General features: G+C 39.7%; 2 protein-coding genes and 1 non-coding gene across 3 annotated transcripts; 2 read left to right on the plus strand and 1 right to left on the minus strand.

The window, feature by feature from the left end:
* Nucleotides 1-20,973: 20,973 nt before the first annotated feature.
* Nucleotides 20,974-22,078, plus strand: LOC121986659 (endoglucanase 10-like). Its single transcript, XM_042540612.1, has 3 exons — nucleotides 20,974-21,165; nucleotides 21,242-21,836; nucleotides 21,921-22,078. Exons 1-3 carry the CDS (start codon nucleotides 20,974-20,976, stop codon nucleotides 22,061-22,063), a joined length of 930 nt encoding a protein of 309 aa, XP_042396546.1. The 3' UTR covers nucleotides 22,064-22,078.
* Nucleotides 22,079-22,142: 64 nt separating this feature from the next.
* LOC121986660 (LRR receptor kinase SERK2-like) lies at nucleotides 22,143-22,730 on the minus strand. The gene is made up of 2 exons (XM_042540613.1): nucleotides 22,292-22,730; nucleotides 22,143-22,249 (listed from the first exon to the last, which is right to left on the minus strand). The coding sequence occupies exons 1-2, from the start codon at nucleotides 22,728-22,730 to the stop codon at nucleotides 22,143-22,145; spliced, it is 546 nt and encodes a 181-aa protein (XP_042396547.1).
* Nucleotides 22,731-60,098: 37,368 nt separating this feature from the next.
* On the plus strand, nucleotides 60,099-60,204 carry LOC121988036. The gene has a single exon (XR_006113798.1). It is a non-coding gene; the product is annotated as a small nucleolar RNA R71 (small nucleolar RNA).
* Nucleotides 60,205-72,089: the final 11,885 nt, after the last annotated feature.

Below are 72,089 nucleotides of genomic sequence, written 5' to 3' on the forward strand. Positions count from 1 at the left end.
CATTTAAGTGGAAGTTGATTGGAATAACTATCCTAATTTTGATATATAAACCTAGGTTTATAAACTCCTCTCATTTTCTTCTCCCTAGCCATGCCCTAACATCCATCGCCACCCTTCTCCCACCTTTATCCTCTCTCACATCTCTTTCCCCTGGCGTTGACAACGCTTGCCGCCGCACCATCACCGGATCCCCATATCACCGTCGAGCCACTTCCTCCCTAAGTTGGCACAGCCCAAATTCTCCTAACTGCAATTGTCACTTTTCTCACTCTCCCTATTACCCCGGCACCACCACGCCAATTCACGTGAGGTCGACGTGACGACACTGCCGTCATCGTGAGATGTCATTGGCAGTTTGAGAGATACCTCTTTTCCCCACATGTCTATGATGCATACCTATGAAGGTCTATCCCTCTGTTACGAGCATGGGAAAATGGTACCAGCCCCTCTTCAGCCATGATCAGGAAATCCAGCAACCCTCCAACCCGGTGACACCGTCTTCTCTCCCTTGTGTTGCTATCCCATTGTCGTGGCACCACTTTGTTGTGCCCAGCTTAGCGACGCCTCCACCCCAGTCTCCTGTGTCGCCGGAGAACGTCAAGGATAGTCATGGCTATTCCCCTAAGTATTTGACATGGGCAATCAGCGGCATGCCATTGCGATTGGTGGCCAAAAACATGTGTCAACACCATTATTTGACAGCCCCATCATTGTTTAGCTAGCCATTGCCACCTCATTGTTTCTCCAGCCATAGCAGCCACTACAATCAAACGTGGGTAGCTATCCATGTCCACCATAGCACCACCTACCATTATTACCCAACCGAGGTCAATGCCGGAAATGTGAAATGCTAGAGGAGTGTAGGGTAAAAAATTTCCTTTACCCATTTAGTCTTATTCATTCCATTTAGCCAAGTAATCATTATTAGTATGGTTAACTAACTATTCAAAGGCTTAAGTACCAATTTGATTTAAGATATTAGTTGTGTTAGTTAAGTAATACATGGATTAAATGATTAGTAAATTATTGATTTGGGATTAGTTAAGTAAACTGTGGTGTATGAGTAATATGGGAGATTAGATCAATAGGTTGATTCAATTAGGGTTTCCTAATTAGTTTAAGATAAATGTATTTGATTGTGTTTCATGTTGTAGGTTTTTTGATTTGAGACAAACTCCCTGATGTGAAGATAGTTCGACATGATCTACATTTAAGGCGAGTATTTTTCTTCCCTTGTTTTCTCTAGTTATTGACCTAGTTGCATGATTATTACATTAGTTGGTAGTTGTATTTACCTTCACTCTATTCATATTACTACACAAGTTTGGTACTTGTTTGCTTGATCTTTGAGTTGATCGATTTGTATCCATGCAGTCTCATTTTGTTTTCATATATTGTTGTTGTAAACAAGTGTATGGTATGTATAGTAGGATGATTGACATGTAGTTATTCATATCTTGTAGTTGTACACATGTGTATGGTGTGTACAATAGGATGATGCATATGTTTGTTATGTATATATCATGTAGTGTACACAAGAGTATGGTGTATATAATAGGATGATGCTTACGTTTGTTATGTATATATCATGTAGTGTACATACATTTATAATGTGTACAATAGGATGCTTATCATTATAGCTATGCATACCCTACTAGTAGTACACACATGTGTGGCTTGTGTTGATGATAGTTATCATGCTTGTTGATGTGTTTGGTTACTGTGTAAGTAATATCACACTGGTTATTTCCTAATGACCATGTCTATCCTATAATATTGAGAGAGTTGACAGTGACTGGTATATTCTGTTGACCATGTCTCCTAAGAGTGATTAACGACTATGTCTTCACTACAATGTTGAGACAGTTGACAATGACCAATATATATTATCAACCATGTCTCCTATGAGTGGTAGAGAGAGTCATGTGATATGTTTGCTATATTGTTATTGATCCTGTCTGAGAAGCTGGACAAGACGGAGATCCAGGAGAAAGAAACCCACCGCTGATGAAGAATAATGCCTGGAGAACGCCAATCTGAGAAACCCAAAGCGGATCCAAGAAGATGAAGCCACCAAATATCCTCTCGAGGCAAGATACCAATGGCGATGAGGAGATCCAATCGAAGAACACCAGCTTCGGAACTCCAAAGGCTCCCTGCACACAAGAGACCAACTGACACTACCGTCAGTGACCTAAGACCGGGGTGGGAATCCCTGGCTAGGCCCTCCAACGCTCAAGTCAGTAATCTCTCTTGGTGTAGAAGAAAAAGGAGGAAGAAGATGAACAGTAGTTGAGAAATTAGGGTTATGAATGTGCGCAATGATGTGAACTTACCTCGCCAACGGAGAGGATTCCCCTTTTTATACCACTTCATATAACCTCCGTAGTCATGAAGTGGACCCCGGTTTGTTAGAGTTTGTTATGAGATGACGTCAGCTGTGTACTTGTGGTGAATGACATTTTAAGGAATCTTCTTCGTACCCCAGATGTACCTTATTTGTCGTCTAGCACTTGGAAAATGGTCTGAAAACACATTTCCCGCCAAAACACTAGTTATGCAATCGTATACCGCAAACATATTTAGGAAACTACTTTATTTGTAATATCACTTCTCTATCTTACCAACTCTTTTTCACAGTGTTCTTATCCTTCCTATTCACCCCTCCTGTTTTTGCTATATCAAAGATAGCTTGATGTACTAATGTTTCTTGTCTCAATCAGGACTGGGCCCAATTAGGTTTGATCAATTATTATTACCCCTTATGAGGTTCCTGGGGAAGTGCTCGTCCGAGCTCCTTTATTTATTATTTTAACTAGCATTGGGTTGTATTTTATCAAATATCTTTTCAAGATATTAGTCATCCCGACTGATATTAACCTTCCTCTTTGGAGGCATATCTCGGTCGATATAGACCTACCTCCTTTTGAGGTATATCCCGGTCGATATTAGCCTACCCCCTTTGGGGCATATGCCAATCAATATGGGTCTTCCTCCTTAGAGGCGTATTTCAGTCGATATAGACCTACCTCCTTTTGAGGTATATCCCGGCCGATATTAGCCAACCTCTTTTGAGGTATATACCAATTGATATGGGTCTTCCACCTTGGAGGCATATCTCGGTCGATATTGACCTACCTCCTTTTGAGGTATATATCGGCCGATATTAGCCTACCTTCTTGAGAGCATGTTTCAATTGATACTAGTCTACTCATTCGGCAGTATATCCCGGCCGATATTGGCGTACCCCATTTGGGGCGTATGCCAATTGATATGGGTCTTCCTCCTTGGAGGCATATCTCAGTCGATATAGACCTACCTCCTTTTGAGGTTTATCCTGGTCGATATTAGCCTACCCCCTTTGGGACATATGCCAATCGATACGGGTCTTCCTCCTTGGAGACATATTTCGGTCGATATAGACCTACCTCCTTTTGAGGTATATCCCGGCCGATATTTGTAACGCCCGCCCTCCCTGCTAACCCTAAGGGACGGGGCTACGATACTCGATGTACAAATTTTTCTTTTTAAAACAGTGGAAGACTTAAAATAATTTTCTTAGTTTAATAAAAACTTTTATTTTGTTTTTCTTTTCATCAAATCCGAACTACACTATCACGACATCAATAACATGATATCAAAATTAGTAGAAACATAACATCAAGTCACACATACGATACTACAATTCATGATACCAAAGCATAGTTCTTTAAAAGTTTTTAAAGCAGGTTCTTATTTGGTTGCCTAGCCACTGCCACACACATCTCCTGGACTCTCCTGCTGCTCCTTTAGCTCATCCAGCTTTTTCCTTTATCTGTGGTACAAGGAAAGTAAGCTATGAGCACTCATGGCTCAGTAAGTTCCTTTCCTACTCACTAAAACCGAAAATCATCACATGATCAAAGAATGTCTCAACATAACATGATCTCAACTAGTCATGGCATAACATATCATACTCTTTAAGCATATCATGAAACATAACAAAACCATAACTAGTCATGGCATATCATCTCTTAAAGCATAGCATGAAACATAACATAATCATATCTAATCATGGCATATCATAGTATCATCATAAGGTGGCATGGCATATCATGCTCTTAAAGCATAGCATGAAACATAACATAATCATATCTAATCATAGCATATCATAGTATCATCATAAGGTGGCATGGCATATCAAGTTCTTAAAGCATGGCATGAAACATAACATAATCATATCTAATCATGGCATATCATAAATCATAGCATCATCACAACATGATCATAAGGTATATGCAATATGATTTTGAAAACATGTATCCGAAAAACATGTGTATGTCTCATGATCTTTAAAATCATTTCTTCTTACATATATACTTGAACATAATATCAACATAATCAGGGCCCCGGCTTGTACCACACATAGATAAATCACGTAGATATGCGCGCTTCCTAAGTATATCCAAGGTAGCAAGACTTGAATCATACTAGGAACTAGGTCCGGATCACACAGCCATAGACCTAGGGGCGTACTAAGGAGCCCATCCCTTTGTTTTTACTAGCCTGGATCACACAGCCAAAGGCCTAGAGGCTGATTAGGAGCCCACCCTTGGTACAAGCCTTACAAAGTAAAGTTGCATGTATAAAAATGCATCATTTAGTCACATAGCATATCATAGAAGTATGCATCACTTAGGCATACATTATGTCATAAAAGCATGCATCACTTAGGCATACATCATATCATAATTAGTATGCATCACTTAGGCATACATCATGTCATAAAAAATATGCATCACTTAGGCATACATCATGTCATAAAAAAAAGTATGCATCACTTAGGCATACATCATGTCATAAAAACATGCATATTTTCACCACTTAGCATATCATGCGAGCATGCATATTTTAGGCACATAGCATATCATCAAAGCATGCATATTTCTATCCATATAGCATATCATAAAAGCATGCATATTTTAAGCACATAGCATATCATCAAAGCATGCATATTTCTATCCACATAGCATATCATGAAAGCATGCATATTTTAAGCACATAGCATATCATCAAAGCATGCATATTTCTCCACATTGCATATCATGAAAGCATGCATTTTTTTTAAGCACATAGCATATCATGAAAGCATGCATATTTCTAAGCACATATCATATCATGGAAAGTATAAATCACAAGCATACATGTTTAAGCATAAGGGTGTATCATGTGATTATACAATCATAAGAAACATGGTAACATAGTTAGCTTGGGTTCTAAGCTTCCTAATCGCTTGGGTTCTTATCATGGCCGAACCCCCCCTTAGATCTCAATTTAGGTAAAAACAACCTCCAAGCATGTGGAACCTAAATTATCATCACATCAATTTCATAGGAAGCATTATAAGCATGATTAACTTGGTTTCTAAGTTCTCCACGTCCCTAAACTTCATGTGGCCGAACCCTATCAGATGTGAAATAAGGTCCCAAATGTCATGAAAGCATGGAAACCTTAAACCATATTTATAGCATTTTTTTCCAAGTAACATAGTAAGCATATTTGAGCTAGTTCCTAAGTTCTTCAAGCCCTTAACATATGTCATGGCCGAAATTTAACAAGTATTCATTAGGGCTAAAAGCAAGCATACAAGAATGTGAACTTGAACTAACATCATGTATACATTCATAATAAGGCATCATACAATGGGTATGGCCGAAACTTACCCTAGCCTCATTTTAGGTCATTAAACAACATATAGCATGAGAACTTTGGCTTTCTACTTATCATATTTCATGTAGAGTGACATGAGCATATTTAATTTTTGTTCTAGGGTTTCTAGGGCATCTATCCCTTCATGGCCGAAACATACAATGGTCCATTTAGGTCATGGAAAAATTATACAAGCATGTGACACAATCAACATATTATCATATTTCCATAAGAAGCATTTTTAACACAATTGGTTTCAATTCTAAGGCCTCTAGGTCATTTAAACCCTACTTGGCCGAGACTCATCAGTGTTTAAATTTGCTTCAAATAGCCTAAAAGCATAGGAAGTCATACAAGTTTCATAGCATGTATAAAGAAAAGCATAATAAACATACATGTGAATTGTGTCTTATGCTTCCTAGGTTTCTTTCCTTTTTTTTTCTTTTATTTTTCCTCAAGGCCGAAACCTACCAATCTCTAAACTAGGTTTTAAGTGCCCTAAAGCATGGAAAACCTAAGTAAGTTTCATGGCAAAAATTACTAAGAACATCATATACAAATTTGGTTCATAAACAAGCTAGGATCCTTGTGATCTTACATGTCATATATCATGTAACTAAATTCTCTATACCATAATTAAGCATGAGAGCATTAAACAACTTTCATTTCTTAATATCACAGAGGTCTTGAGCATGTTAAAATTTTGTTTAAGCTTTTCTAAGCTATCCATCTTATCATGGCCGAAAATCTTAATGAAGAGTTCATAAATTTCTAGCAATATTCGACATGCAATTCTTTAAGAGAACTCTATATTCTATCATATAAACATGGTTACCTAAATTTAAAGGTTTTCCTAACCCTAAGCTCTTTTCTTGGCCGAAACATATGAGTGGATTTCTTTTGGTTCCAAGTAACTTTCAAGTAAGAAAAACCAATAAAAGACCCTTAGTAATTCATGGAGGGAATCTTGTACTAGTTTGGTTAAACAATGATTTCCCTAACCTCTTTAAAATATTTTTGGCCGAAATTCTAGGGTTAGGTACTCCTCTGACCAAGCATCATATAGGTATAAAAACATGAAGGAAAACTTTCCTACATAGCATAGAAAAATATCATGAAATGAGGACTTGTTTAAACCTTCCTAGATTTGAAAACTCTTCTTTGGCCGAATTTTTTTCTTAAATTCTATTCTAGGTTTTCTAATCCTCATAAAATCCAAAAAGTACATAAAACACCTTGTACCACAGGTGAGGGGAAGCTTACATCCTTTTCGCTTGTGGATCTAAGGTGTGGTGATGGAAGAAGTAGCCTCTTCTTCTAGTTCCCTTCCCTTGATTCCCTTGCTAAGTCCTCCTTGTATCTTAGGCTTTCTTAGGAGAAAACCTTGGCTTGGGGCCGAAGATGGAGGAGAGGGGACTGAGGGTTCGGTGAGGGAGAGGGAGGATGAGGGAAAATGAGAGAAAAATAGAATTTTCGCTTTACATCATCTTTTTTTGTTTTTTATATTAAGGGGGAAGAGGTAGCAAAATTGGTTTTTGCTTTCCTTCTCCTTTAACCCATTTTCTATTTTCTTTTATTTATTTTGTTTTCTAATTTATTCTCATCATTTATGATGAGAACAAGGGGGAATGAATCCCCTTCATTCTCCATTTAATGTCACGGCAAGAGAGGGAAAAGAGAGAGAAAGGGAGGAAGGCAAGTTGCCTTTCTCTTGCTCTTTTCTTGCTTTCTCTTTTTAGATCTTTACTCCTATCTTTATCATGCATTCCCTTTCCTTGCTATCAGTATCTTCTCTCTATCCCAATTGGTTTCTACTAATAAATTCTATAAATTATAATATAAGAGGTTCAAGGTTCAATCCTTGACTACTCCCTATTTTTATTTCTTTTTTTATTTCTTTTTGGTTCAACATTCTACTAATATTTTTATAAGACAAATTCATCATTCTCTTATTTATCTTAAAAGCTTAGTGGGTGTTACAGTACCCCGTACCTCATAAAAAGTTCGTCCTCGAACTTTAAAATAGCTCCGGGTACTTTTGTTTCATATAGTCCTCGCGTTCCCAGGTGGCTTCTTCAAATCGTTGATTCCGCCATAGAACCTTTACTAAGGGTATTTCTTTTTTCCTTAATCTCTTGACTTCTCGGTCCAAGATCTGAATAGGTCTATTTTCGTAACTTAGGTCCTCTTGAACCTGTACCGACTGTGGCTCAATTACTTGATCTGTGCTGGTAGTACACTTCTTGAGCATCGATACATGGAACACATTGTGAATGGCTGCCATGTCTGGAGGTAGTTCTAGTCTGTATGCGACTTGGCCCACTCTTTCTACAATCCGGTACGGTCCTACGTATCGTGGGCTTAACTTGCTCCTCTTTCCGAACCTCATTATCCCTTTCATGGGGGATACCTTAAGGAATACCAAATCTCCGATGTTGAATTCCAGCGGTCTGCGCCTTTTATCGGCATAATTCTTCTGCCAACTTTGAGCAGTATCTATTCGTTGGCGGATCTTCTGTATAGCTAGGGTGGTGTCATCGATAAGCTCCGTTCGGAATCCCATCTCCTTCTTTTCACCGCTCTCATACCAGCATATAGGGGACCTACACTTCCTCCCATATAGAGCTTCGTAAGGTGCCATTCCAATAGTAGCTTGGTAGCTATTATTGTAGGCGAATTCTGCCAGGTATAAATATCGGCACCAGCACCCCTTGAAGTCCAGGGCACAAGCTCTTAACATATCCTCCAATATTTGATTTACTCTTTCAGTCTGCCCATCAGTCTGTGGGTGGAAGGCTGTGCTAAACAACAACTTCGTGCCGAGGGCCTTCTGAACGCACTCCCAAAAGTGCGAGACAAAACGTCCGTCTCTATCAGAAATAATGGTCTTAGGGATACCATGTAATCTGATGATTTCCTTAACATATATCTGAGCTAGTTGCTCAGTTGAATAAGTCATCTTGATCGCCAAAAAGTGTGCAGACTTCGTCAATCTGTCCACGATCACCCATATAGCATCATATCCGTTTGTCGTCCTGGGTAGACCTGAAATGAAATCCATGGAGATTTCTTCCCATTTCCATTATGGAATTTTGACAGGTTGTAGTAATCCGCCGGGTCTCTGGTATTCAGCTTTTACCCTTTGGCAGGTCAGACAAGTACTGACGTACTGAGCCACTTCTCTTTTAATACCGGACCACCAAAATTTCTTTTTCAGGTCCTGGTACATCTTAGTGGAGCCCGGGTGCATTGCATAAGGTGTTGTATGGGCTTCTTCCAGTATTTTCTTTCGCAACTCTGGATCCTCTGGAATACATAATCGATCCCTGAGGTATAATATTCCATCGTCTGCGATACGGAACCCGTCATTCTTTCCTTCTGCGGTCTCTTGTTTAATTCTTTGAAGGCTCGGGTCCCTGGTATGCTTCTCTAACATGTTCTCGAATAACGTTGGTGTTATGGTGAGGGTAGAGAGTCGTCCGGACATGGTTTCAACTAACGGATATGAAACATGTCTCTGTTTCTTGATGGATTCCCTCATCAGTTCGCTTTCAGCATTGAATAAAATTCTAGCATACTGACTGAAATTAGATAGCTGACCTGTGACGACAGTAGAGGCGTTCGCCACGTCTTCCTGGGTAAGGGAGTAGACTCTGGCATTTGTCACAAGGGGAGGGGCTTCCAATCTTCCTTGGCTGATTGAAGTCCCTTCTATGGTAGCTTGCATCTGGTGAAGCTGTGCGGGGGCACTCCTGTTCTGAAAGTTCTGCGGAGGTGGTGCCTGAGGCTGAGTTGGGCAATTTCTCGCTAGATGACCTTCCTTTCCACAGCTATAGCACTTCCTGGTGCTTAGGAGGCATACTCCGGAATGCATCTTTCCACATGTGGCACACTGAGGGTACTTGGTTTGCTTATTGGCCGGACCACCTTTTGTGTTGTTCCACTGTTTCCTCTTTCCACCTGAGTTTCTTTTCTAGTCGGTTCTGGTATTGTGTGATTTTTGTCCTCCGGTCAGTGCTTGGTTCTTGCCCTTGTTCATTGCTTTCTGGTAGTGCTCGGTAATCAGGGCACTGCTGACTAGCTCCTCTGCAGTCTGTGGTCTATTAACTCCGCCGGGTACGTTCAGAGCGATCTCGGGTCGGAGCATCTTTAACATTAACCGGACCCTTTCTTTTTCAGTACTGATCAGTTCTGGGCACAGACGTGCTAGGCGGTTGAACTTCTTGACGGCTTCGTTAACTGACAGATCACCTTGCCAGAACTCAGTGAACTCGTCATAGTGCTTGTTGGTCACTTGCATATGGAAGAATTCTTCTAAGAACTCTGTCTCAAAATCTGTCCACTGCATCTGTTTATTTGTCTTTTCGCCTTTACTCGGTCCCACCACATCCGGGCATCTCCGGTAAGGCAGAACGACGCGCATTTGACCTTCTCGTGTTCAGGCCAGTCTAGTAGTTCCATTATGCTCTCCACGGTCTTGAGCCAGGCTTGTGCATCCCATGGTTCGCAGTTTCCCGAGAATGCTTCCGGCTTAAGCCTTTGCCACTGAATCAAATAGGCCTCTTGTCGGACCATCGGAGTAGGGGCTGCCGGGGGTACTGGCGCGGCTGTAGGTATAACCGGTAGTGCATTCTGATTTGATCTGATGCTGGAGGTCTGCGACTACCTGTGTCAGGTCTGGTGGAGTCACTGTCCCTTCGGTTCGGCCATTGCGTGTCCTAACCATGTTTATCTAAATAATGACAAATAGGCTAGTGTAAGTGGTTATCGTTTTTAGCCAATCTAACGTACTGTTTTGTTTTTATCTATTTGTTCTGGTATTATTCCTAACCTACTAATATGTAATCCTAATCTAAATTATAACTAAAAGTATAGAATAAAGCATCAAACATAAGCAAGCAGAACATGAAACTAAAGCATAAGCAACATAAGGAAAAATAAAGAATAGAGTGACAAGCAATATAACATAAAGAAATAAAGCATAAGCAATATAGCAAAGAAAATAAAACATAGGCAATATAACAAGGAAGAAAAATAAAGCATAAGTCATATCACGTGAAACTAAGCATAAGCATATAACAAGAAAATTAAGCATAAACATTCTTACTTGGAGCGGCAGGTCGGAGGCTTGATGTGTGTATAGTGAGCTGGCAAAAACTTGGCTCTGATACCAACCTGTAATGCCCGCCCTCCCTGCTAACCCTAAGGGACGGGGCTACGATACTCCATGTACAGATTTTTCTTTTTAAAACAGCGGAAGACTTAAAATAATTTTCTTAGTTTAATAAAAACTTTTCTTTTGTTTTTCTTTTCATCAGATCCGAACTACACTATCACGGCATCAATAACATGATATCAAAATTAGTAGAAACATAACATCAAGTCACACATACGGTACTACAATTCATGATACCAAAGCATAGTTCTTTAAAAGTTTTTAAAGCAGGTTCTTATTTGGTTGCCTAGCCACTGCCACACACATCTCCTGGCCTCTCCTGCTGCTCCTTTAGCTCATCCAGCTTTTTCCTTTATCTGTGGTACAAGGAAAGTAAGCTATGAGCACTCATGGCTCAGTAAGTTCCTTTCCTACTCACTAAAACCGAAAATCATCACATGATCAAAGAATGTCTCAACATAACATGATCTCAACTAGTCATGGCATAACATATCATACTCTTTAAGCATATCATGCAACATAACAAAATCATAACTAGTCATGGCATATCATCTCTTAAAGCATAGCATGAAACATAACATAATCATATCTAATCATGGCATATCATAGTATCATCATAAGGTGGCATGGCATATCAAGCTCTTAAAGCATAGCATGAAACATAACATAATCATATCTAATCATGGCATATCATAGTATCATCATAAGGTGGCATGGCATATCAAGCTCTTAAAGCATAGCATGAAATATAACATAATCATATCTAATCATGGCATATCATAAATCATAGCATCATCACAACATGATCATAAGGTATATGCAATATGATTTTGAAAACATGTATCCGAAAAACATGTGTATGTCTCATGATCTTTAAAACCATTTCTTCTTACATATATACTTGAACATAATATCAACATAATCAGGGCCTCGGCTTGTACCACACATAGATAAATCACGTAGATATGCGCGCTTCCTAAGTATATCAAAGGTAGCAAGTCTTGAATCATACTAGGAACTAGGCTCGGATCACACAGCCATAGACCTAGGGGCGTACTAAGGAGCCCATCCCTTTGTTTTTACTAGCCTGGATCACACAGCCAAAGGCCTAGGGGCTGATTAGGAGCCCACCCTTGGTACAAGCCTTACAAAGTAAAGTAGCATGTATAAAAATGCATCATTTAGTCACATAGCATATCATAGAAGTATGCATCACTTAGGCATACATTATGTCATAAAAGTATGCATCACTTAGGCATACATCATATCATAATTAATATGTATCACTTAGGCATACATCATGTCATAAAAAGTATGCATCACTTAGGCATACATCATGTCATAAAAAAAAGTATGCATCACTTAGGCATACATCATGTCATAAAAACATGCATATTTTCACCACTTAGCATATCATGAGAGCATGCATATTTTAGACACATAGCATATCATCAAAGCATGCATATTTCTATCCACATAGCATATCATAAAAACATGCATATTTTAAGCACATAGCATATCATCAAAGCATGCATATTTCTATCCACATAGCATATCATGAAAGCATGCATATTTTAAGCACATAGCATATCATCAAAGCATGCATATTTCTATCCACATAGCATATCATGAAAGCATGCATTTTTTTTAAGCACATAGCATATCATGAAAGCATGCATATTTCTAAGCACATATCATATCATGGAAAGTATAAATCACAAGCATACATGTTTAAGCATAAGGGTGTATCATGTGATTATACTATCATAAGAAACATGGTAACATAGTTAGCTTGGGTTCTAAGCTTCCTAATCCCTTGGGTTCTTATCATGGCCGAACCCCCCCCTTAGATCTCAATTTAGGTAAAAACAACTTCAAAGCATGTGGAACCTAAATTATCATCACATCAATTTCATAGGAAGCATTATAAGCATGATTAACTTGGTTTCTAAGTTCCCCAAGTCCCTAAACTTCATGTGGCCGAACCCTATCAGGTGTGAAATAAGGTCCCAAATGTCATGAAAGCATGGAAACCTTAAACCATATTTATAACATTTTTTCCAAGTAACATAGTAAGCATATTTGAGCTAGTTCCTAAGTTCTTCAAGCCCTTAACATATGTCATGGCCGAAATTTAACAAGTATTCATTAGGGCTAAAAGCAAGCATACAAGCATGTGAACTTGAACTAACATCATGTATACATTCATAATAAGGCATCATACAATGGGTATGGCCGAAACTTACCCTAGCCTCATTTTAGGTCATTAAACAACATATAGCATGAGAACTTTGGCTTTCTACTTATCATATTTCATGTAGAGTGACATGAGCATATTTAATTTTTGTTCTAGGGTTTCTAGGGCATCTATCCCTTCTTGGCCGAAACATACAATGGTCCATTTAGGTCATGGAAAAATTATACAAGCATGTGACACAATCAACATATTATCATATTTCCATAAGAAGCATTTTTAACACAATTGGTTTCAATTCTAAGGCCTCTAGGTCATTTAAACCCTACTTGGCCGAGACTCATCAGTGTTTAAATTTGCTTTAAATAGCCTAAAAGCATAGGAAGTCATACAAGTTTCATAGCATGTATAAAGACAAGCATAATAAACATACATGTGAATTGTGTCTTAGGCTTCCTAGGTTTCTTTCCTTTTTTTTTTTTCTTTTATTTTTCCTCATGGCCGAAACCTACCAATCTCTAAACTAGGTTTTAAGTGGCCTAAAGCATGGAAAACGTAAGTAAGTTTCATGGCAAAAATTACTAAGAACATCATATACAAATTTGGTTCATAAACAAGCTAGGACCCTTGTGATCTTACATGTCATATATCATGTAACTAAATTCTCTATACCCTAATTAAGCATGAGAGCATTAAACAACTTTCATATCTTAATATCACAGAGGTCTTGAGCATGTTAAAATTTTGTTTAAGCTTTTCTAAGCTATCCATCTTATCATGGCCGAAAATCTTAATGAAGAGTTCATAAATTTCTAGCAATATTCGACATGCAATTCTTTAAGAGAACTCTATATTCTATCATATAAACATGGTTACCTAAATTTAAAGGTTTTCCTAACCCTAAGCTCTTTTCTTGGCCGAAACATAACTTTCAAGTAAGAAAAACCAATAAAAGACCCTTAGTAATTCATGGAGGGAATCTTGTACTAGTTTGGTTAAACAATGATTTCCCTAACCTGTTTAAAATATTTTTGGCCAAAATTCTAGGGTTAGGTACTCCTCTGACCAAGTATCATATAGGTATAAAAACATGAAGAAAAACCTTCCTACATAGCATAGAAAAATATCATGAAATGAGGACTTGTTTAAACCTTCCTAGATTTGAAAACTCTTCTTTGGCCGAATTTTTTTCTTAAATTCTATTCTAGGTTTTCTAATCCTCATAAAATCCGAAAAGTACATAAAACGCCTTGTACCACAGGTGAGGGGAAGCTTACATCCTTTTCTCTTGTGGATCTAAGGTGTGGTGATGGAAGAAGTAGCCTCTTCTTCTAGTTCCCTTCCCTTGATTCCCTTGCTATGTCCTCCTTGTATCTTAGGCTTTCTTAGGAGAAAACCTTGGCTTGGGGCCAAAGATGGAGGAGAGGGGACTGAGGGTTCGGTGAGGGAGAGGGAGGATGAGGGAAAATGAGAGAAAAATAGAATTTTCCCTTTACATCATCTTTTTTTTTTATATATATTAAGGGGGAAGAGGTAGCAAAATTAGTTTTTGCTTTCCTTCTCCTTTAACCCATTTTCTATTTTCTTTTATTTATTTTATTTTCTAATTTATTTTCATCATTTATGATGAGAACAAGGGGGAATGAATCCCCTTCATTCTCCATTTAATGTCACGGCAAGAGAGGGAAAAGAGAGAGAAAGGGAGGAAGGCAAGTTGCCTTTCTCTTGCTCTTTTCTTGCTTTCTCTTTTTAGATCTTTACTCCTATCTTTATCATGCATTCCCTTTCCTTGCTATCAATATCTTCTCTCTATCCCAATTGGTTTCTACTAATTAATTCTATAAATTATAATATAAGAGGTTCAAGGTTCAATCCTTGACTACTCCCTATTTTTATTTCTTTTTTTATTTTTTTGGTTCAACATTCTACTAATATTTTTCTAAGGCAAATTCATCATTCTCTTATTTATCTTAAAAGCTTAGTGGGTGTTACAATATTAGCCTACCCCCTTTGGGGCATATGCCAATCGATATGGGTCTTCCTCCTTGGAGGTATATTTCGGTCGATATTGTCCTACCTCCTTTTGAGGTATATCCCGCCGATATTAGCCTACCCCCTTTGGGGCATATACCAATCGATATGGGTCTTCCTCCTTGGAGGCATATTTCGGTCGATATTGTCCTACCTTCTTTGAGGTATATCCCGGCTGATATTACCCTACCTTCTCCGTTTGATTATATCCTTTCCCCTTCTTATCGGGGAACCATGAAACCTAACCCATATCACTAGCCTTCCCTTCAAGTCTAGTCGAAGGAGGTGTAGACGACTGACTAGACACAAGTCCGATTTTGTTTTTTCCTACCCGTGCCACCTATATTGATTTGACTTTACAAATTTTATGTACAGCTATCTTGTGACTCTATGTACAGTGATCCCGTGAACCTTAGTATAGTGATTCATTGGGTCCTTTAATCCTTTAAATAGGGCTACAACCTTCTCTTCGTTCATCGCCTTCCTCAATTCTTTTCCTTCTCTGCTAATCTTTTCTTGCTAAGAGTATGGCTTCGACTCCCTCTCTTTGGAGGCGACTTTTGTTGGACAAGGCGAGATCTATATATGAGCTTATTCAAGTTTTTGCTACGGCTAACTCTAGGGTTTGAGGAACTGTCCCAAGAGATGAAGTTTTTCAAAGTTTAGAATTTTCATCCAAAGGTGCCAATGCTCTGAAGGCTCAAGAAACTTCAGAGAGATTTTCGTTTCTCATGGAGGGCCAACCCAATAGCCCATGGATGTCGCGAGAAGGGCACAACACACGTTACCGATGGGAAAAGCTTGGTGGCTCTAGTTGCAGAACTCCAGGGCTTGAGGAGGGAAAAGGCTTTTTCACTTACTTTTCCATCATGGTTTGAATAGATCCATCCTCTTCCCCTTGCCCTTGAATTTTTCTGCTTCAATGTTTTCTTTGTTCGGGGCAAAATATTGCCACTTATACGCCTTGACAAGCTTGGATGGGCTCCCTGTGTGTTAGGTAAAATGTTTCCACTTCCGCTCCATGGTAAGTTTGATTTCAGTGGGATTGAAATTTTCCAAGTATCTCGAGAGCGTATGTGTGTGATTTTTATTATTTGTGTGAGGCTTAATGTCCTGAGGGAAAATGTAATGTTATGTACTTGACCAGATTCTAAGTGTAACAATAATTTTTTATATTAAATCATGTAACTCTATTGAATCCTTTTAATCCATAAGAATAAAGGTGATGTTATGCTCATTACCCCTTCGTATATCCTATGTTTTGTTATCTTGATAAATTTTTTTCATTTACCATGACTAAGGTTATCTTGATCACTGGAGTACTTTTTCATTATAGCTAACGTTATATCGATCGATATTAGCTTATCTAATGTGATTTAAACTGAGATTATACTTGTCTAACATAGCCAAAGTTATGTTGGTCGATATAAAATTATTTTGATCAATGTCAGTTTGCATTCTTATAATGATACTAACTTAAAATCTGTTACTCGCATAAATCGCTATCCTTAAATGTTTTTTGTCCTTAGTCTGGGCTTAGTCAAACTCAGTCTCTCTTCCTTTATTATGTCTAGTTAATTACGCCTCCTTTCGATATTTCCTGATCAGTGATTGGCTCTACCTCGGGTGAGAGAACGTTGGAAGCGTATAACGAGGTGTTACCAACTCCAGCGTGATCTGATCTGTCACATCCAGTATAAATGTTTCCTTTATGACTTATATGACACATACTTTCTCTTACTGCCACATCATGTACGCCCTTGCCTTTTTCCTATGATCCTCATTGTTTGCTGAGATAAAAACGTTTTGATCTGATGACGACTGTGTGCTTTTCAAACCCTAAACCCTTTGTCTTCTTTTCAACTTTGTCTCTTCTTTTCCCACCCAAGCGTTCTTCTTTTGCTGCAGCTTTCGACCAAACCTCGTGCTCATCGTTTCTAGGCGATTTCCTTTCTTTGTTTCAGTAAGTAATCTGTTATTTTGCTTGCCTCTACTCTTGTCTATGGCTGAGGAAGCAATTGCTCCTTGGTATGTCCACATGTCTTCTTCTTTTGATAAAAATGCTAGGCTAACCATCCGTCGTCAGTATGAAATTCCCCTGGAGTATGGCATCATAATCCCAAAATCGGATGATCGTTCTCATCGTCCTCCTGCTAATTGAGTGACTTTTTTCAAGGATCAGTTGATAGGAGGTTTAAGGTTTCCCATTCCTCCTTTCTTGATCGAAATAAGCCAGTATTTTGATATTCCTTTGCAATAATTTGCCCCCAACGCATTTTGTTATCTATGTGGTACTTACATGCTATTTCGTTTGCTAGATATTCCTCCTACCCCTCAAAATTTCTTCATGTTCTCTTATCCCAAGTGCTCGGAACCTGGTGTTTTCTTGTTTCAGTCATGGACGAAAATGGTTCTTTTTGAAGATATGCCCTCGTCTCTCAAAGCTTGGAAATCCTGTTTTTTCTTCATAAAGTTTCCCGGACCCATTCCTTGGTCTTATGCTTGGAAATCTTCCTTACCCTCTTTGCCCGATATCAGAGAGTTCCATCTCCATCCCTCTTTTCCTATTTATTGTGAAAAGTTGTTAAATCGTCGACTTTCTATTCCCAAGTGGCTGAGAGTCGATCTTCTATACCTGTTTGGCTTAAGCCCCGTCAAACCTGATACTCAAGTCCCTTTAGGTAAAACCTTGTTCCTTTCTTCTTGCTTTTAACTAACTAAATTATTTTTCTTTTCTATGTAGTGGAGAGCTTTTATGACGCTTTGATTGATGAAGAACTACGTCTGGAAGAGGACGCAATTCGTGCCAAAGAAGCCGAACTTCTGGCTGCTATTATTCCTCCCCCTTCAATCGAAGAGCCGGCTCCTTTAGCTGAGGTACCCAGCTCTTTGGGAGTTCTTGAAGCTCTTGAGGCTCCTGAAGGTCTTTCTGCAGAGATCCTTGCTATTTCTTTACCCGCTGTTACTTCATCAGTGGCTGCTGCTGCCTCCTCATCTGCCCCTCTTCCCATCATTGAACTCACGTCTTCTAGTAGCCCAAATAAATCAATAGCTGAACTTGCTACCGGCAAACGCCTGGGGCGCAAACTTACCAGGGTTCCTCCGTCCAAAAGGAGGCTTATCCTTCCTGCTAATGAACAGGTTTCAGAATGTTTTGTTCCAGCTGACCTTCCTTCTGATGAACCTACGTTGGCCGAACTCTACCCTTCTCTTAGTTTTCCTGCCTCACCTTTCTCTAATGCCAATGCTTCTGGCGATGTCTCTTTCAACTTTCCCTTATCTATTCCAACTTCTGGATCTTTACCCTCCTCACCTTCTTCTTATTTAATCTTTGCTCCTCCCTCTATCCCTAGTTCCTCCTTCTCTGCTAGTTCTTCTACTATTCCTGTCCTCCCCATATTGCTAGGAGGTTCCTTCGCCGGCGATTGGGATAAAGTTCGTCCCATTTTTGAAGAACTCAATACTCCTGAAGCAATTGATCGTTTCTCCCATAAGGAGAATCAGGGATGTTTACTACCGTCTACTCTCTATTTCTTAGCGGTTATCTCATGACCTTTTATTATATTTCTAGCGATGGATAGAAAACATGGGCTTATCTCGACTGATGCAAAACTTATACAACGAGAACAAGAAACTAAGATCTGAGAATGATAAGCTGAGACAACAAGTTACTGATTTATCTTCTGCCGTATTTTCCGCTGCTACCAAGAAACAACTTGAAGCTCAGATTGAAAGTCTTTAAACACAATTCAAATTGGGTACAGATCTTAACCAAGAATTATTTTCCAAAATTGGCGAACTAAAGGCTGATTTTGAAGCAGAGTTGGCTAAAAAACTCAAAGTCCTGCAGCTGAAGGAAGATGAAATAACTTCCTTGAACACCTCCCTTAATTCAGTTAAAACCGAGGTTTCTATCAAAGAGAACAAACTGAAGACTTCCCAAATGACTCTGGTGGTTTACAAGGCTAACGAAGATACTCATTACAAGGAACGGGCCACCGCTATGATTGAATCTCCTGAATTCAATAGGCCGATTGTGAAGTCCATCTTATCAGCCTTTACTACGGGAGCTAAAAGGGCAATTCAACAATTGCGAGAGGAAAGCTACTTATCTCGCGATCCTCCTCCTAATTTTCTAAATCGTCGCAAACTCATTGAGGGCAAGCCTCCTGATCTATACCCTCAGCTGACCTTAGTATGACTTAAATTCAAATCCTTGTAAAGGGGGACCAAAACTTTGTGATGACAATCTAACAAACTCATGTGAAGTTGATTATCCCTTTTTCATTGTTAGTTTTACTCTTCCTTATGACAGTCATCTGTTTTGTTTAAATATATTAAATGTGGCGTGGCTGGTCATCATAAAACCTCACCCAACAGATTATTATGTTTAGACTATTTCATCATGACCGGACGGTATATATCAATGCTGACAAATACCGTCCGATACTTTATAGATCAATTATGTTTCGTCCGATCTGGCACAGTTTTATTGTGACGTTCCCAATATCGGTCGATTCATTTTACTTGATTGATTTACGCTCATATCTTCGTATGTCATCTTATATATAAGTCTTATATGGTTTTATCATAGTATATGTTACTTATCGTGAAAAGCTTTTGGTCGACATATTTGGGTGGTTTTTGTCTCGGCCGATCTATTAGAACCGCCCGATTCATATCTATGGACCTCATCTGGTAGCCTCTAACCAAGTCCTGTCTGTTAACTAATATCTTGCACCCAACTTTTTGCCTTATTTTATTACACAAATAACCTGAACTTATAATCACTGGACTAATTTTTCTTTATATCCTTCAAACTTTCTTTAGAATTGTTTCTAGGGAAACTTTATGCATTTTTCGAGGAAGATTACTTAACTTTACCTCTCTTTCTTGATTTTATCCTTTAACATTATCACCCGTTTATGGCGATTGGAATCTCGAGTACTTTTTCTTTTCTTGTTTTCTTCTGTTATCTCTGTTTGGGGGGTTTTAGCACAAGGCCGAAAGAAAAATAAGGGTTTTAAGAAGTTTTCTTCCGCTTTCCCACATCTCTCTTCATCTTCCTTGATTCCTCTTCCTTCTACTGTCTCACTATAGCAACTTCCCCTCCTGCGTGGTTTCTCTCGTGTGCTTCCGACCTTATAGATACAGAAGAAGTGGATTTAAAGGCAACCTATGGTTTTCCTTTTTATATAGCTCGTCCCATTCCTCAGGATAGTCCACTTCTTCCTCCTTTAGGGTGTATATCTATCTTTCGAGATCAAGTCCTACAAGGTTTTTGATTTCCTCTCCACCCTTTTTTCTCTGATGTTAGTCTCTATTTTAATATTCCACTCAATCGGTTTGTCCCTCAATCCTCACTACAACAAAATTGCTCATAGACATCAGTGGAACAACAACGGTTTTAGGCTAAAACCGATGTCTTTGAGTATTTTACATCGGTTTTTCTAAAAACCGGTGTCTATGAGAGCAGATTTTAGCTCATAGACATCGGTTTTTTAGGCGATGTCTATGAGCGCACTTTTTTTCGTTAATAGACATCGATTTTAACATCAGTTTTTAAAATCCGATGTTAATGAACCCAAATAAAATATTTTAATTTTCCCCACAAGCCAAAATCTACCTAAGTGTTTTCCCTCCAAACCTAAATCTTTATCCCGCCCCTTCCTCCGCACGACCATCTCTCTCACGATAACCTAAACCAAAACCTAAACCTCCGACCATCCGACCATCCGACCATCTCTCTCAGCCTAAACCTAAACCTCCGACCATCTCTCTCAGCCTAAACCTAAACCTCCAACCATCTCTCTCAGCCTCATCTCCCTCTTCCCCTTCTTGAATCTCTTCCCCTTCTTAATCGTCTGATTGCTAAAGGTTGAGGATGGGGTTTGGGGTTAACCTCTCTATAAAGCGCCGAAGCCTTTTCTTTTCCCCCGACTTTCTCCTGAGTGCTGCCAAGTACGAGGCCGCCGGCGAGCTCGAACACGTCAAGGGCATCATCAAGTGGGGCACCGACTACCTCCTCAAGACCTTCAACTCCTCTGCCGACACCATCGATAGCATCGTCGCACAGGTAATTAAATCCTTAAAATTATCTCCGTCGCTCTAAATTCAGATCTAGATTTGATGCTCGAGTAAAAAATTAACAGGTCGGCGAAGGAGACACGTCGAAGGGGCCAGATGCTAACGACCACTACTGCTGGATGAGGCCGGAGGACATCGACTACACTCGGCCGGTGTACGAGTGCCACAGCTGCTCCGACCTCGCCAGCAAAATGGCGGCGTCGTTGGCTGCTGCTTCGATCGTGTTTAAGGACAGCAAGACCTACTCCGACAAGCTCGTCCATGGCGCCAAGACTCTGTTCCAGTACGGAAGGCTACAGAGGGGCAGATACAGCCCTGGAGGCACTGATCCCGCCATCTTCTACAACTCCACCGGTTACTGGGATGAGTTTCTGTGGGGCGGCTCATGGCTCTACTTTGCAACTGGAAATTCCTCCTACCTCCAGCTCGCCACTGCTCCAGCCCTGGCCAAGCATGCCGGTGCCTTCTGGGGAGGACCGGATTATGGAGTCTTCAGCTGGGACAACAAGCTCACTGGATCTCAGGTTCTTCTCAGCAGACTCAGACTGTTCTTGAGTCCTGGTTATCCCTACGAAGAAATTCTGAGCACATTCCACAACCAGACGGGCAACATTATGTGCTCATACTTGCCATTTTTCAAGTCATTTAATCGAACCAAAGGTTTGATGGCCCTAAATCTAAGTGTCCCGCTAGATCTTGTTGTTCAAAATCTGATCATATATATCTGAAACTGAAACCATGCAGGTGGCTTGATCCAACTAAACCATGGACATGTTTTGAGAGAGGAGAAAATGGCATCGTCTGCTAATAGTTTGTGCAGGGCAGAACTGGAGAGTAGGGGGTTGAAATGGCGGTCAATGAGGACTTTTGTCGATGACATGTTTTGATGGAGCAAGGAGGGCTTGCTAGGTTTGTCGCTGTGGAGATATTCCATACCTATGTAAGAATCAAACAAATTAGGATTCCTCAAGGCAAAGTGCAAATGTAGGTAAATGACAAGATGAAATTCCATCTTAAATGATCAATGTTTGTTGTTGTTGTTGTTACAGTAGTATATTCATTATGATAGCTATCTGAGAAGGAAAATAAATAGTCATATAGGTCAAGTAGAATACCTTTAGCAATGTCTTTGATGATACAAACTCTTACAGACCAATCAAGGACCTTGTGAATCTCATCGCATTTGACATCTAGATATTCCGACAAACTCCCATTTGCAACAAAATCATAAATGAGGAAACTCTCTCCTCTTGCTCTTGAATAACAGAAGCCCCTTAATCCAACTAGGTTCTCATGCCTTAGCAATGTCAATGCCTTCAAACCCATGAGAAACTCAGCTTCCTCTGACTTGCAACTAGTCTTGTTGATCCTCTTCACTGCAACCTCCGTTCCATCGTGTAGTATCCCCTTGTATGTTGCCGCAAAGCTGCTTTTCTTGCTAAGTAAATTCACCTCCGAAAAGTACTGAGTAGCACATTCTATCTCCTCCAAGTTAAACCTATAGATCTGAGGAGCCTCTTGAGATGACCCGATACTGCTCCTCTCATCGGTCATTGGATCCCAGCGGTTGGAGTACTCAAGGCTAATGAGTGGAGAAGCAGTTTGATATGAGCACTTAGCAGTTGGATCAGTGCTATTGAGGCCAACAGCTTATTTTCTGCATAAACCTTTAACATAGTGTTGTAGTAGGTTTCTAAATTAAAACTGTCTATAATTTCTAAATTACTTATAAAGCTATATCCTTTTATGTCGACTTATAATTTATTTTATTAAGATTTTTGAACTTACGCATCACCTTCAGATTTAAGTTAGTTACTTTATTTTCATTGTCTTTGAAGGACTACTGTTATTATATATTTTCCTGATTTCTTGTCATGGTTATTCCTTATCCTCTATCCTTTATGTACTTTCTTTTGCTTTAGATGCTAGAACAAAAAGCAAACTAATGTAACCCAGTGTGCTGATGTAGTTGCTTCAAAAATAAAGCATGGTTAAAGATCCCCAGTAGATGATGCAGTGCTCATTCCTTGCATAAACAAATCCAAACACTAAGCAAGGTATATACAAAAAATACAATGAAGGTCATCTGTAGACACGTTGGAAGGTTTCATACCAAAACATTGTAGTCGTCACCAAAACCTCCAAGGGTCCTTAAATGGGGGAACATAATTTTTCGTAGGAGGGAGGAGACGAAAAGATTCTACCGTCTTTTGAAGTACAGGGCCCAACTGCAGAAAAAACCCAACCGTTCAGAATGTTACGGATTTGAAAGAATTTTAGTTCTGAAACTGGAATCATATGATCCTGAAATCAGGGAGATAATAACAAGTTGTTTTTTTCCTTGTTAATAACTTCATTTTAATAATTTTTCCCAAGTCATGCTTTGCTTTACAACCTAACCATCCACAAGCATTGTCAAGCCTTGGCAACATATATATACATGGATTGGTAAGCTTTAGAAATGTTTGATGACAACTGTGCCGATAGTTTATTTTTGTTCCTTAATGAAACTTCTCTTCATGCAGTAATATGATGAGTGTTGTTGCATCATTCTATAAGGCAATTTTAGCAGTTACAACAGGGATATCTGTGCCCTTCAACAACTTGGCTATTATATACAAGCAACAGGTAGAGTACTATATCTGCCTTTTTCATTGCTAGTTTGAGAGTTACTGCATATTGCATCATTTAATAGAAGAAAGTCATATAATTTGTCTATCATCTTCTTTGTTGTCTTTGCCCCTAGTTGGAAATTGATAGTTCTCTTGTATTACAATAGGGAAATTATGCAGAAGCGATAGCTTGTAAATTTGATTGGATTATAGTTTTATATTGATTGGATTATAGTTTTAAATTTGATGGAATGCTTGCCTTTATGCACAGAGACTATGCTTTTATCCCTATAAAGATTCATTTGTGTGCTCTTAACAGATCTATTCCTACAACGGTGTTATCTAGGATTAGCATTTATTTTGTTAAATGTGATTTATGCACCTATAATTATTCTGGTGAAGTTAGCATTCTATTAAACTAGATTATGACCTTTGCAGAGAACTTATTGGTAACCAAGGACTTTGTGAAGATAGCAAATTTTGGCCTTGCTCGTGAAGTTCATTCGAAGCCACCATTCACAAAATAGGTTTCAACACACTGGTAAGCATGTTTATGACAAGCACTTGTGATCTTATATTTTTTATTTGATACATGTACACATTTGTTTTAGTTATTTGACATAGGATGGATTTATGTGTTTTTACAGTTTACAAATCTCAAGTACTCCAGAGTTGAAATTGATGAAATGCAGTTCGAGTGGGCTGAATGCATGCTAGATTACATTTGAAGTGTGGTTCTACCTTGATGTGTTAAAAGAATGTTCTACCTTGATTTTGATATCTATTAGCTAGCTTTTGATGTAAAAAGAATATTTGGGTATTTTATGGATATTGTTGTAAGAAGATTATTTATATAATTTGTGAATATTTGTGTATTTTATGGATATTATTGAATGAAGAATATTTGTACAATTTGTGAATATTTGTGTATTTTTTTTTTGTTATTGTCGGTTTTAAAATCAAATCTGTGCTGTTAAAAAAAATACATATTACATCGGTTTTCCACCGATGTAAAACCGGTGTTATAAAGTAATATTACATCGGTCATTTACCGCTGCCAAAACTGGTGTTATTAACATACAATATTACATCGATTTTACACCGTGTATGAAACGGTGTCGTTAAGTGATACTACACCGGTTAATAACCGATTCGAAAACCGGTGTCGTTAAGTGATACTACACCGGTTTTAACCCGATGTCTAAAATGGCAGACTTTTAACATCGGCTTCATAGACATCGGTCGAAAATCAAATAAACACCAGTGGAAAACCGATGTCTATGAGCGATTTTGTTGTAGTGCCTTTTCTATCCTTATGGGTTTTGTCGGGGTATCTAAACTGTTAGATTTTCCCTTGTCTCATCGTCTTTTTCATCACTTCTTTGTTCCTCGTCGAGTGGATGTTGGTGTTTTCAAATTCCAATCTCGTCCCAAAGCCATTTTGTTAAACCGAATTCCTCCACAAGGGAAATGGTATCACAAATTTTTCTATATGGGTCTCCCTTCTCCTCCTCTATTTCCCATTCAATGGATATATGACCTACCTCCGCTTCCTAGCACCCATATTCTTCTTAACGATCCCTCTGTTGCTTTTGCCTTACCTAAACTAAGAGGAGCAAAATTCAGCTTGTCGTATCTAATTGTGGAGGGTTTGATGTTTCCTTTCGGGATAAGCAATATCGACACCCCTTTGGATGGATCTATCGGTATGTATAAACATTTCATTCCGTATTTACCAATTAGTATATCTCTTTTATAATGGTGTTTAATTCCTGTGTTTCAGCTGATGTTCTTCTTCCAGCCTTTATGTACAAGAATCCTGCTATGACTAAGTCCTTTGTCAATAATCTTGGAGAAGAATGGTTGCGAGCTCGCCGGGCTAATCCTAATTCCTCCACCCTGGGTTTGCTATCTGAAGAAGAACAACGAGCAGAGGCTGTCGCGGCCATGGAAGAGGAAGAAGAAGAGCCTTTCATTGCCTTAGTCAAAAAGCCAAAGCTTACTAAGGATACCCCCTTTAGCGATTTCTTTGGTACTTTTGTGCAAGCTCCTCTTGTCCCGGCACCCATTTCTCTTGAGAGAGGTAAGGCACCAATGACTTCTACCCACATTATCTTTAATCCTTCTCTTAGGATGATGAGACCTGGTCTACTCATCCCCTCCTCTTGTGCTATTATTTCACTCCTTCTGCTTCTGCTTCTGCTTCTGAGATGGCCATTATCCCTTCTGTGTCTTCTGCACCTCTTACATTGACCTTGCCTCCTTTGGCTTCTAGGCCCCGGGCAAAACGTACACCTTGCCGGAGATCTTCTCCAAGTGCCAGTCCCTCAGCTATTCGTGTTTCCATAACTGAATCAGCCTCTCCTACATTGTCACCTTCTATTCCATCTAATTCTTCTTCTGCTTCTTTTGTTTCTACTATTTCTTTTCCTTCCATTGCATCTTCTTCTTCTCTACCTTCTTCTTCCTCCATTCCCTGACCTTTATTTAAATAGGCTATGGGTCTACCCTCTCAATTGGGACAATCCTCTGATCCACCTAGCTATGGTTCTTTACAACTACAAGGTCTATTGGCCAAATCTTGGCTACAAGGCCAAGAACAACTAAGAGGCCTTAGTCTTCCACATCGAGCCAACCGTCATAGTCGTCAGGCAGTAGCTATAAGTATTTCTGGTTATATGTTATCAACTTCATATTCTTATCTTTAACTATATCATCATTTTTTTTTGTTTAGTTTCTTGCCTCAAGTCTGCATATCGACCAGCTACTTATGGCTAAGGACCAGGAGAACAATAAGTTAAAAACTCAACTATAGACATTGAAGGCTACTTTACCTTCTCCTAATAACGACCTGGCTCAGTTGCAAGAGAAAGTGACTTTGCAAGATCAACAATTAGGGGCATTGAGACAGGAATTAGATGAATCACAATAATTACTGAAAGACAAACATCTTGCAAGGAGAACTCTAGAATTACAGGTGGATTGACTACATTCTGGTCTCCGACTGGAGATTGCTTTAAAGGAGAGAGCTCTCTTAGATGCTTCTTATAAAAGTCTTATTTTAGAGAAAGTAGAGAAGCTTCATAATGCCTGTCTTTCGGACCAAGCTCAAGACCTAGCCTCTCATGATTTCACTATCCTACAGGAACAAGAGCAAAGGAAAGCTCAAGATGTTGAGTTGTCACTACTCCAGAAGGAATTAGAGCAGCTTAAATCAGAAAAGGATGCTTTAAAAGATCAAAACACAAAATTACAAGCTAATTTTCAAAGCTATAAGGAGCAAGAGAAGAGTCGATGGGAAGAGTGGCGTCTGGCTTATTTAAAGTCTTCGACGTTTGCCCAAGAATTTGTCCGTAGGATAGTGGGTGCTTTAAATCATTCTGAATCGGGAGATCTTCGACAGTTAAGAGAGGGTGGTTATCTACCCAAGGAACCTCCTCCTTCTTTCATAAGTCGTCGCAGGCTTAACGAAGAACTACCCACAGATTTAAAAGGTCCTTTTAATTAATCATGTCTATGTATCTAAAAAGATTGTCCATAAAAGACTTGTAATGGAAAAACTGATAATGAAAAGAAGTGTAACCAAAACTTGGTAATTAAGTGATTGCGATGTATAGGAAATTTTTGATACTTACCTGTTTCTCTATTGTGCTGGTTTGAGAATGCATCTTGTGAAATGCTTTCGAGCATTAAGTATAAATTTTATTCGAGAATTCCTTGCTCATATCTTGAAGTTAAACCTTGTCTTGATGAATCCTTCTGCAGATAATATCTAGTGTGCTCCATATTTCAAAAGAATGAATAATCCCAAGTGATTTTAGATAAGGAACTGTATAAAACTCCTGAGTTCCGAGCTAAGTATAATACTCCGAGCGATTTTTAAATAAAGATTTCCATATGAATGAACCTCCAGATAGAAAATGTGCCATATGCATAGAATTGCCCTTGAACCCTGGCTTCTGATGCAGTGTAAAATGTCAACCAATTTTGTGCATAAATCCATATAACTTTATATTTACCATGCCAATATAATCCCGGTTGATTAGGCTTTGAAGTCTTCGGTTCCTCCCATGAAGACCCGTCCGAGTTACTTCATGAGATTTCCCGATCTACTATGTTCTGTGATGGTTTAAAGTCTCCGGTTCCTCCCATGAAGACCCGTCCAAGTTACTTCATGAGATTTACCGCTCGACTATGTTCTGTGATGGTTTAAAGTCTCTGGTTCCTCCCATGAAGACCCGTCTGAGTTACTTCATGAGATTTCCCGATCGACTATGTTCTGTGATGGTTTTAAGTCTCCTGTTCCTCCCATGAAGACCCGTCCGAGTTACTTCATGAGATTTCCCGATCGACTATGTTCTGCGATAGTTTAGAGTCTCCGGTTCATCACATGAAGACCCGTCCGAGTTACTTCATAAGATTTCCCGATCGACTATGTTCTGTGATAGCTTAAAGTCTCCGGTTCCTCCCATGAAGACCCGTCCGAGTTACTTCATGAGATTTCCCGATCGACTATGTTCTGCGATAGTTTAGAGTCTCTGGTTCCTCCCATGAAGACCCGTCCGAGTTACTTCATGAGATTTCCCGATCGACTATGTTCTGTGATAGTTTAGAGTCTCCGGTTCCTCCCATGTAGACCCATCCAAGTTACTTCATATGATTTCCCGATCGACTATGTTCTGTGATAGTTTAAAGTCTCCGGTTCCTCCCATGAAGACTTGTCCGAGTTACTTAATGAGATTTCCCGATCGACTATGTTCTGTGATAGTTTAAAGTCTCCGGTTTCTCCCATGAAGACACGTCTGAGTTACTTCATGAGATTTCCTGATCGACTATGTTCTGCGATAGTTTTGAGTCTCCGGTTCCTCCCATGAAGACCCGTCCGAGTTACTTCATGAGATTTCCCGATCGACTATGTTCTGTGATAGTTTAGAGTCTCCGGTTCCTCCCATGAAGACCCGTCCGAGTTACTTCATGAGATTTTCTGATCGACTATGTTCTGTGATAGTTTAGAGTCTCTGGTTCCTCCCATGGAGACTCGTCCAAGTTACTTCATGAGATTTCCCGATCGACTACATTATTATAACAATTTATGATGTTTGTACTGACCTTTTTCTGGATTTTTCTTAGGGGAGCTGAATAGGTCTTTAAGATTTCCCACTGTTGATTGCTCGAAAAGAGATTATAAAAGTTTTACCAATACTTATCAATCTGTATACACCACATTTATTTTTGTGGCGATATTTGCCTTGCATTGCATTTATTGAAAGAAATGTAGTACATGAACTGTAAGAATACTTGTCTTCTTTTCCTCGAGAACTTACTTCAGATAATTATGATTTGTTTCTTCTGACATATTCTTAAATAGCATGGTCTTGTTAAGTCCGGTAAGGTTGTAAATGATTGGCACACCAGGGACGTTCCAAAATTCTTCCTTCAGTATCTTGAAGATAATACGAGCCTGATGCGAGCTTTTCCACCACTTTGTAGGGTCCTCCCCATTGTGGTGCCAACTTACTGACATCCCCGATAGGTTTGATACGCTTCCATACTAAATCTCCTACTTGGAAAAATCTGGGGATGACCCTTTTGTTGTAATTTTGTCTCATTCGTTATCGGTATGATACGAGACGAGCAGCAGCTTTATCTCTAATTTCCTCTATCAAATCTAGCTCCATGATTCGTCGACCCTCATTATCTGCATCATATAATTGTGTTCTATCAGATTCTATTCCCACCTCAATGGGAATTATTGCTTCTCCCCCATAGACTAATTGAAAGGGCGTGATTCCTGTAGCTTCTCGAGGTGTAGTACGATATGCCCAAAGAACGCTGGGTAAATCATCTACCCAGCTACCTCCGACATGATCCAGTTTGGTTTTTAAACCCCTTATAATTTCTCTATTGGTTACTTCCGCTTGACCATTACTTTACGGATAAGCCACAAAGGTAAAGGCTTGAGTAATACCATAACTTTTGCACCAAGCTAAAATTATATCTCCTTGAAATTGCCTTCCATTATCAGAGACTAATTTATGAGGAATGCCAAATCTGCATATGATATTTTTCCACAGAAATTTAATAACTGCATCTTCAGTAATCCGGGCAAGTGGTTCTGCTTCTACCCATTTGGAAAAATAATCCACTCTACCAATAAAAACCTTCTTTGTGCAGCCGCCATAGGAAATGGGCCTACTATGTCCATGTCCCATTGATCGAAGGGACATGAGACTATAGAGGTTTTCAACAACTGTGTGGGATGATGCAAAATATTTTGATGTTTTTGGCAAGACTTACCAACTTGTTGGCATCTTCGTGCAAAGTAGGCAAGAAATACCCTGCTAATAAGATTTTACGGGCCAAGGATCTCCCTCTTATATGACTACCACATGAACCTTGATGCACTTCCTGTAGAATAAATTGTATATCTTCCGTGCCGATACACTTGAGCAAAGGTCTAGAAAAAGCTCTTTTATATAATTGTTCTCCTACCATAGTGTACTGAGCAACTCTCTTCTTAAATACCCTTGCTTGTTCTGTATTACTCAGAAGAGTACCTTGCTGTAGATACAATATGATTTGAGCTCTCCAGTCACCTTGAATTTCTGCGTCAGCTTGTCTTTCGATACAAGATATTATCAGAGTTTGTTCTACTGGCCGATCTAGACTCCATGGCACTATAGCGGAGCCCAGCTTGGCCAATTCATCTGCTACCTGATTCTCAACTCGAGGAACTTTTTGTATATTTACTTCTTGAAACTGGGACTTCAACTTATCGAATGCTTCAGCATATAGCTTGAGCCTGACATTATTAATTTCAAAATTACCTGATAGTTGTTGGGCTGCTAATTGAGAATCAGAATAAATGAGTACTCGAACTGCCCCTATATGCTGAGCGGCTTGCAATCCAGCTATCAAAGCTTCATATTCTACCTCATTCTTAGTAGCTCTGTAATTCAATCTGATAGAGAGTTGAAGTTTGTCTTCTCTTGGAGATATAAGAATAATACCAATTCCGCTGCCCTGTCTAGTTGAGGAGCCATCTACATAAACTTTCCAGATGTTTTCTTCCTCAGGGCCTTGAACTTCTATAATGAAATCTGCTAGAACTTGTGCCTTGATGGATGAGCGGGGTTGAGATTGTATGTCATATTCACCAAGTTCAGTGGTCCATTTGATCAGCCAACCTGATGCCTTTGGGTTGAGTAACACCTATCCGAGAGTACTGTTGGTTAATACAATAATTTCATGTGCTAAGAAATATGGGCACAACCTCCGAGCGGTCAATACTAGTGCATAAGCCAATTTCTCTAGTGTAGTATATCTACACTTAGCTCCTTTTAATAAATGACTAGAAAAATATACAGGTTGTTGTTCTTTTCCTTCTTATCTGACTAATACAGAGCCCACGGCGTTTTCATTAGCCGACAAATAGACCCAAAGAGTCTCTCCTACTATAGGCTTAGCTAATATAGGGAGAGTAGACAAATAATCTTTTAACTCTTGGAAAGCCTTATCACATTCCTCATTCCACTGAAATTTATTGGCCTTTCGGAGTATTTTAAAGAAATGGAAGCTACGATCGGCCGACCTGGAAATGAACCTAGACAAGGCTGTAATCAGGCCGGTCAGTCTTTGAGCTTCTCTCTTGTTGCGCGGCGGCTCCATGTTCTGAAGTGCCTTGACTTGGCTCGGGTTGGCTTCTATTCCCCGTTCGGACACCATATACCCCAAGAATTTTCCCCCTTTCGCTCCGAATAAACATTTGCCCGGATTTAACTTGAGCCCGTATTGTCTTAATGTCTTGCAGGTTTCCTCTACATCCCTACACAGAGCAACAGCTTGAAGAGATTTAATTAAGATATCATCAACATATACTTCCATATTTCTCCCTATCTGCTTCTGGAAAACCTTATTCATAAGCCTTTGATAAGTTGCTCCTACATTTTTTAATCCGAAGGGCATAATATTATAACAATAAGTACCTTCAGCTGTTATGAAACTGACCTTTTCTTGATCTTCTTTAGCTAAGGGAACCTGATGATAGCCTTGATAAGCGTCTAGCATAGAAATGTACTCACATCCAGCAGCGGAGTCTACCGGTTGATCGATCCTGGGTAATGGATAATAATCTTTTGGGCAAGCCTTGTTGAGATCTCGGAAATCAATGCACACTCGCCATTTGTTTCCTGGCTTAGAGACTAACACCACATTAGCTAACCAGTTAGGAAATTGTACTTCCCTGATGTAACCAGTCTCCATAAGTTTAGTTATCTCTTCTTTGATGATTTGGTTTTGTTCCGCACTAAAATTCCTCTTTCTCTGTATGACCGGGCGGGCATCTGGGAAGACATGTAAGGAATGTTCCATGACTGTAGGAGAAATGCCCGAGACTTCTTTAGGCGTCCAGGCAAATACATCATTATTCTTCTTTAGGCATTGTATCAATTCGGCTTTCAAAGTGGGATCAAGGTCAGCCGCAATATACGTAGTAGCTTCAGGCCGACCAATCTGGATCTGAACTTCTTCCTTTTCTTCATAAACCAGAACAGGCTGCTTCTCCTGAATGGCATTAACTTCCATTCTTTGAATCTTTCGGGCAGTGCTAGCTTCGACCCGAACTATATCTACATAACATTTTCGAGCTGTCTTCTAATCACCTCGCACCTCCCCAACTTGGTCATCAACGGGAAATTTAATTTTCTGACAAAAAGTAGAAACGACCGCCCTAAACTCGTTCAAGGAAGGTCGACCCAGTATCACATTATAAGAGGATGGGGCGTCTACCACCATGAAATAAGATCTCCTTGTTCTCATTAGAGGCTCCTCTCCTAGAGATATGGCCAACTTTATTTGTTCCAGCGGTTGCACTTCATTGCCCATCAATCCATATAGGGGAGTGACCATCTGTTGAAGTTCACTCGGGTCAATCTGTAGTTGATCGAAAGCCTTCTTGGATATAAGATTGACAGAACTGCCCGTGTCTATGAAGGGACGAGAAATAGCGTAGTTGGCTATCACTGCTTTAATGATCAGGGCATCATCATGGGGTATTTCTACCCCCTCGAGATCTCTAGGTCCAAAACTTATTTTGGGACCGGATGCTCGCTCCATGCTACACCCTACAGCATGAATTTCTAGTCTTCGGGCATGTGCTTTCCTAGCCCTATTAGAATCCCCATCAGTGGGCCCTCCTGCAATCATATTAATATTGCCCCGAATTGCATTACTTCTTTTTTCTTCTTGTCGAGTTGTCATGGCTTCAGAAGGAGCTTTTTCCGATACTTGACTTATACCGACCGGGGTGGACAATGCATCTTGTCGAGGCTCGATCGGGCGATATTCCAACTTGAGCGGACTTTGTTGTCTAGGGTATTGCTGCCGATAATAATTTTGCCTCTGATAACATTCCCTATTAGCTCGTTTATTTCTTAAAACAAAACAGTTTTCAGTATGATGACTGCTAGTTTTATGATAAGTGCACCATCTCCTTGGTGCCTCTGGATGTATCTCCACATGTTGTACAGCCTGTGGACGATATTCTGGTTGACGGTGAGGTGGATGAGTTGCTCTAGGTCCTCTTGGTGGAGGAACAGGGGCTGGAACTTTCTCCTTAACCTGGATAGGAGAAGAGGTAACACCCTCCTTCCTACGGGCGGCTTGAGCTTCTTCCACATTAATGAATTCGGTAGCACGCTCAATCAAGGAATCAAAATTAACAGGAGGATTTCTCACTCAATCTTTAAAGAAATCATTATCATTTAAACCCTGAGAGAAAGCGCTTAATAATATTTCAGTGGTAGCATTAGGTACATCAATAACTACCTGATTGAACCTTTTGATATAAGCTCGGATGGACTCTTTGGATGCTTGCTTAATTGAAAATAGACTCCAAGGAGTCTTATGATACCTCTTGTTGCTGGAAAAATGGTGTAGAAAAACTTTCTTGAAGTCTTTGAATTTTCGAATAGACTTCTCTGGCAGTCTTTTAAACCATCGTTGTGCAACTCCTCCGAGGGTAGTAAGAAACATCCGACATTTCACCCATCAGAAAATTGTTGTAATAATGCTACATTCTCAAATTTCAATAGATGATCTTCTAGATCTGTTGTTCCAGTGTACTCGCCGATTTGAAGATTTTGATACCGCTTAGGAAGCGGATCATCCAATACACTCTGAGAGAATGGAGAGATGACTTTTTCTGGCGAGCTATCACTAGTTATCATTTTGATCTTACGCTTTTCTCTATCAGGTGCTTCGCCAGAGGATTCCTGAAACACGGGCCTTCGACCCCCCTGCTCCATGGGAGTGCGAAGAAAGGCTCGTGGTCATCTTGTTGGAGAAACGGCAACTGGGGGAAAATACGCATGTTCCACCTCTTCCGGCTCTTTCCCTTTCCGATGCTCAGTAGTTGAAATCGCTGGATTATGAGATGTTGGTAGAGTACCCCAATATGAGCCTGAAGTTGTTGTTGTTGTTGTTGTAAGGCTTTCTGTACGTGAGATTTGATGAGGAAATCCAGATCCTCACGACTAATAGTGAGTAGGTTTGATTTTCCGGCCTCTTCCATCTTGTAGTCTCAGATTTAGGTGAATTTTCCACAGACGGCGCCAAATTTGATCCTGTCTAAGAAGCTGGACAAGACGGAGATCCGGGAGAAAGAAACCCATCGCTGATGAAGAATAATGCCTGGAGAACGCTGATCAGAGAAACCCAAAGCGGATCCAAGAAGATGAAGCCCCCAAATATCCTATCGAGGCAAGATACCAATGGCGATGAGGAGATCCAATCGGAGAACACCGACTTCGAAACTCCCAAGGCTCCCTGCAAACAAGAGACCAACCGACACTACCGTCAGTGACCTAAGACCGGGGTGGGAATCCCTGGCTAAGCCCTCTGACGCTCAAGTCAGTAATCTCTCTTGGTGTAGAAGAAGAAGGAGGAAGAAGATGAACAGTAGTTGAGAAATTAGGGTTATAAATGTGCACAATGATGTAAACTTACCTCGCCAACGGAGAGGATTCCCCTTTTTATACCACTTCATATAACCTCCGTAGTCATGAAGTGGACCCCGGTTTGTTAGAGTTTGTTATAAGATGACGTTAGCTGTGTACTTGTGGTGAATGACTTTTTAAGGAATCTTCTTCGTACCCTAGATGTACCTACTTTGTCGTCTAGCACCTGCAAAATGGTCTAAAAGCACATTTCCCGCCAAAACACTGGTTATGCAATCGTATACCGCAAACATATTTAGGAAACTACTTTATTTGTAATATCACTTCTCCTCTATCTTACCAACTCATTTTCACAGTGTTCTTATCCTTCCTATTCACCCCTCCTGTTTTTGCTATATCAAAGATAGCTTGATGTACTAATGTTTGTTGTCTCAGTCGGGACTAGGCCCAGTTAGGTTTGATCAATTATTATTACGCCTTACGAGGTTCCTGGGGAAGTGATCGTTCGAGCTCCTTTATTTATTATTTTAACTAGCATTGGGCTATATTTTATCAAATATCTTTTCAAGATATTAGTCATCCCAGCTGATATTAACCTTCCTCTTTGGAGACATATCTCGGTCGATATTGACCTACCTCCTTTTGAGGTATATCCCGGCCAATATTAGCCTACCCCCTTTGGGACATATGCCAATCAATATGGGTCTTCCTCCTTGGAGGCATATTTCGGTCGATATAGACCTACCTCCTTTTGAGGTATATCCCGGCCGATATTAGCCTACCTCCTTTGACGTATATGCCAATTGATATGGGTCTTCCTCCTTGAAGGCACATCTCGGTCGATATTGACCTACCTCCTTTTGAGGTATATACCGGCCGATATTAACCTATCTTCTTGAAAGCATGTTTCAATTGATACTAGTCTACTCATTCGGCAGTATATCCCGGCCGATATATGCCTACCCCCTTTGGGGCATATTCCAATTGATATGGGTCTTCCTCCTTGGAGGCATATCTCAGTCGATATAGACCTACCTCCTTTTGAGGTATATCCCGGCCGATATTAGCCTACCCCCTTTGGGGCATATGCCAATCGATATGGGTCTTCCTCCTTGGAGACATATTTCGGTCGATATAGACCCATCTCCTTTTGAGGTATATCCCGGCCGATATTAGCCTACCCCCTTTGGGGCATATGCCAATCGATATGGGTCTTCCTCCTTGGAGGCATATTTCGGTCGATATTGTCCTACCTCCTTTTGAGGTATATCCCGGCCGATATTAGCCTACCCCCTTTGGGGCATATGCCAATCGATATGGGTCTTCCTCCTTGGAGGCATATTTCGGTCGATATTGTCCTACCTCCTTTGAGGTATATCTCGACCGATATTACCCTACCTTCTCCGTTTGATAATATCCTTTCCCCTTCTTATCGGGGACCCATGAAACCTAACCTATATCAGTTATTATTGGACTGTTATATCCTAGTTGCCCATAGTGCATTCATGGTAGAGTGATCTTTTATAGCCCGTAGCTAAATAGCTACAACCTGTCTGTTGGTGTAGGAAGCATCTGATGATCAAACTTAAGTTTTGATAATGGCAAAGGGTTCAAAGTTAAGGCTATTTGTGATCTAATGGATTTGAATGAGCTTGCAGGAAAGTCCTAAGTGTACTTAGGTAAAAGTCCTAGCTGTAGTTAGGCAGGTGGAAAACCATAAGGGGAGGTAGCCCGAGATCCAAGGGGGTGGTAACCCTAGGAGAGAAGTCATGGAGAGTTGAGGGCTTCGGGCAAAAAGTCCTAGAGTCGAGGACTTTAGGTGGAAAGTCCTGGTGTCGCGAACTAGGTGAAAGACTGGGCGGGTCATGGAGTGGGCGTCCAGCGGAAAGTCCTGTATACTTGGGTGCTGAGCAAAAGTCCAGTTAGTCTGGAGGATCAACTAGCAAAAGGTAAACTCTCCTGAGTGGAGTAGGAGGGGCGCTTTCCCCGGTGAGGGAACAATAGGCGTCAGTTCGACTTAGAATTTCCGGTTAGAAATCTGAAGTCAGAATCGGACAGTCTGGTGACTATTAAATTCTTATGTTTAATTTATTTTGTTGTGCTAAATTCTGTCTTGTAGGATGTATTTTGTATTTTGGACTAACTCATCTTGAAGGGGGTGAAAAAGAAGCAAAAGCCTTAGATGAACAGTCTTGAGGTGCCCTCCCTAGAGTTTGGAGGCGCCTCAGGTTGCTGGTTGAAGACCTCCATGCAACAGGGCAGAGGGTGCCCTCATGGAGCTTGAGGACACCCTAGATGCTGAGTAGAGGGCACCCTCACGGAGTTTGAGGGTGCCCTGGGCGCAGGTGGAGGGCGCCCTCCATGTAGTTGGAGGTGCCCTCAGGAGTATAAGTCGTGAAGAAGTCAAGGTTTATCGACGCTACATTTTTGGCGGGGTTGAGGGCGCCCTCCATGATGTTGGAGGTGCCCTCCATAGGCTATAAAATGTATTCTCGAGCAGTAGCACGAAACAACAACCAAAACACGATCCATCTTCCGTGCACTGCTCAAAGAACCACTCGGTAAAGCTGTAGCAAGACGCCGACAACCTGAAGCCTCAAATTTCATATTCTCAAAAGTGTTTGGTATATTTTCTTACTGTACTTAATCGCTATACTCTAAAATTATACTTTTGCAAACTTATAGTGATTGCCCAAAGTAAATGCTCAACGAGCGTGGGCCTTGGAGTAGGAGTCACCACAGGCTCCGAACCAAGTAAAAAATCCTTGGTGTTTGTGTTTATATTGTTTACTTTTCCATTGCATTTACTCAAAAGTCTTCTAAAATGAAAGTGAAAGCCATGAGTGCTATTCACACCCCCCCTCTATCACTTTCAATCCAATAATTGGTATCAGAGCGGGGCCATTTCGAATTGGTGCAACCATAGGGTACATATCATAAGAACATATTGAGCATGCTTAGTTAGGTCTTAAACCTCTCTAAATATTTTATTCAAGTCTTGGCCGAAAGCTTCAAGAAGTGATCCTAGGTTTTAAGCATTCTAACCTCATGGAAAACATATAAACAACTTGTACCACAGGTGAGGGGATACTTACTTCCTCTTGCTTGTTTTTCCTAAGGAAGATGGTACCCTTGTGAAAAGGAAGAAGAAACTTCTCTTCCTAGTTCTCTCTTTTCTTCTCTTGCTTGTAAGGAGTAGATCTTGAGGACTCCTTCTTGTGAATTAGTTTTTCTTAACAAGAAAAACCTTAGCTTGGATTTTCGGAAATGAGAGAGGGAGAGGTTTAGGTCTCGGTGTAGAAGGAAGAAGGAGAAGAAAAATGGAGGAGGAAGAAGAAGGAGGAAGAATTAACCAAACTTTCTTTCCCTTTTCTTCTCTCATTCCTATTTATTCCCAATGAGGATGAAAAGTGTCCCAATTCATCCCCTTGCCTTCTCTATCTCCTCACTCTCTTAATTCCCACGAAAATAGAGAAAAAGAAGGAAGAAAGGCAACTTGACTTTTGCTTGCTTCTTTTCTTAACCAAGAGGAAGAGGAGAAAAGCTACTTGTTTTTCTCTTGTTCCCTTACTTAATTATACTCTTACTTTTAACTACAATTTCCATTCTTTTCTATTCATATATCATTCATTACTCTAGTGGTTACCATACACCAATTTAACTTTAACATTTGTGAGAGGTTCAAGGTTCAAACCTTAACCTCTCTTTCTTTTTATTTCTTTTTGGTTCTATTTCCATTTCCATTTCCCTTTTATCTTTTATTCTAAAAGAAAAATACCCATAGGTATAGCTTATCATTTCGTGGGTGTTACTTACACGGTCGTGTGCCACACACGACCATGTTCTTCTCCTGCTCTGTTAAGGTTACACAGCCGTGTGGATTCACACGGCCATGTCATACTTCTCCTCTGGAAACATTACATGGCCATGTGGCTCACACGGCCATGTGGAGCTCACACCCCCTTACATCACATGGCCATGTGGCTGACACACCCCCCTACATAGCTATATCTTATTACAATGTCTTTTACTCCATCAAGATGGGATTTTCTCTAGTTTATGTCTTCTTCAAAGTTGTAGAGATTGAAGTTATCTACAGATTGGTTCAAAGAAAAGCCCAAAACACCAAAGGAGCACAAATTTATGCCTGTTTTACTCTTGGTGTGCAATGCAGGAATTCCACACGGCGTGTCTCATAGAAACGCATTTTAGACCTTCATAACTTAGTTTTCTCTGGTTGAAGTCTTCATAAGAGTTGTAGATCTTGAAGTTATCTATATTTATATATCTGGAACGGCTGATAACTCTAACCAAGGAGAAATTTATGATCATTTAACTTTTGGTCTGCAGTGCTGAATTTTCACACGGCCGTGTGAAGTTCACACGGCCGTGTGAAGTTCACGCGGCCTTAGCACGCCCCCTACACGGCCTTGACATGGGGGTGTGGTCTCCACACGGCCTAAACTTGGGAAAACTATATTTTTTGCATGCCCGTGACACTCCGAAAGCTCTAGACTTCATTTAAGCTCCATTTTTGCTCCAAATTGCATCCTATCAATCAAAACAAGCAAAGAGTAGATCTCCGAACAAAATATGATGAAAGTATGACATTATAATGAAATAGGGTGCAATAAACATAGATTATGCTAATGAAATACAAGTAGATGTGCGTCAAAGCATGCATAAAAGTATATATAATCTATGCACATCACACCCCCAGACTTAAACCTTTGCTTGTCCTCAAGCAAAATGCTGCAATCTACATTCATATGTTCTACATGTTAGTTAGAGCCCTAGAGCTAATCATTTGATGATTGTTATATGGACTCATTGTATCATATTCTTATATATAAAAAAGGTATTTATTTATGGTTATTATACTTACTTGTATTGGTGCCAAATAACTAAGTATAATAGCGTCCTTGAGTAGAAGGTTCTTACCTATATCAATCGATTGGTTCAATAGATAGTGAGATGATATAAGGAACACTACTCTTAATCATTCCTAGTTAAGTATTAACATTCAGGGATAATGTTAATGCGACGAGACTAGCATGCAGGTCAACTCGATGACTTGATCTCACAAGTCATGGATATGGGGATATCAAGTTGACACATGGGTATGCATTGGAGAATATATACTGAATGACCCGCCATTAGAAAGCATCATGGATCGTTATATGAGTGTCATATACTTTCTCATGTTGCTATTAGTATGACTACTAGTCCTTGGACCTGAAGTCACCATGGTTCCCTACATAAGGAGTTACATACTTTGACTTCGTCAAACGTCACCCGTAACTAGGTGGACTATAAAGGCGATTACTGGGTATGTAACAAATTATGCGGAGGGATGTGAGTGATGTAGATGGGATCTATCGCTCCTATATGATGGGAGAGACATCGATATTCTTGATAGAGTGAGACCACTAAGTGCATGGCCATGCCCAAATGAGTCAATATAAGATATTGAGCTCATTTGATCGAGTGAGTCTACTTGGAGTTCAAGATTTAGATTGATTAGAGGATGACATGGTCTATGCCTCATATTGATCAATCTAGATGTCTAGGATAGAAGGACAATGTCATATATTGTGAAGAGTCACAATTAGTAGTCACAAGGTGATGTTGGATCTCAACATTCTTGTAACTTGGGTAGTAATGATGTGTTGCAAGATACCGCTCATTACTTATGCTCTTAAATGAGTTTAGGAGCATTGCCAACGTTACAAGAACCTATAGGGTCACACATAAAGAACAATTAGATGGAGATTAGGTTCATTTGATGAACATAAAGGATTAGGTACATGTGATGAACCAAATTGGATTAAGAGTAATCCAAATTAGGCTAATTGAGTTGGACTCAATTTGGTTTGTGTATTAAATGAGTCTAATTTGGACTTAGACTCATTGAATCAATTTAATTTAATGAATAGAGATTCATTAAAATTAAAATTGACTTGAACCAATGGTTAGATTAGATCAACCAAGGGAGAGAAGTGGTCAAGTTTGACTTGACTTAAGTAGGAAGATGAAGAGTCAAGTTTTGACTTGACTTTGACTTGACCAATGCCACATCATCAAGGCTTCTTCATTTGGTCAAGTTTGACTTGACCAAATGCCACCTCATGGAGGAGATCAAGAGACTTGACTCTTGATATTCCATGGGGGTTACAAGCCTTGAAGTGGTTGGCCACTTAAAGATGAAATTGAGTCTATTTTGTGTGCTAATTGATTTCATCTTCTTCCTTCTCTCAAGCTCTCATTTTCTTCTCCCTCTCCTCCACCTCCATGGCCAAAACTTCTAAGGGTGCTAGCACACCTTTTAGTTGTTTTCTCCATCTTCCGTTCGTGTGGATACACATAGAGAAGTATCTACTTTGATACTTTCGAGATCCGGAAAACCTTGGACGAGCAGGATTACGCGAAGGGCTTCACACCAAGGGTAAACTCTTAATCTTGTAGATCTAAAGTAGATCTAGGCATATAAAACTCGTACGTGAAAGTTTTACGTAATTTTATTTCTTCGCACGGATCCGTGGCATGGGGGTTTCGGGGTTTCCACTACGCAAAAAGTGATTTTTGCGGCCCGAAAAACCCAACAGTGGTTTCAGAGCCACGTGCGTAGCGCGTACTTGTTTTATTTTTAATTTTATAAAATTTTACAGATCTGTAAGTTTCTGTATTTTTATGATTTTTATAGTTTTTATGGGTATTTTTCTCGTAGAAGCGAAGCACAAGTGTTTAAACACTTGTAGGCTTTGACTACCGAGAAAATATTTTCAAAACGGCAAGGTTTCACCCCAAATCATTTTGGGACAGCAGACTAAGGCGCTGTAGGATCACTTAGGAACACTCACGATGGTACTGCCCCTGACCCCGCAAGGGGCTTCGTTTCGCGATTGCACCCGAAAATCGCTAAACGGGATCGCCGAGAATTTTTTCTCATAAAAATTGTAAAAATTGTAGAAAAAATATAGAAATTTATAGAAATTACATAATTTAGAATTATGTATTATTTTGTGATGGTCATGGCCCAAAAGACCCTATTAGATTGGAAAAATTGTGTTGTAATTCATAATACGGCCTGCGTGCCGTCATGTGTTTGTGCGTGTTGTACTTGATTCATGACCTGCGCATCGTGCCTTCCTCTATTTTATATTCCTTTTTTAAAATAGTTTTTAGACTCGAATGTAACTCGAGTTTCAAAATTGTAATGTACAAAATTGGAGCGGTGGAAGGTCCACTCGAGACGGAGTTACGAAGAGGGCGCGAGCAACACAAGGTAGTCAAGGAAGGAGCTTGAGAAGCTGTTGACCTTAGGTTGACCATCCGATCTTCTCATTGGCTTGAGAAGATCGTAGTAGGGCCATGACTAATCACAAAATATTTAATTAATTGCTTGTGTGTGTATATGTGATGCATGCTAGAATAGTAATTAATTAGCGCCTTAACGATTAGATTAGATCTAAATCGCTTACATGATGCGCCCTAACGTTTAGATTAGATCTAAATCGTGTATATGATACACCTCGTCGATTAGATTAGATCTCAATCGCGTCAACTCGTAATGCCTACCATGCCGTGATACCTATCACTACCTCGATCACATGTTGTTGTTGAATCTACCAAAGGAGAGCAACACATATTATCTTGGTAGGGTACGGAGGGACAATTTTGGTCCCGCCTATCAACGCATGGGTGAGTACAACTCAATTAGATTGAGTAACTAGTTAACTCAATTGGATCGAGTTTAACTATAGGCATTTTTCCAATGGTTGGTAGATAGGTTAAAATCACGTTTATATTAACTCTTGGGCGTATTAGCCAAAGCTAACTCGAGTTTTAATATAAATGCGGATCTTGATCCTATAAACAAGAGTTGCATAGAGATGTAATTGGTAATTAGTTACCTACTGATCATACTAAGTCTTGGGCGATTTAGCCAAAGCTAACTCAAGGCGTAGTAAGATGTGGATCTTCTACCACATGAATTATAGAATTTAGTGGGAGCATCATTTAATTAAAAGGCCTAATTAAATGATTAATAGAATATGATATTTATTTATTTTTCTATATTTTTCTATTGTAGATAACCATGACGTCAAATACGAACTCTTTCTCCCTGCGTTCCGTCCTTGAGAAGGACAAACTCAACGAAGCTAATTTCCTGGACTGGTACAGGAATCTGAGAATTGTTCTCACACAAGAACGTAAACTGTATGTTCTGGAGCATCCCATTCCGTAGGCACCTCCTACCACTGCCACGCGAGCTGCCCGAGATGCTTACAAGAAGCATCAAGATGACGCATTATATGTATCTTGTCTCATGCTTGCAACCATGAACTCTAAGCTTCAGAAGCAACATGAGTTGATAGGTGCTTATGATATGGTTGAACATCTTTGTCAACAGTATCAAGGACAAGCAGGGCACTGGAAGAGGAACTGCACAGGATACCTGGAAGATCTTAAGAAGGAGAGAAATTAGATTTCTACTTCAGGTATACATGTTATAGAAGTCAACCTCTCTATTTCTTCATCGTGGGTATTAGATACCGGATGTGCTTCTCGCATTTGTACTAATGTTCAAGCGTTGAGAAATAGTAGAGCATTGATGAAGGGTTAGATAGACCTACGAGTAGGCAATGGAGCACGGGTTGCTGCTGTTGTTGTAGGAACTTACTATCTATCTCTACCCTCTGGGCTTGTACTAAAATTAGATGAATATTGTTATGTGCCTGCCTTGACTAAGAACATAATTTCAGTTTCTTGTTTGGACAAGAAAGGTTTTTCATTTATAATAAAGAACAAATATTGTTCAGTTTATTTTAATGATATATTCTATTGTAGTGCACCTCTGATGAACGGACTCTATATTCCAGACCTTGAGAACCCTATCTATAACATAAGTACCAAGAGGTTCAAGTCAAATGACATGAACCAAACCTATCTCTGGCACTGTCGCTTAGGTCATATAAATGACAAGCGCTTATCCCAACTCCATAAAGATAGATTGCTGGACTCATTTGATTTTGAATCATATGAGATATGTGAGTCATGCCTTCTAGGCAAGATGACCAAGACTCCCTTTAGTGGACATAGTGAGAGAGAGACTGACTTGTTAGGTCTTATACATAGTGATGTATGTGGCCTTTCAATGTCACTGCTAGAGGTGGTTATAGGTACTTCATTACATTTACTGATGACTTCAGTAGATATGGTTATGTGTACCAGATGAAACATAAGTCAGAATCCTTTGAAAAGTTCAAAGAATTCAAGAATGAAGTACAAAACCAGCTTGACAAAAGTATTAAGATACTTTGATCAGATCGAGGTGGTGAATACCTTAGCCATGAGTTTCGTGACTATCTAGCTGAGTGTGGGATTCTATCTCAACTTACTTCTCCTTGAACACCACAGTGGAATGGTGTATCCGAAAGGAGGAATCGTACCTTATTAGATATGGTACGATCTATGATGAGTCACACAGATCTTCGTATATATCTTTGGGGCTATGCTCTAGACACAACAGCCTTCATTCTCAACCGAGTTCCATCTAAGGCTGTAATAAAGACACCATATAGGATATGGACTGGGAAAGATGCCCAGGTGTCTTTTATGAGGATTTGGGGTTGTGAGGCTTACGTTAGACATCAAGTCTCGGACAAATTGGGACCCAAATCTGACAAGTGATATTTCATAGGATATCCCAAGGAAATGAAGGGATATTACTTCTACTTCCCAGTCAATACAAGGTAGTTGTGGCTAAGACTGGGGTATTTCTAGAAAGGGACTTTGTTTCTAGAAAGACTAGTGGGAGTACGTTCGATCTTGAAGAAGTTCAAGATATGGACCATAGCACTGAAGCCTCAATGGAAGTTGAACTGGAACCACAAAGTGTTGTGGATGATATTGTTCCACAAGGAGTTGAGGAACAACAACCAGTTCAAGTAGACCTATCTCTTCGCAGGTCTGATAGGGTGCGTCGTCAGCCTGAGAGATATTCATTTCTCTTGTCTGATCATGATGACGTTGTGCTCATTGAGGATGAGCCTACCTCCTATCAGGAAGCTGTGATGAGACTAGATTCCAAGAAATGGCTAGAGGCCATGAGATCTGAGATGGAATCCATGTACACTAACCAATTATGGACTTTGGTTGATCCACCTAAAGGGGTAAAACCCATTGGGTGTAAGTGGGTCTTTAAGAGAAAGACTGACATGGATGGACTTATTTATAAGGGTCGCTTGGTAGCTAAAGGTTTTAAGCAGATTCATGGTATTGACTATGATGAAACATTTTCTCCAGTAGCGATGTTTAAGTCCATTCGGATCATGCTTGCTATTGTAGCGTACCACGATTATGAGATCTGGTAGATGAATGTCAAAACTGTGTTTCTGAATGGAAACCTACTCGAGGATGTGTACTTGACACAACTTGAGGGTTTTGTAGATCCACAGCATACTGGCAGAATATGCAAGCTACATAGGTCTATTTATGGACAAAAGCAACCTTCTCAGAGTTGGAATCTTCGATTCGATGATGCAATCAAACAGTTTGGCTTCATCAAGAATGAAGATGAACCCTGTGTCTACAAGAAGGTTGTTGGGAGCACAGTTGTCTTCCTTATATTGTATGTGGATGACTGGTGTTAGCCATTTTCATGTCACTTGGCACATCAAATTAATTAAGATTGAAACTCATTAAAATTAAAACAAGCGTTGTAGCAACGAATCCCAAGTCGTATTTTTTCCAAGGTTAACTAGTAAATGTGTGTGAATTCTAGAATTGATTCAAATCAAATTGTTTTCTCCACAAGATAGGTTCAGCCATCTCTAGAATAGAATTTAAACAAGGTTGACTTCCTCAAAACATCATCATCTTCATTTCATCAAACTAGCACCAATCTATCATCAATGACTCAAATTCTTCAACTAGTAAACCATCCAATCTCACATTTGATCATTAACATATTATTCAAGTAACAATCGAAATCTCAAGTAAGAATTTATCATTAAAGTTTCACTGCAACCATCACAATTCCAATTCAGAGAACAAAATTAACAAGTAACAAGTATACTTAAGATTTCAAACAGCCTTGTAAAGCCAAAGTATCATCCAAACCTCATTCTCACTAGATACAACCATTTAATTCAAATGCTTTCTTGCATTACCTTGAACAGAGAAGCATAATCAACATCTCAAGTTAAGTATCCACAATTTCAACATGTAAACAACCACAACAAAATCCAATGAATCAAATAAGAGTTTCCGAAATTCATTAATTGAAACTACCTCTAATTTATTGAAACCTAACAAAGAATTCCAAGTAAAATTCAAATCAAATTAGAAATCAGGATAGGAATGTTAAACAAGTTGGAATAGAACTGGGGTTTGCTAAACAGTAAATCAACAAAATCAGAACATGAAAGGAACAAAATGCAGAAACAATAAATTGCAGAATTTAAATCTAAACCACCTCTACCCAAATCTACTCTTCTAATGAGTCTTTCCTTGCCGTCACACAAGGAACATGAATGAAGAAGAAGCTCTCGTCCACTTAACTCAGTTCAGACTTCTCCAGCACCGAAGAAAATCTTCCAGGAAAAGCTGGTGAAGAATGAATCTGCCAAGCTCGAAATTCTGCAGATCTGAAGTATGAAGTCTCTGAATCGTTGCTCTCTGATGGAGGGCGAACCACTGTCACCAAGGAATTCCTCCGATGATGGCTGAAACAGAGGAAATAATCGCACAGATCTGAGCTCCTGAGAGGAAATCGTCGGCGCGTGCAGAAGATCGAGACTTGGAAGCCAATGGATAGAAGCTCCAACGCCAACGAGAATCACTGAAAAGTAGATCTGGAGAAGGATGGGGAGGCTGCGGCGCTGTGCGCGGAGGAGTCGACGAAGGATCTGTACTGTAGCTTCTCAGATTTAAAACAGATCTGGATCTGATCGGACGGCTGAGATGATTCCGGGCTAAATCAATGGTGAAAGGTCATCCAAAATATGATCCGAAGGTACTGATGTTGATCTAGGCTCTGGATCTACCCTCCCGTAGGTCGGATCGTCCAGATCATCACTGGATGGCCCGGATCTGCACAGTCTTCAATGAACGGCCCAGATTAATTAAACTAGATCAATGGCTGGATGAACTCAAATCTGGATCAAAACTTCTGGATCTTCATCAATGGCTCAAATCTGCTCCCCATTAGGTTGGATCGGCCAGATCTTCAACGGATGGTTCAGATCGGCTTGATTGTAGATGAACGGTCCAAATTGATCCAAAGCTTGATCTTCTCGTTTGAACTCCGATTCGTGCCCAATTTCAGTCCAAATAGATCCAAATCCAAGATCCTTTGATGCCTACAAAATAAGAATCAAATATTAGCATCAAATAATATAAAAATAAGATAATTTGCAATTAAGTCAAAAAATACACATTATGCACAAAATGTGATGTAACCATGATTTAAACTATGAAATCAACATCAAACCATGCATATATGAATCAAAATAATGCAATGAAATCATGGTTATCAATGACATACTACTTATTGGGAAAGACATCCCTTTACTGCAGTCTGTCAAGACTTGGCTAGGGACTTGTTTCTCAATGAAGGACTTAGGTGAAGCATCCCGCATTCTAGGCATACAGATCTAAAGAGATAGATCTAAGAGATTGCTTGGCCTAAGTCAGAGTACATACATTGACAAGGTACTACTTCGGTTTGCCATGCAGAACTCCAAGAAGGGATTTTTGTCGATGTCACATGGTGTGAGTCTTTCGAAGACTCAAGGTCCCTCTTCTAGAGAGGAGAGAGACCGCATGGATCAGATCCCTTATGCCTCAGCCATAGGATCTATCATGTATGCCATGCTATGTACTCGTCCTGATGTCTCGTATGCTTTGAGCTTGACGAGCAGATACCAGTCAGATCCAGGTGAAAGTCACTGGATAGTGGTCAAGAATATTCTTAAGTACTTGAGAAGGACTAAAGAATATTTTTTGATATATTGAGGTGATGATGAGCTAGCTGTAAAGGGTTACAGTGATGCCAGCTTCCAGACCGACCAGGATGGTTATCGATCACAGTCAAGGTTCATGTTTTGCATAAATGGTGGTGCTGTGAGCTGGAAGAGTTCGAAGCAGGACACAATCGCTGATTCTACAATAGAGGCCGAGTATATTGTTGCATCAGAGGTAGCAAAGGAGGCAGTTTGGATCCGTAAGTTCATCACTGAACTTGGGGTGGTTCCTAGCATTGCTGACCCTATTGAGCTCTATTGTGACAACAATGGAGCTATAGCACAGGCGAAGGAACCTCGCTCACACCAGCGAACCAAACACATACTACGGTGATTCCATCTCATTCGAGATATTATCGATAGAGGAGATGTGAAGATTTGCAGAGTACCCATAGAGGCTAACATCGCAGATGCCTTGACCATGGCTTTAGCACAGAGAAAGTATGATGGTCACACTAGGTCATTAGGGCTTAGAGCCCACACTGATTGACACTAGTGCTAGTGGGAACTTGTTAGTTAGAGCCCTAGAACCAATCATTTGATGATTGTTGTATGGACCCATTGTATCATATTCTTATATATAAATAAAGGCATTTGTTTATGCTTATTATACTTACTTGTATTGGTGCCAAATAACTAAGTATAATAGCGTCCTTGAGTAGAAGGTTCTTACCTATATCAATCGATTGGTTGAATCGATAGTGAGATGATATAGGGAACACTACTCTTAATCATTCCTAGTCAAGTATTAACATTCAGGGACAATGTTAATGCGACGATACTAGCATGTAGGTCAACTTGATGACTTGATCTCACAAGTCATGGATATGGGGATATCAAATTGACACATGGGTATGCATTGTAGAATGTATATTGAATGACCCGCCATGAGAAAGTATCATGGATCGTTATATGAGTGTCATATACTTTCTCATGTGGGTATTAGTATGACTACTAGTCCTTGGACCTGAAGTCACCATGGTTCCCTACATAAGGAGTTACTTACTTTGGCTTCGTCAAACATCACCAGTAACTGGGTGGATTATAAAGACGATTACTGGGTATGTAACAAATTATGCGGAGGGATGTGAGTGATGTAGATGGGATCTATCCCTCCTATATGATGGGAGAGACATCGATATTCTTGATAGAGTGAGACCACTAAGTGCATGGCCATGCCCAAATGAGTCAATATAAGATATTGAGCTCATTTGATCGAGTGAGTCTACTTGGAGTTCAAGATTTAGATTTATTAGAGGATAACACGGTCTATGCATCATATTGATCAATCTAGATGTCTAGAATAGAAGGACAATGTCATATTTTGTGAAAAGTCACAATTAGTAGTCACAAGATGATGTTGGATCTCAACATTCTTGTAACTTGGGTAGTAATGATGTGTTGCTAGATACCGCTCATTACTTATGCTCCTAAATGAGTTTAGGAGCATTGCCAACGTTACAAGAACCTATAGGGTCACACACAAAGAACAATTAGATGGAGATTAGGTTCATTTGATGAACATAAAGGATTAGGTACATGTGATGAACCAAATTGGATTAAGAGTAATCCAAATTAGGCTAATTGAGTTGGACTCAATTTGGTTCATGTATTAAATGAGTCTAATTTGGACTTAGACTCATTGAATCAATTTAATTCAATGAATAGAGATTCATTAAAATTAAAATTGACTTGAACCAATGGTTAGATTAGATCAACCAATGGAGAGAAGTGGTCAAGTTTGACTTGACTTAAGTAGGAAGATGAAGAGTCAAGTTTTGACTTGACTTTGACTTGACCAATGCCACATCATCAAGGCTTCTTCATTTGGTCAAGTTTGACTTGACAAAATGCCACCTCATGGAGGAGATCAAGTGTAACACCCACGAAAAGATAAGCTATACCTATAAGTATGTTTCCTTTAGAATAAAAGAAAAATAATAGAGAAATGGAAATAGAAACTAAAATGAAATAAAAAGAAAAGTGAGGTTAAGGTTTGAACCTTGAACCTCCCACAAATGATAGAGTTAAATTAGTGTATGGTAATCACTAGAGTAAAGAATAATAGATGAATAGAAAAGAGTGGAAATTGTAGTTAAAAGTAAGAGGATAGTTAAGTAAAGGAACAAGAGAAAACCAAGTAGCTTACCTCCTCTTCTTCTTGGTTAAGGAAAGAAGCAAGCAAAGGCCAAGTTGCTTTCCTTCCTCTTTTCCTCTAATTTCGTGAGAATTAAGAGAGGGTAGAGATAGCGGGGTTAAGGGGATGAATGAGGACATAATTCATTCTCATGATGAATAAATAGGATTGAGAGAAGAATAGAGAAAGAAAAGATTGTTAATTCTTCCTCCTTCTTCTTCCTCCTCCTCCTTTCTTCTTCTCCCTTCTCCACTGAGACATAGAGCTTTCTCTCCCTCATTCCTAAAATCCAAGCTAAGGTTTTCTCTCCAAGAAACCTAATTCCTAAGAAGGAGTCTCAAGGTTTACTCCTTACAAGAAAGAAGAAAACAAAAGGGAGGACTAGAAAGAGAAGCTCCTTCTTCTTCCTCACAAGGGTACCACTTTTCTTTAGGAACAACAAGCGAAAGGATGTAAGTATCCCCTCACCTGTGGTACAAGTTGCTTATGTTTTCCACAAGATTTGAATGTTTGAAACTTAACTCCATGCTCCTAAGGTTTTTCGGCCAAGACATGAATGAAAGGGTTAGGGAAGTTCAAGACCTAGATAAGCATATACTTTATGTTCTTATGATAAGCACCCTAGTATAGGAAGCTAGTTAATGTTCTTATGTTGTATGCTTACTTAAAACCTAGATCTATGACTTTGAACTTTCGGCCAAGTATAGATGAAAGACCTAGGAAAGCTTAAGACCTAAACCAACCATGATCACTATGTCCCCATGATATGTTTGCTATGATAGGAGGTTGGTTTGGTATTCTTTTGCTTGTATGTTGCATAAAACTTAATCTCATACTTCTAAAGTGTGCGGCCAAGACATGAATAAATGGATTAGGAGAGATTAAAGTTTAGGTTATCATGCTCATGATCTTCTTTATGAAATGGTATGAAAGATTTTAAGTGTTTGCATGCTTGTATGTGTTGGAACGTAGTGGTATTACACTATAGGGTTTCGGCCATAATGTGAATAAAAGACCTAGGAGAGCTTAAAACTTAGGTTAACATGTTCATGACTCTCTCTAAGACATGATATAAAGCAAACTTAGGGTTATCATGTTTTGATGTTGCTTGAAATCTAGACACATGGTCCCTTAGGGTTCGGCCATGGAGAATCTAGTGTCTAAAGAAGCTTTAAACTAAATCTAGTATGCTCATGATTTCATTTATGACATGATATGGAGATTAGCTTGATATTCATGCTTGTATATTGTTTAGTGGTTATTTTTCTCTTCATGAAGGTTTCGGCCATGAACAAGTTTTAGGGTTCAAGGAAGCTAAAAAGTTAACCTAGCATGCTCATGTATCTCCTTATGATATGATATGAATTTTTAGCTAGATATTTATGTTTTCATGTTGCTTAGAGCTTGGTTTCCTCTTCATGGAGGTTTTGGCCATGAATAAGTTATAGGGTTCAAGGTAGCTAAAAAGTTAACCTAGCATGCTCATGTATCTCCTTATGATATGATATGAATTCCTAGCTAGATATTTATGCTTACATGTTGCTTAGAGCTTGGTTTCCTCTTCATGAAGGTTCGGCCATGAACAAGTTTTAGGGTTCAAGGAAGATAAAAATTTAACCTAGCATGCTCATGAATCTCCTTATGATATGATATGAATTTTTCTAGCTAGATATTTATGCTTGTATGTTGCTTAGAGCTTGGTTCCTCTTCATGAAGGTTTCGGCCATGAAAGCATTAGAGACCTAGGAAGGCTTACAAAATTGAATTAACATGCTTATAACCTTCTTTATGATACGATATGAAGTTAACATGAGATTCTTATGCTTGTATGTTGTTTAGAATTTAAGTTCATACTCCTGAACTTTCGGCCATAATGGGTTTAGGAGCCTAGATGTGCCTCACATGCTATGTTATGAATTAAGAGATGTTATTTAATGATTCCATGTATGATTATGTCTTTTCTATGATGGATGATGTGTTCATTTATGTATACCTATGAACCATGCATGATAATGTCTCTTATGATGTGCTATGTGCCCAAATATGCATGTTTTTATGATGTGACAAATAAAATGTCATTTATGTATGCTTATGATCCATGCATAATAATGTCTCTTATGATGTGCTATGTGCCCAATTATGCATGCTTTATGATATGATAAGCAAAGGCCTAAGAGTTGCTTCCCTTTTTGTTGGGACTAAGAGCACTCTTTATGATATGATAAGTAAAGGCCTAAGAGTTGCTTCCCTTGGGGACGAAGAGCACTCTTTATGATATGATAAGTAAAGGCCTAAGAGTTGCTTCCCTTGGGGACTAAGAGCACTCTTCATGATATGATAAGATATGATATGCTATGTTATGACATGAACCATGATATGCTATTTTACTTTGTATAGCTTGTACCAAGGGTGGGCTCCATAAGCGCCCCTAGGCCAACGGACTATGAACGGGTCTAGTAAAGGGATGGGCTCCTTAGTACGCCCCTAGGTCGACGGTCGTAGTACGGACTTAGATCCCTAGTAGGTTCGGGGCTAGCTACCCTGTCCTAGAGATTACGCGCATTTATGTATGTATGTGGTACAAGCCGGGCCCTCATGATGATATTATGTTCAAGTACTATATGATATGTTTTAAGGCATCTTGCATATGACATGACACATGTTTTAAAAGACATCTTGCATGATATGATTTATGATTTATATGACATGATAATTGATGATATGATATGATTTATATAACATGATGATTTCATGATATGATTTATGATTTATATGACATGATAATTGATGATATAATATGATTTATGATTTATATGACATGATGATTGATGATATGATTTATGATTTATATGACATGATGATTTATGACGTGATATAGCATGATGTTCTTTATGAGATAATATGTTATGATGCTATGCATTCACCATATGATGTAGATGTTCATATTACCATGGTTATATGCTTATGTGTTTATGCTTTGATATATGAATTTTTGTGAGTAGGAAAGGATCTTACTGAGCCTGTGTGCTCATAGCTTACTTTCCTTGTACCACAGATAAGGGCAAAGAATGGATGACCTAAGGGAGCTGCAGGAGAGGCAAGGAGATGTGTGTGGTGGTGGCTCGGCTAAGGCAAATAAAAGACCTGCTTAAGCTATTTTGTTATGTCGACATGAACTAAGTGTATTATGTTATTGTTCCGCACGACTTCATGATATTTCTACTGTCTTACTTTCGAAAGAAATTTCAATATGCATGTATGTTTCCACAAATAGATAAGAAGTAAAGTAACCTCGCCCTACTAGCAGGAGGGGCGGGAGTTACATCAAGAGACTTGACTCTTGATATTCCATGGGGGTTACAAACCTTGAAGTGGCCGACCACTTAAAGATGAAATTGAGTGCATTTTGTGTGCTAATTGATTTCATCTTCTTCCTCCTCTCAAGCTCTCATCTTCTTCTCCCTCTCCTCCACCTCCTTGGCCAAAACTTCTAAGGGTCCTAGCACACCTTTTAGTTGTTTTCTCCATCTTCCGTTCGTGTGGATACACATAGAGAAGTATCTACTTTGATACTTTCGAGATCTGGCGAACCTTGGATGAGCGGGATTACGCGAAGGGCTTCGCATCAAGGGTAACCTCTTAATTTTGTAGATCTAAAGTAGATCTAGGCATAGAAAACTCGTACGTGAAAGTTTTACGTAATTTTATTTCTTCGCACGGATCCGTGGCATGGGTGTTTCAGGGTTTCCGCAACTCAAAAAGCAGTTTTTGTGGCCCGAAAAACCCAACACTACAACACATTCATAAACCCTAATGTACTTTCCTAACTCTATCAAAAAGTTTCACTAATAAGCATGATCATGAAAATAGAGTCAAGTATGGATCAAGCATAAGTATCTTGTGCTCAGTGCAAAAAGTACTTAAAACCCTTCAATTTTCAATCTATGTCCTAGTTAAGTCGTCATCAAATTTGAATTCCTAATGTTTCCAGTGATAGACAAGTAACCAGTGATAGGCACTTACTTGCCACATACTTGGTTCATATTTCTCAATCAACCCAAGGTCTCAAAGGCGCACTAAATCTCAAGAGAAGCTAAGCAGTCATTTTCCCAGTAACCTAACTCGGTCTCAAAGGGGTGACTTGCTAGATTCCACTCATGACAACTGTTTTTTTATATCCCTTATTTATTTTTTTTTCATTTTGTTTTCATAAGTGTTTGCATTTTGCAAAACTTATTCACAAATGTACTTTTAGCACAAATGTTGGGATATTTTGATTTTTCCAAATGAGCTTACATGATTTGAGCCTCATCCAGTAACCAAAATGAAGTTTGAGAAATCACCATGGAAACCAAGTAATAAGCAAACAAGATGAATCATGACTATTTCATTGATATCAACTATTCAAGCATCAAGTATAGTGAAGTGAAGATAAGACCCTTAGGGTTAAGCCAAAACTAAAACTCATCTCCATATGATTCTTAGCTTATTTCATGCTACCCAAGATAGAGAAAAGAAGTACATGAAGCTTACTACTAGTATTATTTAAAACATCATGAATCTAGATAATAAACGTGCTAGTATTTTGCATTAAGGAACAAACAATCATGATATGATGAATGATGCAACTAGTAAAAAATAAAAAATTTATTATACAAAAACTAAACTAAATCAAATGCATCAAATGCATCCCCCCAGACTTAAACTTTTCATTGTCCCAATGAAAACTAAAAACAATGTGGAGAAGATTTATGAAATTTAGAGAAGTTACCAAGTGATGAGCTCCAAATGGTTGACATTCATGTTTTAAAAATACTCCTCTATCCAATGCTCACATTCCTCCACAACTTTGAATTCTATAAAAATAAGATAGACAAGAAAAATTAAGTAGAGGATACATGTTTATTATAAAGAAAGAACTAAAGACATAAAAGAAAAGAAGGAAAATGAACTTGGGTTGCCTCCCAAGAAGCGTTTGTTTAAGGTCATTAGCTCGACCACCTCATTAGATTCATCAAAATCTCGCTCTTGGAGGGGTAAGATATTTTAGAGCCCTCCTACCAAGGGATCTTATTATGGAGAGAGCTTTCATCAAAGGAGCTACAAAGTAAAGTATAACTCTCTCCATCTTCGTCTTCTTGGAAATTTTTTCAGGTGGTCGAAGACGGTTCAGATTGAGCTTCTAATTATTGGCCCATGTGTAATCTGCACATCCAAAAGAAAAACAAATCTCCCACAAGCATGTTATATAGTATAGAGCTAGAACCATATCAAGATAAGATGAATAAGTAATAAAAACTGAATCACATCCAACAAAGTCAATTATAGGTACCTCCATAAAGTTTTCCAAAAGATCACAAGAAATACTAACCTTACTTTACTGAGAAATACCTAAAATTTCTAAACATGTAGATATGACTTCCTCTGAATCAAATGATAGTTCTGGCTCTAGCTCAGGTGTTGATGATATCAATGATGGTGATTCTTGAGACTCTGCTAGCTCTACATAAGTCCCTACACATTGTTCCACAACATGATCAATTCTTAAGACCTCTAAGGGTTGTGTTGACAAAGGTGGTGATCCTTAAGATGCTACTTCCACAACACAGCTCCCTACACATTCTTCCATATCATCATCATCAACGCATACATCAAAAAATAAACCAACATCTATGTCCTCAATAGGAGAATCAATAACAAGAGGATCAATAACTTCACTTGCAGTTTTAAGTTGATCTACCACATCACATTCATCGTCTGAAAATTCAATGTCACTATAACACCCTATAAAATTTCTAGGTAGATCTGAAAACTTATTTACCAATACATTATCAATAAAATCCTCATCTGAAAAATCCTCATCTTCATATACATTCAAAAATCTGCACTCAACCATATTAGTGTCACAGGATTTGCCGAAGTCTTTATTTTCATTGACCCCCACTAACCTTTGTGGAAAAGGAACCCTTAGTGAAGGTCCTGGTAAAGACTGAACTTCCTTTTTCCCAAATTCCCTTTGAGATTTTGGAGGAGGTCCAACTTGCTTATCTACTGTTGGTGTGATTAATCGTTGAGGGAAAGGTACTTGTGGCCTTTTGGAACTTCTTAGAGAAATGGAACTGAGTTCTTGTGATCTTCTATTATTCTTCTCCTCAATTCTAAACATGTCATTCTTTAGAAGTTCTTCATGATTTTTGCCACTTCTCAACCCAACATCATCACACTTTTCATTAGATCTTGACTGTGTAGGAGGGGATCTTCTTTAAACCATTTTGAAACAATACTATCAAGCTTTGCCCCCAAATGTTTGAACTCCTCACTCAGTGACTTGTGAATTTCAACATTTTTAGGTGGTTGAACTTCATTTTATTTGATAGGCTCTCTGTAACGCCCGCCCTTCAGGTATGACGGGGTTACGGGAACATACATGCATATTAATCTATTTCTAAGCTGCGGAAGTATTTATTTCTATATTCTTTTATGTTTTTAATTTACTTTTCTTTTTAAACACCAATAACTAATTATCTAAACATTTATAATCATATGAGCATGTTAAGCAAAATATTAAATTTAAAAAGTCTTGATATCAATTTCCAACATAAGCATGAATAAGTATTAAGTAATCATGCAAAACATTAACATAAAATAGGCATAGTTCATATCAAGCATAAATTAACATATGCAGGTCTTTTTCCTTAGCCGAGTCACCACCACACACATCTCTTGCCCCTCCTGCTGCTCTCTTAGTTTATCCATCCTTTACCTTTATCTGCGGTACAAGGAAAGTAAACTATAAGCACACAGGCTTAGTAAGATCCTTTCCTACTCACAAAAATCATGTATCATAGCATAATCATATAAGCATATAGCATGGAGACATAATCATCTAAAACATCATATCATGGAAAAGAGCATCATAACATATCATCTCATATCATTCTATATAAAAGAATCATGTCATACCTATCATATCATGGAAGAGCGTCATGTCAAATCATATCATATCATAAAAGAGCATCATGTCATATCATATCATATCATAAAAGTATATGCAAGATGTCTTTCAAAAACATGCGTCATGTCATGTGCAAGATGTCTTTTAAAAAAATATCATATAATACTTAAATATAATCTCAACATGAGGGCCCGGCTATGTACCACATAACATAAATGCGCGCAATCCCTAGGACGGGGTAGCTAGTTCCAAACCTACTAGGGAACTAGGTCCGTACTACGTCCGTCGACCTAGGGGTGAACTAAGGAGCCCATCCCTTGGACACTAACGTCTGGTACAAGCCACATAAAAAGTAAAGTAGCATGTCATATTTACTTATCATATCATGAAGAGTGCTCTTAGTCCCAACTAATAGGGAAGCAACTTTTAGGCCTTTACTTGTCATATCATAAAGAGTGCTCTTAGTCCCAACTAATAGGGAAGCATCTCTTAGGCCTTTACTTGTCATATCATAAAGCATGCATACTTGAGCATATAGCCCATCATAAGAGTCATTATCATGCATGATTCATAAGCATACATAAATGAGCATATGACATATCATAGGGAAACATAATCATGCATGGAAAACATTAACTAGCATCTCCTAATTCATATCATAGCATGTGAGACACATAGTAAATCATAATTGGGTCTCTAACCCTAATTCCATGGAGTGGCCAAAACATGCAAGGTATTGTCCTAGGTTACAAGTAACATAAAAGCATTTGAACCCTAAACCAACTTCATAACACTTATCATAAAGAACATCATGAGCATGGTTAGTTTAGGTTCTAAGCTTCCTAGGTCCTTTAATCTTGTTATGGCCGAAACTTGCCAAGCATGAATCTAGGTTACAAGCAACATAAAAACATGTGAATCCTAAACCAATTTCATATCATATATCATAAGGAACATTATGAGCATGTTTAGTTTAGGTTCCAAGCTTCCTAGGTCCTTTAATCTTGTTATGGCTGAAACTTGCCAAGCATGAATCTAGGTTACAAGCAACATAAAAACATGTGAACCCTAAACCAATTTTATATCATATATCATAAAGAATATTATGAGCATGTTAAGTTTAGGTTCCAAGCTTCCTAGGTCCTTTAATCTTGTTATGGTCGAAACTTGCCAAACATGAATCTAGGTTACAAGCAACATAAAAACATGTGAACCCTAAACCAATTTCATATCATATATCATAAGGAACATTATGAGCATGTTTAGTTTAGGTTCCAAGCTTCCTAGGTCCTTTAATATTGTTATGGCCGAAACTTGCCAAGCATGAATCTAGGTTACAAGCAACATAAAAATATGTGAACCCTAAACCAATTTCATATCATATATCATAAGGAACATTATGAGCATGTTTAGTTTAGGTTCTAAGTTTCCTAGGTGTTTTAATTTTTTTATGGCCGAATGTTTAAGGAGCATGGAACTAAGTCTAAGCAACATACAAGCATAAGAATATCAAGCTAACTTCATATCATATCATAAGGAAAATCATGAGCATGTTAGATTTAATTTTTAAGCTTTCTTAGACCCTTAATCTCATCATGGCCGAAACCCTAAAGTGGGATGCATCTAGGTTCCAAGCAACATGCAAGCATGAAAACACTAAGAAATCTTCATACCATATCATAAGGAAAGTCATGAGCATGATAGATTAAATTTTTACTCTCTCCTAGGCCTTCATTTCTATCATGGACAAAACCCTAAAACCCTAAAGTGGCATGGATTTAGGTTCCAAGCAAAATACAAGTATGAAAACACTAAGAAATCTTCATACCATATCATAAAGAAAGTCATGAGCATGATAGATTAAATTTTAAACTCTCCTAGGCCTTCATTTCTATCATGACCAAAACCTACTAGGCATAGATCTAGGTTACAAGCAACATAAAGAAGGAAAAAAAACATTATAATTCTAAACAGAACTCATATCGTAAGTTACATATCATAAGGGACATCGTGAGTATGTTTAGTTAGGTCTTAAGCTTTCCTAGGTCTTCTTTTCATACCTTGGCCGAAAGTTTAAAGGACATAAATCTAAGTTCTAAGCAACGTACAAGCATAAGAATACTAAACTAATCTCCTATCATAGGGTATATATCATAAGAAACATAGTGAGCATGTTTAGTTTAGGTCTTAAGCTTCCTTAAGGTTTTTTTTGTACTTTGGTGGCCGAAAGTTTCAAGAAGCAACCCTAGATTTTTAAGCAATCTAAACTCATGGAAAAACACATGAACTACTTGTACCACAGGTGAGGGGATACTTACTTCCTCTTGCTCAGTTTTTCTTAAAAGAAGGTACCCTTGTGAAGAGGAAGAAGGAAGCTTCTCCTTCTAATTTTCCCTTTTGCTTCTCTTGCTTGTAAGGAGTAGATCTTGAGGACTCCTTCTTGTGAATTAGTTTTCTTAGGGAGAAAACCTTAGCTTGGATTCAGAAATGGGAGAGGGGAGAGTTTTAGGTCTCGGTGGAGGAGGAAAAAGGAGAAAGAAGGAGGAGGAAGAAGAAGTAGCCAACCTTTCTTTCCCTTCTCTTCTCTCATTCCTATTTATTCTCAATGAGGAAAAATGTCCCAATTCATCCCCTTGATTCCTCTATTCCCTCACCCTCATTCATTCTCACGAAAAATAGAAAGAAGAAAGAAGATAAAAACAACTTGTCTTTGTCTTTTGCTTTCATCTTCTCTTAACCAAGAGAAAGAGGAGGAAAGCTACTTGACATTTTCTTGCTTCCTTACTTAATCATACTCTTACTTTTAACTACAATTTCCATTCCTTGCTAATCATATATCATTCATGACTCTATTGGTTATCATACACCAATTTAGCTTTATCTATTGTGAGGGGTTCAAGGTTCAAGCCTTAACTTCTCTCTCTTTTTATTTCTTTTTGGTTTTATTTCCTTTTCTCTTTTTATTCTAAAAGAGAATACCCATATGTATAGCTAAAAATTTCGTGGGTGTTACACTCTTTTACATTTATGGCTTGCACTTCTTGAATATCTAAGGGAAATTCCATCCAACTTTTGTTCGACCATTCATGGAGGATCAATGTTACTTGATCAATTAATGAATGAGCTTCATCTACACTTTTGTCCATAAAAGAACCTCCAGCTGATGAATCTAATAAACTCTTGTCTGAGAAAGAAATTCCCCCCATATAATATGTGCAAAATCAACCATTTTTCAAAACCATGATGAGGGCACTGTCTTTGAAGACTCTTGAATCTATCCCATGCTTCAAATAATGATTCTCCATATGTTTGAGAAAAATTTGTTATGCAATTCCTCATATACACTGTTCTACTTGGAGGGAAAAAATGATTCAGAAATTGCTTCTCCAATTGTTCCCAACTTGTGATGCTTTGAGGATAGAGAGAATATAGCCAAGTCCTTGCTTTATCCGTGATACTGAAAGAAAATACCATCAATCGAACTGCATCTGCTGATACTCCTTCACATTTCACTAAATCACAAATCTCTAAAAATGTTTCAAGATGCAGATAAGGACTTTCTGATACTTCTCCTCTAAATTTGTGACCTTGTATCATGAAAATTATCTCTGGGTTAAGCTGGAAACTTTCTGCTTCAATTTGAGGTTGCACAATGGGAGATAAAAATCTTGCAGAAAAGGGTATAGAAAAATTTCTCATGGGCCTGCTTGACATGTTAGTGCTCATGGATATTCAAGAAAAGAAAAAAAAATTATCAAGAATCAAAGACAAGAAATAAAATGCAATATGAAAAATAAGAAAGAAAATGCAAAATTTAAACTGCAAGAAAGAAAATGCATAATGAAAACTAGAAAGAAAAGATAAAAGAAAAAAAATGTCTAGAATAATTCATATGCTAAGGATTGCAAGATATGTTTACAAAAGAAAAGAAGAAAGAAACTAGATCAAAAGTGAAAACAGAGAAAAGTTAGATTAGAGTGCTAGAAATCAAGAATGCAAAGTTAGAATTAGAATTAGAATTGTAACAAAAAGAATTGTCAAGAATGTTATTCAAGAAAGGAAAAACTTATGAAAATAGAATTCTAACAATTAGTTACAACAATGCAAATGAAAAGAAAAGTTACGTCTAGTCTAACTCAATTGATAATTCCTAATGTTATAAAGCAGTCCCCGGCAACGGCGCCAAAATCTTGTTGACCTCCGTAAGTGTACGGAAATGTCACAAGTAATATAAAAGATTATCGTATCCACAGGGACTGGAATAAGCACTAGAAATATTTCAACACGAGTTAGCTAAATAACTAATCAATTGGTTTCCAAAAGCTAAATGTAACTAATGAAAAGTAAACATAGAAATGAAAGATCAACAAACAAGATTATGGGCTATGATAAAGGAATGTTCTAGGAGTTTTGGTTTCTTTGTAAGACTCCTCAATGTAAATGATCTACCAAATCCTGTTTCTCAATTGTCCAACATTTATAGAAGGTTGCAGGTTCTCTCTTGCAATAGACAACCGGCCTAGGGCTGAAATCTATACCTAAATGTGATCAATTAGATATGAACTTATGTTGCCCTTACGTGGGCATGTTCCTGTCACGAAGATCCCTCGGATAATCAACACAAAGATCATACTTCTCAACCCATAAGTTATAAAGATTAATCCCTAAATCTATCCTACCCTCTTGAATTATCCTATTTTTCCCTAAATCTTATCCCTCAAACATCCTTACACGGGCTTGCACCTTTCGCGTGCTTCCCTCAGAAAATCGAGTGGGAGATAATCTCTACAAGATCCATAGGACATTCAAACAATCAATCTAAAATGAGAATTAGGTCCACATCACAACAATTCATTCAAGATTGAATTGATACAAACAAGACAATATCATAGAAACAAGAAAATGGCAAATCCATAAGAGTTTACATCAATTCATCATACAAATACTCCCTCCATCCTAAAACAAAGAGATCTACTCCATGAATCGAAGAGAGAAATTCGAAAATACAAAGGTTACAAGCATTTCTTTGATCCCCAATCCAAGAAGATGAGAGAAAGAAAACTTATCTAAGATGAAGCTTGGTCTTCGGATCCAATCCACGCTCCCGAAGTCGAATCCATTGAAGATCTTCCTTTAGATCACCCAGAAATCCTCCCAAGATTGGAAGGAAAGATCCAAATCTTGCTTTCTCCCAAGGAAGAGAAGATCCCCTTACATCAAGAAGAAGGGCTTATATAGAGGTGAGTTTTGAGCGCCACACGGCCCCGTGGCACGGCCGTGTGAGGTTCACACGGCCTGCTCCACTCTCTTCTCTGTCGACCTCACACGGCCATGTGGTGCACACGGCCATGTCATGTTCTTCTTCTATTTTCTTTACACGGCCATGTAGATCTACACGGCCATGTAAGGTTTCAACACTGGATGGCTTACACGGTCGTGTGCCACACACGGCCATGTTCTTCTCCTGCTCTGTTAAAGTTATACGAACGTGTGGATTCACACGGCCATGTCATACTTCTCCTTTGGAAATATTACACGGCCATGTGGCTCACACTGTAACGCCTGAAAATTCTCGAAACTGCATTATAAATATTCTATGTTTTTTCTGGAATTTTTAGATATTTTTCCGGAATTTTCCGAGTAGCGGAAGCAGCAAAAAATAATTAGAACCGCAAAATAGCTTAGGCGGGAATCGAACCCGGAACCTCTCGGATCCGATAACTTTTAGTTAGCCTTAGTAACCGGTGAACCCAGCAGGGCCGTGCTGAAAGAAAGAGAAATCAATTATATTTATATTAGAGTTGGGTTCAATTATCCACTTAATATAAATAGAAGAGTTAGGTTGGGTTTGGTTTATTTTAGAATTTGGTTCGGCAAACTCCTCCCCTCCAAACCCTCACGCCGAACACCCCTCTCCCTTCCTCTTCTTCTCTCGGCGCCAACCACCAGCATACCTAGGATTCCATCCCTAGGGTCCCAAAGGCTTCTTCCGGCGACATCTCCGACACAAGGACGCTTCCTTCCGCGAGAGGAACACGTAGACGTGAGAAGATCGTCGAGAAGTCGTCTCCACCGGAATTCTAGCGAATAGAATTGTAAGGAAATTAGCGTACGAGGTAAGAAACCCCTCACCTGAAGTATAAGTAGCTCCGTTGGGGTTTTCTACGCATTAGTTTAGCTATACGAAGATTTTTATCAAAGCATAGCGTGAAATTAACCCTCCTCGCAGGTTTAGGGATTTAGTGAGTGCCTTCGGATGGGCCGGACACGTCTTTACCCCCTTCAGTTGTAGGTTTTCATGTTGTCGGGTGCCTAAAGGTAGTCTCCCTAATAGAGAGGAGAGTTAAAGCACACTAAGTGTTCGATAAAATAGCTAGTTAAGTAAAAATGCAAACTAGGCATTTTAACAGCTCAGTCGAATGCATTAGAAGCATCTAAATCAGTAAATCAGTTTATTCTAGCTTATATGGGACTACGGTCCAATGGGTGGGCTCCCACAGTCGCCTCTGGGTTCAGACAACCTACCTCTAGGTTCAGATAACCTAGAAACAGCAATTTAGAACAATTTAGCTATATTCAGTATTTTACTTTTCAGTTGTCACTGTACTGGATTAGATATCCATTGGGCTGGGCTCCCATAGTCGGTCCCTAGGTTTAGATAACCTTGTAAACCCTACTAAATGCGGGACTTGCAAACCCGGGTCTAGTTAGGGATGCGCGCACAGCAAGTACAGTTGCCGGGCCCATTAGCAACATGATTATTATTTTGATCTACTATGCTATTAGTTTTCAAAACTCATAAAATCAGTTATCTTAGTTGAGTTTGATTTCAGCTTCAGGTTAGCTTCAGTTAGCTTAGTTCTCTATTATTGTTCTATGTGATTAGTTTGCTATGCCATGCTTCAGCTTACATGTTCAGTTATTTCAGTTTATGCTTGCAACCATAGTATGCCATGCCAGTACATGTTTTCAAATAGCATTCTTTAAAAGCATGTTTGCATCGTTGCATGTTTTAGTGAGGTAGTTGGTTTCTTACTAAGCTTTAAACTTACAGATTCTACTTTCCTTATACTGCAGATAAAGGTAAAGGGAAAATGGATTAGCAGAGGAAGCTAGAGTTCAATGCAGAGATGGTGTGTGAGGCAGGAACTGGAATAAAAGATCCTCAGGGGTTTTAGCAAGCTTAAATAGTTGAATTCTTAGTATTTCTTCTTTCCTGTATTTTTAGACCTTAGAATGTTTAAACCATGGGAGATTTATTTGGTTTGTTAGTAATTATGTTAGAATGCTGGTTAATAGTTGCTAGAATGTATTCCAATTGATTTTAGAATTGTTGTGTGAGGTTTTGGCACGCCAGAGTGCTGAAATCAGGGGCTCTGATTCGAAATCAGAGACCCAGATCGGTCTACAGACCGATCGGAAGTGGGGTGAGCCACTGGATCGGTCAGCTGACCGATCAGTGTGCGAACAGAGAGTTTAGGAATCTGTCAGCCGACCGATCCATGTGCGAACAGAGAGCACAGATGCTTACTGATCGGTCAGCCGACCGATCAGTGAGCCACTGGATCGGTCTACCGACCGATCAGCGTGCTCCTGGATCGGTCGGTAGACCGATCCAGCCGCGTACAGTAGCGATGAAGCTTCTGGATCGGTCAGCCGACCGATCCAGGGTTTCTTTCTATACCAGTATCAAGCTGGATCGATCACGGGATCGATCCAACAGCCCAATCGATCCATGGATCGACTGAAATGCCTAATTACAGCTAGCAGGACATCCGAAAGGCATAGAATATCTCCCCTAGCATGTGTACGACTCCTAGGTACACCTAGAATATTAAGTTCAGTTTACAGTAATTAGTTTAGTAAAAATTTTAATCAATCCAGATTTTCCGCAATAGTAATTTAGCATAGCATGAACTGTAGCGATCGGCCTCGCAGCCTAGCAAGTAGGAGGCGGGTCGTTACAGAGTCGTATCAGAGCAGTGTTCCATACTTCCTACACACACATCAGCATTGAACCTGCAGCTTCCAAGTAAGAATGCCTCTACTTTGTTTATGTTTCTTGCTTTCTTGTTATAGCTTATGTTTATAGATAACTGATGCATGTTAGTATGTGATAGTATATAACATGATAGCAATAGTTATACAATTATGATTGTATTAGTTATGCATGTCCTGTCCTCTATGTCTTTAGAAATGGCACGAGGACGCCCAACTAGAAGGGCACCAGCTACTGAGCCCCAACAAGAGGCAGGCAGTTCAGTGCCTCCCCCAGACCTGACAGCATTAGTGGTTTAGTTACAGCAGCAGCTAGCTGAACAGCAACAGGAGATAGCCACCCTCAGGGCTAATCAGCAGAATACCCCCACAGTCACCCCGAAACCAAATTTGACGACTCCAGTGGTCTTAGAGGTTCCACCAGTCCAGCCTACAGCACCAGCACCAGTAGCCCAAGCAACAGAGGCAAGAAGAGAAGCTTATCTGATCCAGTGGCAGAGAGTCAAGCCAGAGAACTTCTCAGGCACTAGTGAACCATGGGATGCACAAGCCTGGTTCAAAACACAGGAGAGTACGATGGGGCTTCTGGACTGGCCAGAACACGAGAAAGTGAAGTGTGTCTCCTTCTGCCTGACAGGGGATGCACGTATGTGGTGGGAGAGAATCAGAGCGAAGCGCCCAGTGAACCAGATGTTATGGGCTGACTTCGAGAAGGAGTTCTTTGAGGAATTCTTTCACATGCGGGTCACGAACTGCCAATACGACGAGTTCACAGAGTTTCGTCAGGGCAACCTTTCAGTGGAGGAAGCCGTGAAGAAATTCAACAGGTTGGTTCGTCTATGCCTAGAACTAGTCAGCACAGAAAAAGAACGAGTCCGGTTGATGCTCAAGATGCTGAGGCGGGAAATAGCAATGAACGTGGCTGTCGGCATCCACAGGCCGCAAACCACCAAAGAACTAGTCAGCAGCGCCTTGACCACTGAGCACTACCAGAATAGTATCAAGCAGCAGAAGCAAATCCCCTCAGAACCTAAGGGTCAAGGAGGCTCAGGTACCCAGAAGCAGCAGGGCCACAGCTCTCATGGCTCTAACTGGAAAGGGAACTCCAGTAACAAGCACAAACCAGGGAGTTACCCAAAAGGAGGACCAGCCAGCAAGCAGCCCAGTTATCCAAAGTGTGCTACTTGTGAGAAATTCCACCCTGGAATTTGTCGTAAGGGCACACGAGGATGCTTCGAATACGGACAGGAAGGGCATATGGCCAAGCAGTGTCCAAACAAGACTAGTCTTCCTCAGCCACAGCCGATTCAATATGGAGGCCAACCAGCTCAGTTACATCAGATGCAGGCCGCTCTAGAAGGTCCCCACATCAGCCAGGGCAGATTAGAAGCCCCTCCAGCTATGACAAATGTGAGGATCTACTCACTGACCAGAGAGGACGTAGCAAATGCCTCGACAGTTGATACAGGTCAGATTAGTATTTTACAGCAAAGTACAACTGTCTTATTCGATACTGGGGCAACCCATTCATACATATCCAGGGCAATTGCTGAGAAGTTAGCAGTACCTCCAGAGGTACTCAGTAGCTAGTTCCTTACGACGTTACCCTCAGGAGAAATCATGGTGTCTACGCACTGGCTCAGAGCAGTGCCGGTCACTATAGCAGACAGAGAGCTCTTTTGCGATTTGATAGTGATTAATATGACCGACTACGACGTCCTCTTCGGGATGGACTTCTTGATCAAATACGGTGCCTCCATCGAGTGCCGTAAGCAGAAAGTCACATTCCAACCCGAAGCAGAAGCACGGTTCGAGTTCATCGGAGAACCCAAGAGAAAGGCCAAGAAGTTTCTCTCAGCAATGAAGGCACAGAGGTTAATGGATTCAGGATGTACGGGATTTTTAGCACACGTAGTCAGTACCAGTCAGGACAAGGACCAACAGCTAGCAGAGGTCTGAGTCGTATGTGACTACCCAGCAGTCTTCCCTGAAGATCTACCAGGCTTAGCACCAGACAGGGAGATCGAATTTGAGATAAAGCTCATTCCCGGTACAAATCCTATCTCCAAAGTGCCTTACCGCATGGCTCCAGCAGAACTGAAGGAACTTCATGAACAACTACAGGAGCTGCTTGACAAAGGCTTTATACGTCCTTGTCACTCACCATGGGGAGCGCCTGTATTGTTCGTGAAGAAGAAGGATGGAAGCATGCGCCTGTGTATAGACTACCGAGCGCTGAACCAAGTCACCATCAAGAACAGGTATCCTCTTCCCAGAATTGATGACCTGTTTGATTAGCTAAAGGGATCAGCAGTGTTCTCTAAAATAGACCTCAGATCAGGTTATCATCAGGTGAAGGTTAAAGAAGGGGATATACCCAAGACAGCATTCAGGACCAGATACGGACATTATGAGTTCGTAGTCATGGCCTTTGGTGTGACAAATGCTCCAGCTACTTTCATGGACCTCATGAACAGAGTATTCAGGGAATATTTAGATAAGTTTGTCATCGTGTTCATCGATGATATTCTTATCTATTCAGGAACTCAGGAAGAACACGCAGGGCACCTGAGAACAGTATTACAGACCCTTCAGCAGAACCAGTTGTATGCCAAGTTCACAAAATGTGAATTTTGGTTAGATCAGGTGTCCTTCCTGGGTCATATCATCTCAAAGGATGGTATCATGGTAGACCCCAGTAAGATAGAAGCTGTGAGCAACTGGAAAAGACCCAAGAAGCCAGTGAGATCAGAAGCTTTCTGGGATTAGCAGGTTACTACAGGAAATTCGTAGAGGACTTCTCCAGGATAGCCTCCCCACTGACAGCTCTTACCAGAAAGAACAGGAAGTTTCAGTGGACAGAGGACTGTGAGAACAGCTTCAGCGAGTTCAAAAGGAGATTGACCAGTGCTCCTATTCTAGCTTTACCAGAAAATACAGACAGCTTCGACATTTACAGTGATGCCTCCAAATTGGGACTAGGAGCAGTACTGATGCAAAATGGCAAGGTGATAGCCTTTGCCTCCAGACAACTCAAGGACTATGAGAAGAATTACCCTACTCATGACCTTGAGCTTGCAGCAGTGGTGTTCGCTCTCAAAATTTGGAGACACTACTTGTTTGGAGCTCAGTGCAGAGTGTATACAGATCATCAGAGTCTGAAGTACTTCTTCACTCAGAAGGATCTGAATATGCGACAGCGCAGATGGCTAGAGCTGGTCAAGGACTACGATATAGACATCCTCTACCACCCAGGGAAAGCCAATAGGGTAGCAGATGCACTTAGCAGGAAGTCCAGTGCTACCTTATTATCTCTAGCAGCCATGTCACCACCCCTACAGAAAGAGATCACAGATTTCGGTCTCGAACTCATAGTTGGACAGCTCTCTACTATGACATTAGAGTCTACCTTGCTTGGTGACATTCAGACAGCTCAGGAACAGGATCCTGAAATTCAGAAAATCAAGCAAGGGATAGCAGGAATAGAAAGTGGAGAATTCATAACGTCAGCTAGTGGGGTGTTGTATTTTGGCGACAGATTATGTGTTCCAGATCAGGAGGAACTCAGAAAGAAGATTTTAGATGAGGCTCACAAGACTCCCTATGCGATGCATCCTGGTTCCACCAAAAGGTACCAGGACTTGAAGAAACGTTTTTGGTGGCCTGGGATGAAGAGAGATATCGCTCGATATGTCAGCACCTGCCTAACCTGTCAGAGGGTTAAGGCAGAACATCAGAGACCAGGAGGAGTTTTGCAGCCCATTCAGATCCCAGAATGGAAGTGGGAAGACATTTCTATGGATTTCATAGTGGGACTACCCAGAACCACGAATGGTTTTGACACCATCTGGGTAATAGTTGACAGGTTAACTAAATTAGCCCACTTCTTAGCTATCAGGATATCCTACTCCATGGAACAGCTAGCACAGTTGTATCTCAAGGAGATCTTGAGATTACATGGAGTCCCATGAACCATTATTTCAGACAGGGACAGTAGATTCACATCACACTTCTGGGAGTGTGTACAGTCAGCTTTGGGCACGAAGTTAAAGTTCAGCACAACTTTCCATCCTCAGACAGATGGACAGACGGAGCGAGTAAATCAGGTACTCGAAGATATGCTCCGAGCATGTGCCCTAAATTTCAAAGGAAGTTGGTACAAATATCTGAGTCTAGCAGAATTTGCATACAACAATAGCTATCAGGCCACTATCGGCATGGCACATTACGAGGCTCTCTATGGGCGGAGGTGTAGATCTCCAATCTGCTAGTATGAGAGTGGTGAACAGAAAGAACTAGAGCTTCAGACAGATCTAGTAGCAGATACCACAGCAGCTATACAGCAGATCCGCCAGAGGATAGAGACAGCTCAGAGCCGCCAGAAGAGCTATGCTGATACACGGCGCAGACCCTTAGAGTTTTTAGTCGGGGATTCAGTGTTCCTCAGAGTAGCTCCCATGAAGGGAGTAATGCGTTTTGGGAAGAAGGGCAAGCTAAGTCCCAGATATGTGGGACCATACCTTATCTGCAGAAGAGTGGGCAAGGTAGCATATGAGCTAGAGCTACCCCAGGAAATGTCGGCTGTCCACAACGTATTTTATGTCTCTATGCTGAAGAAGCATACCCCAGATGTCACCCAGGTGATTGAGCCCCAGTCGGTATAGATCCGCGAAGACCTCAGTTATGATAGTCGGCCTATTCAGATAATAGACCAAGCACTTAAGAAATTGCGGAACAAGGAAGTACCATTAGTCAAAGTCATTTGGCACAGTCACACAACAGAAGAGCCAACTTGGGAGACAGAAGCCAGCATGAGACAGAAGTACCCAGAATTATTCTAAGTTCGAGGATGATCTTTTTATAAGGTATGGGGGATTGTAAGGCCCAAAAATTCTCGAAACTGCATTATAAATATTCTATGATTTTTCTGAAATTTTTAGATATTTTTCCGGAATTTTTCGAGTAGTGGAAGCAGCAAAAAATAATTAGAACCGCAAAATAACTTAGGCGGGGATCGAACCCGGAACCTCTCGGATCCGATAACTTTTGGTTAGCCTTAGTAACCGGTGAACCCAGTAGGGTCGTCCTAAATGAAAGAGGAATCAATTATATTTATATTAGAGTTGGGTTCAATTATCCACTTAATATAAATAGAAGAGTTAGGTTGGGTTTGGTTTATTTTAGAATTTGGTTCGGCAAACTCCTCCCCTCCAAACCCTCACGCCGAACACCCCTCTCCCTTCCTCTTCTTCTCTCGGCGCCAACCACCAGCATACCTAGGATTCCATCCCTAAGGTCCCAAAGGCTTCTTCCGGCGACATCTCCGACACAAGGACGCTTCCTTCCGCGAGAGGAACACGTAGACGCGAGAAAATCGTCGAGAAGTCGTCTCCACCGGAATTCTAGCAAATAGAATTGTAAGGAAATTAGCGTACGAGGTAAGAAACCCCTCACCTGCAGTATAAGTAGCTCCGTTTGGGTTTTCTACGCATTAGTTTAGCTATATGAAGATTTTTATCAACGCATAGCGTGAAATTAACCCTCCTCGCAGGTTTAGGGATTTAGTGAGTGCCTTCAGATGGGCCGGACACGTCATTACCCCCTTCAGTTGGAGGTTTTGATGTTGTTGGGTGCCTAAAGTAGTCTCCCTAATAGAGAGGAGAGTTAAAGCACACTAAGTGTTCGATAAAATAGCTAGTTAAGTAAAAATGCAAACTAGGCATTTTAACAGCTCAGTCGAATTCATTAGAAGCATCTAAATCAGTAAATCAGTTTATTCTAGCTTATATGGGACTACGGTCCAATGGGTGGGCTCCCACAGTCGGCTCTGGGTTCAGACAACCTAGCTCTAGGTTCAGATAACCTAGAAACAGTAATTTAGAACAGTTTAGCTATATTTAGTATTTTACTTTTCTGTTGGCACTGTACTGGATTAGATATCAATTGGGCTGGGCTCCCATAGTCGGTCCCTAGGTTTAAATAACCTAGTAAACCCTACTAAATGCGGGACTTGCAAACCCGGGTCTAGTTAGGGATGCGCGCACAGCAAGTACAGTTATCGGGCCCATTAGCAACATGATTATTATTTTGATCTACTATGCTATTAGTTTTCAAAACTCATAAAATCAGTTATGTTAGTTGAGTTTGATTTCGGCTTCAGGTTAACTTCAGTTAGCTTAGTTCTCTATTATTGTTCTATGTGATTAGTTTGCTATGCCATGCTTCAGCTTACATGTTCAGTTATTTCAGTTTATTCTTGCAACCATAGTATGCCATGCCAGTACATGTTTTCAAATAGCATTCTTTAAAAGCATGTTTGCATCGTTGCATGTTTTAGTGAGGTAGTTGGTTTCTTACTAAGCTTTAAGCTTACAGATTCTACTTTTCTTATACTGCAGATAAAGGTAAAGGAAAAATAGATTAGCAGAGGAAGCTGGAGTTCATTGCAAAGATGGTGTGTGTGGCAGGAACTGGAATAAAAGATCCTCAGGAGTTTTAGCAAGCTTAAATAGTTGAATTCTTAGTATTTCTTCTTTCATGCATTTTTAGACCTTAGAATGTTTAAACCATGGGAGATTTATTTAGTTTGTTAGTAATTATGTTAGAATGCTGGTTAATAGTTGCTAGAATGTATTCCAATTGATTTTAGAATTGTTGTGTGAGGTTTTGGCACGTCAGAGTGCTGAAATCAGGGGCTCTGATTCGAAATCAGAGACCCAGATCGGTCTACAGACCGATCGGAAGTGGGGTGAGCCACTGGATCGGTCAGCTGACCGATCAGTGTGCGAACATAGAGTTTAGGGATCGGTCAGCCGACTGATCCATGTGCGAACAGAGAGCACAGACGCTCACTGATCGGTCAGCCGACCGATCAGTGAGCCACTGGATCGGTCTACCGACCGATCAGTGTGCTCCTGGATCGGTTGTTAGACCGATCCAGCCGCGTACAGTAGCGATGAAGCTTGTGGATCGGTCAGCCGACCGATCCAAGGTTTCTTTCGTTGCCAGTATCAAGCTGGATCGATCACGGGATCGATCCGACAGCCCAATCGATCCATGGATCGACTGAAATGCCTGATTACAGCTAGCAGGACATCCGAAAGGCATAGAATATCTCCCCTAGCATGTGTACGACTCCTAGGTACACCTAGAATATTAAATTCAGTTTACAGTAATTAGTTTAGTAAAAATTTTAATCAATCCAGATTTTCCGCAATAGTAATTTAGC

This window comes from Zingiber officinale, chromosome 5B (assembly GCF_018446385.1).
Source record: "Zingiber officinale cultivar Zhangliang chromosome 5B, Zo_v1.1, whole genome shotgun sequence".
Lineage (NCBI taxonomy): Eukaryota > Viridiplantae > Streptophyta > Magnoliopsida > Zingiberales > Zingiberaceae > Zingiber > Zingiber officinale.

What these genes read in the sequence shown, in the direction of transcription:
- LOC121986660 (XM_042540613.1), bottom strand. Translation starts at nt 22,730, where the DNA reads ATGACCGATGAGAGGAGCAGTATCGGGTCATCTCAAGAGGCTCCTCAG. An exon ending in CATCAAAGACATTGCTAAAG is followed by an intron (nt 22,250 to 22,291) that starts GTATTCTACTTG and finishes TTTCCTTCTCAG; the next exon opens with ATAGCTATCATAATGAATAT.
- LOC121986659 (XM_042540612.1), top strand. Translation starts at nt 20,974, where the DNA reads ATGGGGTTTGGGGTTAACCTCTCTATAAAGCGCCGAAGCCTTTTCTTT. An exon ending in TCGATAGCATCGTCGCACAG is followed by an intron (nt 21,166 to 21,241) that starts GTAATTAAATCC and finishes AAAAATTAACAG; the next exon opens with GTCGGCGAAGGAGACACGTC. An exon ending in GTCATTTAATCGAACCAAAG is followed by an intron (nt 21,837 to 21,920) that starts GTTTGATGGCCC and finishes GAAACCATGCAG; the next exon opens with GTGGCTTGATCCAACTAAAC.